This window comes from Hibiscus syriacus, unplaced genomic scaffold (assembly GCF_006381635.1).
Source record: "Hibiscus syriacus cultivar Baekdansim isolate YM2019G1 unplaced genomic scaffold, ASM638163v2 tig00112050_pilon, whole genome shotgun sequence".
Lineage (NCBI taxonomy): Eukaryota > Viridiplantae > Streptophyta > Magnoliopsida > Malvales > Malvaceae > Hibiscus > Hibiscus syriacus.
The window spans coordinates 1-72,089 of record NW_024063244.1 but is presented as its reverse complement, the minus strand read 5'-3'; the positions used below and the strand labels follow the sequence as shown (position 1 = coordinate 72,089).

The 72,089-nt window shown below is 32.3% G+C and overlaps 1 protein-coding gene and 3 pseudogenes across 1 annotated transcript; 3 read left to right on the top strand and 1 right to left on the bottom strand.

Moving 5' to 3' along the window:
• Nucleotides 1-33,295: 33,295 nt before the first annotated feature.
• Nucleotides 33,296-38,854, top strand: LOC120174344 (annotated as a pseudogene).
• Nucleotides 38,855-39,015: 161 nt separating this feature from the next.
• Nucleotides 39,016-41,874, bottom strand: LOC120174348 (disease resistance protein RPM1-like). Its single transcript, XM_039181235.1, has one exon. It carries the CDS (start codon nt 41,855-41,857, stop codon nt 39,047-39,049), a length of 2,811 nt encoding a protein of 936 aa, XP_039037166.1. The 5' UTR covers nt 41,858-41,874; the 3' UTR covers nt 39,016-39,046.
• Nucleotides 41,875-52,205: 10,331 nt separating this feature from the next.
• Nucleotides 52,206-53,985, top strand: LOC120174342 (annotated as a pseudogene).
• Nucleotides 53,986-70,445: 16,460 nt separating this feature from the next.
• Nucleotides 70,446-72,083, top strand: LOC120174340 (annotated as a pseudogene).
• Nucleotides 72,084-72,089: the final 6 nt, after the last annotated feature.

Sequence of the window (72,089 nt, the reverse complement as noted above, 5' to 3'; positions counted from 1 at the left end):
AGCGCTACATAAAACATTATTTTTTTACCGAGTTTTTCTACCGTATTTACCAATATCAGTAATTAATAATAATAACAAAACCGATAAAAATAATAATGTTTCCTGTCATTTTTTACTGATTTTTTTAAAAACATAATAACAAAATCGATAACACTTTTTTTTAACCGTATATTAAGACGGTAGCACCCTAGTACTTCCCAACTTAACGGGGCATTATTCTATTCCCTCTTTATTTCCTTTTTTATTTACTTAATCTTCACATATTCTTTGTTTTCTTCGGAAGTTTGGTATTTCACTCATTTCCTTTCTTTTAACTTTCACGTTCACACTCTTTTAGTTTTATTTTGAAAAAAATAAATTTAAATTCGATAATTGTTAACTGTATAAAATTAACAGACATAACTCGAATTGCAACTAAACTTTGAATAATAATTTTCAATAGATATAGATAACAATGCATATGTTCAAAAGTATGATCATAAGGTAATATATATTCAAAAGACTTTTAGTTCATTTAACAATAAATGCTCAAACATCTCTGACATACAATGTGCTCACACAGTGAACCTCTAGGGATAACAATCATTTCTTTAACCACTAAGATAATTTAATTCATACATAATGAAATTTATAATTTTATCTTTCTCACGTAACACCCATTTTGTTGGTTTCAATCCTTATATTAAGAATAACAATAATTTTTTTAACCGCTAAAATAATTTAATTCATACATGATGAAATTTATAATTTTATCTTTCTTACGTAACACCTTTTTTTTTTGTTTTCAACCCTTACGTTCATAATAGCTCACAGTATTTATTTCCGATTATGGTAAATACCTTCTAAATGTATATGATAGCACATATTTATCAAATTAATTAGTAAATTAAAGTAAATAACATGACATATTAGTTGGTCAACAAGATGTTAATTCTTTAAGTTGTTTAAAATTTAAATTTTAATGTCGTGGATAAAAGATTTAAATAATAACTCAATAATGATTGCATGAAAAATTAATTGATAAACAAAATCTAGAAAATAGTATAACAAATCCGAACATAATCATATATATAGTCTCATAATACAATACAAATAAAAACAATAAACACAAACATGTACTATACGATTACTTGATACAAGTATTAGTATGATAAAACAAGCTGAACTGAATCGATTCGAATCAAATCAAACAGGAGAGAAAGAGGATAATTCAGTTGAAAACCAAAGACAATTTAAACGGTTATGGTTTGAGGGTGCTATTAGTTTCATTAATTATTTCTGGTTTTCTCTGCATCTCCTGAAGTTTTCTCTCCATCTCCTGAAGTTTTCTCTGCATTACTGGGAAATTTTTTCTGGAGATTCGGGTTTGTTATCTGTCGACGCTTCAATTCACCCATAATTCGCGCGGCTAAAGGAAGACCACCGCATTTCTTCATCAGTTCCTTTCGTACTTCATCTGAACCATCTGAAGTTTGAGGTCGCATATGAATTCCATCTTCCCCCAAAGCCAAGCTCTGGTATGTCCACCAGCAATGGTCCTGGTGCGAAAGGAGCTGGACTCGATGCACGTTTCGTTCTCCCACTATCTTCTTTATTGGCTCCTCGTGTCGACCGTTCAAAATCACTGCTCCTCCGTACGCTTTCGGGAATCCATGGCCGTCCCTCAGGCAAGATGCTAGCTTTTCGTAGTACACGTCTTCCTGTTTTATATCATCAAGAACAATCAGGAACTTCTTACCTTTGAGTCGTAGATGAAGAGCATAGAGCAAGCGTGGAAGTTTGTTTTCCTCGGGAATGGAGTTGATGGTTTCGTCTTCAACTCCCAGATGTTCCAGCATTCGTTCAACAATCTTTTCCATCGATCTGGGCTCATCGGACTCGGACAGGGTTATCAGGAACCTCGGGAAATAGCGCTGCTTCACTTTCTCTTCGTCCAGAATTAAGCGACAAAGCGCGGTTTTCCCAACGCCGAGCATCCCGATAACGCCCAGCAGCTTGAACGAATCGTGGCTGTGCTCATTGAGAAGCCACATTTTTAATGTCTCCTCGTCGTGATCAAAACCGTAAACATTCGCCCGTTTCAGTACCGGCTTGTAAATCCTTTTTAAGAAGGGTAGTTTTTCTTCTCCTGAGAGGTCACTAGGCGCGTCCTCATCTTCTTCCTCTGTGCCTTTGTTAGAAAGGTTCTCAGATTCTGTACGCTTCAAACACGTAGAGGACTGACACTTTTCCAGGTGATCGAGTCGGGAAGACCCCAACCACGTCGACGGAAAGTTTCTCAGTTGATCAAGTGTGGAAGGCTCTACATTTTTATCAACAACAGTCTTCAGAAACTCGTCGTACAAAGGCTGAGTATCTTTGCCGGAACTGTCGCTTTCATTTTGGTTAGTACTCGAAGCCATGAGCTTTTCAGTTCTTTTGCTATTGCTGCCCAGAAATCAGATTAATTGAAGTGAAAATTATGAACAAAAAACAAATTAAGTTGGCAGATAGATAATTTCTTACCTGGAAAGAGCTCAAGAATGCCTCTTGGAAAACAGAGATTGCAATAAGTACTCCTATGAAATCAACGTATAAAATATTTAACTTCTCAAGTTAGTAAAGAATAACTTTGGAATGACTTACAATGGGTTGCCAAGAAGCTTTGGAGTTATTATTATTATATATATACATGATGAAAAAATTTGATAATTTTGGTGCATGAGAAATTGATCCAAACATTGTTAAGGAAAATGTGGAGCTAATTGTTGGTTCGTAAATGTGCAGACGTGTATTATGTGGGTAACGTGAATTTCCGAATCATTCTAACTCTTTGTGGGCTTGTGGATATTTTTAACCCGAATATGAGATATTTTCCTCAAATAGAGAATATATTTTCAAAATCTATTTTGTAATTAAAAGGATAAATATTAAAAAGTTCCTTTAATCAAAACAGTAATTTTAGAAATTACTTAATTGCTTGATTTTTATTAATGCATCATTAGGTCAAAAATTTCTAATTGTTTACAATGTGAACTCCCTATAAATATTGTGTTAACCTACTAGGTTAAACACAATTCAAATGAATTCTTTTCTCTAGTTTTTGGTGATAGGCGAAGACAATGAATAGTTCGTGATCTCGACAGTTGTGCTACTGTGTTCTGATCATCTCGTTGTTGTATCTTGGGAGACAGATGATCAAAGATCTCAAGCACTAAGGAGTAGTCAAAAATATGTCTTAAGGAAACTGCATAATTGCAGGCCTCAACTTAATTCTATTAATATATTTATGGTTTTCTATTCAAATTATTTAATCAAATATTTTTCATGTTACTAATTGTGTTTATTTTATTCTTGATTCTTGTACAAGAATTTTACGATGAGATCCTGCCGAAATTGAATATTGTTTGATGCTACTTGTATGAATAGACATGGAAGCAAATTGAGGATCTATAAAATATTTGTTTTTTTTATTTTCTTTTCGTCTCGGATTGTTATACCTCTAACAATCTTAAGACATACTTATATCTTTTACCTTTCTGGGAAAAATAAATCCGAGACGATTCAGAAATATTGAAAAAAATTGAGATAAGCAAATAAATTCGTTTTCATGATTTATCCTGTCATTTTAACGGGTTTGATTAATTTCAAAGTGGACAAATCTATTTAATAGAAATTATCGTTAAAGTAATGTTGGTTATTAAGTTTGAAACGTTGTTTCTGCTCGATAATAAAAAATCGAAAAGAAGCGAGATTGATTTGAATCTGCGCAATAGTACATGATTTTTTTTGTAATTTGCTTTGCAAGCTTGTGTAGGAATAAACTTGTGTAAATACACAAATGCATGATGATTAGCGCATGATGATTTGCCTTTTTTGCAAATAAAAGAATAAATGTGATTCTTTGGTTATGGAAAATAAAAATTTTATATGTGGTTTTTGCCCATAAATGTAGAGCAATTAAAGAATTAATGTGGTTCTTTCTATATTATGGTAAGATTTCGTGCATAAAAGTACACATAAGCATGAATCATTATATTGTTGTTATGATATTATTATCATATAACATTTGGCCTATTAATATGGAATATTAAATATGACATGAATAAAGAATACATTTGGTATTTACAATAATTATTAAATGTTATAATAATTATTGTTTGTGTTTTTGGAAACACTATAAATTTTATTATTGTACTCAAAATTTCTTAAGAAATTTTGTAGATACAAACAAATTTAAAGTTTAATCAAAGACTTTTGATTATTGAGTTGTCAAAAGTAAAATAAAAGGATTAGTTTCTTTTGATTATTGTGTTACCAAAAGTAAAATCAAGAATTAGTTACTTTCGATTATTGGATTGTGAATATTGAAATCAAATGATTAGTTCCTTTTGATTATTGGTTGGTAAAATTAAATGATTAATTCCTTTTGATTTTTGTTTGTTAAATAGAATCGAGTTGTTCTGATATATTTGTTTCGGGTTTTAGAGTTACTAATCTCGTCGATTAACAGAACATAAAGGAAATAAATCATTGGATTTATTTCATTGTTAGAATCTTGTGTTTATTCTATCTTCGTAAGGAAAATAAATAGTTAGATTTATTTCGTTGAGAATCTTTAATGATTCTGACTTTGTAAGGAAAATAAATTGTTGAATTTATTTTCTTGAGAATCTTAAATGATTCTAACTTTATAAGGAAAATAAATTGTTGAATTTATTTCCTTGAAAATCTTGAATTATTTTAATTTTGTAAGGAAAATAAATTGTCGAATTTATTTTCTTGAGAATTGTGGATGATTTTATCCTCTAAAAAAGAAATAAATTGTTAAATTTATTTTCTTGAGAATCTTAAATGATTCTAATTTGTTAAAAGAAATAAATTGTTAAATTTATTTTCTAGGGAATCTTGAATAAAGAAATAACTTGTTGAATTTATTTTCTTATATGAATTTATCTTTTAAAAAGAACTAAATCATTTGATTTATTTTACTGTTTGTAAAAAGAAATAAATTGTTGAATTTATTTTCCTATCTTGTAAAATAAAATAAACCGTTGAATTTATTTTCCTGAGAATTTCACATGATTTTGATTTGTAAAAGGAAATAAATCGTTGGATTTATTTTCCTATTTTGTAAAAGAAAATAAATCGTTAGATTTATTTTCCTGTTTTATTAAAGGAAATATCTCGTTGAGTTTATTTTCCCGTTTTATGAAAGGAAATAAATAAGTGGATTTATTTTTCCTGTTTTGAAAAAAGGAAACAAATCAATAAATTTATTTTCCTAAGAATCTTGTATGATTCTAATAAGTAAAAAGGAATAAATTGTTGGATTTATTTTCCTATTTTGAAAAGGGAAATAAACCATAGAATTTAATTTCCTGGTTTGTAAAAGGAAATAAATCATTGGATTTATTTTCCTATTTTGTAAAAAAAAAAAATCGTTGGATTTAGTTTCCTATTTTGTAAAAGGAAATAAATCGAAACATATCGTTTGATTTGTTTTCCTGTTTTGTAAAAGAAAATAAATTGTTGGATTTATTTTTCTATTTTGTGAAAGGAAATAAATCGTTGAGTTTATTTTCCTGTTTTATGAAAGGAAATAAATCATTGGATTTTTTTGGGAATCTTGTATGATTCTTGTTTGTAAAATGAAATAAATAGTTGGGTTTATTTTCATGAATTGAAAAAGAAACTAAATCGGTGCATTGAATTTATTTTCTTAGGAATCAAGAATGATTTGATTTTAAAAGAAAGAAATAAATCATTAAATTTATTTCTTTAAATCTCAATATATTTGTAAAGTGGTATCTTGAAAGTAAATTTATTATGGAAATTAAATTCATGTCGTAATAATGGGTTTATCTGATCTACTTTTACAAACAAAAAAAAGAATAAATATTTTATTATCTTCATCAGTGATAGCAAAAAGTATTGTTATATATTTGCTGAAAAGCAAAGGTGAAGCTATAGAAAAATCTATTCTATATAAATTCAAAGTTGAAAACCAACTTAATAAAATCATTAAGATAGTAAGAAGTGATAATGATGATGAATAAATTGAACCATTAATTGGCCAATATTATGCAAAACATGATATTATTCATAAAGTGACACCATCATAGGGTAGCAAAGCGGAAGAATTAATTCTTAAAAAGGAAATGATGAAAGCAATGATACGAAGTTCTGGGTTCAGCTAATTACCTTTTAAATAAGGTTCTCCGAAAAAATTGACAAGACACCATATGAGTTATGGAAATGTAGAAAATCTTTCTACAATTACTTAAAAAATGTGGGGGTGTCTTGTAAAGATAATGATCTCATTATCAAAGGAAAAAAAAATTCTAAATCGGTGGATTATATTGGCTATGTAGATTATAGCACTACATATCGATATCTTGTGTATAAATCAAAGAACCCCGAGATTCACAATAACGCGATAACGAAATCAAAACATATTTTATTCTTTAAAAATATATTCCCTTATATAACTAAAGAAGATGATTGAATACTATCAATAAAGATAAGTCTAGATGTTCAACAAAATGTTGAAACAAAGATATTGTCATTATGACAAACCTCTGAAAAATAATTATAAGAGAACTGAGATATCTCAGATATACTCAAGAGTATGGATTATATTATTCCAATATCATGATTCCTTAGAAGGATACTCTGATATTCAAGATATCAAAGGCACAAGTGAATATGTTTCACATTGGGAAAATGAGTTATGTCATAGAAATCATTAAGAAAATGGATATAATCAAATCCATAATAGAATCTGAGATTGTCCTAGACAAGTCTAGAGAATAAGTTGAATGACTTTTGAATTTCTTGGAGGATATTCTTGAATGACCAAAGTTTGTGCCCACAATATTCATATAATGGTAAGTTGAGATATATAAATTATCAACGCAATACCATTAGGCAACTGATCTCAAATGAGTTATCACTATTGACTTTGTAAGATCAAATGATAACATCGCAAATTCACTAATCGAATGGTTAATATTGAGATCAAGTTGAGTAAACATCGAAAGGAATGAGACTAAATCCCATGAAATGAAAGGATTTATGTGAAGAAAAACCCTACATTGTTGTCTGGAGATCCCTAGATCTAGGTTCAAAGGGACAACCTAATTACATAGACCATGTGCGATCATTGTGGGGGTTTCTTATCACAAGTTTGTTCCTGTGATGTAAACAGTGATCAAATTGGTATAGGCTAAGCAAAGCTTTTAATGACCATTGTGTGCTATGAAGAGTCGACCAACATAAGTCACCTATGTGAGAGTGAAATGGGGTCACTTCAAGAAGACTATTGGGCATAGTTCTTTCAAACTCTTGCAGAACCAGGAGATGTCCATGGCTTTAAGGACATACCCATGAGAACTATAATTCTTGTCAGAGGGGTAGTTGTGTGAATTATATCATCGTTTACACAAACGACATAATAGTTCAAGGACATCACATCTAATGGTCAACTAGTAAGTAAATATGTTTTCACAAGGGAAAGTTCAAAGAAGGATATATACCTATCCTATGCAACTATTGATCATAGAGTCTATCACAACATCGAGTCAAAATGATTTTGATAAAAGATCAATTTCATTCATGTGAGGGATTGTTAGAAAAAATTGATAATTTTGGAGCTTTGAATGAGAAATTGATTTAAACGTTGTTGAGGAAAATGTGGAACCAATTGTTGGTTTGTAAATGTATAGGCATGCACTATGTGTGTAACGTGAATGTCCAAACCAGTCTAGCTCTTTGTGGGTTTGCGAATATTTTAACCCAAATGTGAGATATTTTCCTCAAATAGAGAATATCTTTTAAAAATCTATTTTGGAATTAAAAGGATAAATATTAAAAAGTTCCTTTAATCAAAACAATAATTTTGGAAATTGCATAATTGCTTGATTTTCATTATTACTTCATTAGGCCAAAATTTTCCAATTATTCACAATGTGAACTCCTTATAAATACTGTGTTAACATACTAGGTTAAACACAATTCAAAAAAACAACTCAAAAACCAATTTAAATGAATTTGTTGGGTTCGATGAAGCTCGATTGATCAACAAAAAATGTGCCAAGAGGGGGTGAATTGGTAATTTAAAATTTAGGGAGTAAGAAGTATAAAGATAGGGAATTTTTTACAATGATTTATAGTGGTTTGACTTATCAACCAAGTCTATATCCACTATCTAAGCTCATCACTTACGATTTTTCAATAAATCCACTAATTTATTCTTTTTTTAAGGATCAAGAGTAACCTTTACAACTCCATAGTTTTTCACTTGGCTAAACTAGAACCAAAACCCCTTTACAATAGATAAAAGATGTAAACAAGAAAACCCTTACAAGGTAGGTGTTTACAAAGTTTAAGGTCACTAAAACACTAATATTTACAAGAGAAAGAACAATAAGATTGAAAAACTCTTCTCTTGTGTTTGATTGCTTGGATAGGTGTTGGTCACCTTCTTCAAGTGTCTTGAACTTATTTTTATATATTGGAATGAGTTACTAGTTATTTCTAGCCATTTGGGAAGGTTTTTTTGGAAGACTTTATACATACAAAGTTTTGAAACTCTTTGAAAGAGTTGTTGAAAAATTTGACCGTTGGACACAAAGTATCGAAACTTTAGGTAAAGCTTCGAAACTCTTGGTATAGTTTTGAAACTCTTGAAAAGTATCAAAACATCTTGGTAAACTGTCTTGGAAAGTTTTGAAACTCTTGTAGAAATTTCGAAACTTCTGGTCAAAGCTTGTTTAAAAGATTAATTTTTCACATTTTGAGAAATACAAGACTTTGAAAATGATTATAAAGTATTTGAAATATATTTTTAATATAATTTGAACTTAAAAGACTCATTTTAAAGTTTTTGATTAAGTTTAGAAACATTGAACACATAACTTTCAAATTTAGTTGTACTTTGAATTATTTTTGAAAACTTTAAATAAATTCAATTTGGTCCAACAAACATTTTTCCCTTATTTGTTATATAAAAATATAAGTTCTACAATCTCCCCCTTTTGATATAAAAAACATTTGAAAAATAGTTTATGGCAAAAGCTCCCCCTTAATAAAACATTTAATGAAAAAAAGAATTCTTTGGAAAATATTAAAGCTCCCCATTTTTCTTTCTTGAAATTGAATTTTTCAAACACATACTTCTCACCCTTCTTGTTATATAAAAAATAATTCAAACTTTAAGGTTCAAAAATAACAATGGAGAGTAAGTATTAGTAATTTGAATATTAAAATCATTTGAAAAATCAAAGCTTCCCCTCAACAAAAGCATTAAAAAATTGATTTTAAAAGCTTGATACTTAAAAGACATTGAATTTCAAAAAAGATGAACAAATATGTTAGTATCATATGAAATTCAATATATCCAAGTCTATACTACTTTATGCACAATTAACATGAGACATTAAGGTTCATATGCATAAAACATTTAAAAATGTTATGCACTTTAAAAAAATTGATACAAATTGTTAGAGATATATCATTTGCAATAAAATCAATGCATAAACATTTAAATTTAGGTCAAAAATCAAAATTTGTAAAAACACATTAAAACCAAAAAATTTGACCAAAATTCTTCATGATGAACTAAAACTTGTGAAAAAAACATTGAAACTTAAAAATGTCCATCATAACATATTTTAACATGCATGAGATGAGAGTCAAAATATAACCATTTAAGTTCAATACTCATGCATGCATAAAGCAAATAGGCAACCAATAATGTAAAATTAAAAACAATAAAAGTAGAGGTTACCCATTCTTCATATTGTGTGGCTAGAGCATTTGAATATTCACTTTCGTCACCATTGCTCCCACACACCTACAAGAGACATTTATTTGGATTTTGGTATCCAAATTACTTTGGATCTTTGATTGTTAGTGCTAATGTCCCTTGTTCCTTTGGAACCCATACTTGTTTAATTTTAAAACTTTTTCATTTCTTTAAGGGACAAGTATATTCCAAATGACCATGATAATGATAATGTGAGCATTTTATCATTGTGAAATTAGATGAATCATTTAAAATGATTTCCTTTTCTTTTGTTAAGCATTCAAATTTAACTTTTAAATCAAAGAATTCTTTTTCAAAATTTTCAATTTTTACTTTTGAAAGCTCTAAATCATTTTTCAAAATTTCATTTTGCTATTCAAAATCCAATTTTGCTTTCAAAAGAAAATGGTTTTCAACTTTAAATTTTGAAACCATTTTCTTGTATTTGGAGTACATGGTCTCAAACTCAAAAAATAATTCATCATATACATCTTGTAACTCATTAAAAGAATATAATTAAATTCACTAGAGTTAGAAGATACATTGGGCTATTCAAGTGTAACACCTATAGCCCGTAAACATTTAAAATAAGAGCCATAGATGTCACATCAAACTAACCAATACTCACTATTCACACTTGCTTAAAAAAATGTACATTCATATTTCAACTTTAAACTATTTATATCTACTTGAATTTCCATATCATTTAAAAACATAATATTATATATTCTATGCATACCAAATAATGATAAACTAAACTAGTCAAAAATAAACAATCCTAATTTACTAATACAAACCATTTAATCAAAAACTGATAAAGCAGACTAATAATATAATTATACATGCTACTACTAGTCAAAAAAAATCGATGATGTCTTACTGATACTGATATTATAGATGATCTTCACAAGATGCTCGGGATACTCCTCACAATATGTTTGTATCTTTATTAGACTTTACGAATGAAAACTAAAGGTAAAGCTTTATCTAGCTAGTTTTTCATTGATAATGCTCTTCACAAGATCTTCACAAGATGCTCAGGATACTCCTCAATGATCTTCACAATATGCTCGGGATACTCCTCACAATATTCTATATTCCCTCATTCTTTCCCTTGATAATGCTCTCCTCCATAACCAAAGGTATAGCTTTATCTAGCTAGTTTTTCATTTCTTTTTTGGTTTGTTCTTCAAACATTGAGTGTTATAGAGGCTTAAATAAGGGTTAAATAGGATTAAAACTAAGAGATGGATGATTTTTTGGAGATTGAAGAAAATGAATTTTTGAATAATATATTGATATATGAGTTTTTATTGAGGTTTACTAGTGTATTTGACTTGTAAAAGAAGTAAATAAGAGATTAGAAGCCTTGGATGTAATTAAAAATATGTTAGAAAAAGTATTATGATTTTTTGGTTTGAGATGTTCTTTAGAAATTTTGGATGCTATAAGAAGCTAAATGGAGGAAATTTAGTTGGGTTAAGTGATGTTAAGTTTAAGGGTATTGTTTAAGGTAAAATTAAGAGAATTAAATGAAATTTTGGTGAAAATCGAGCTGAAAAATGGAAAATATGGGTAGAGGTATCGGTACTGGAAGAACAGTATAGATACTATAGGTTTTAATTTGAAGAATTACGATGAACAATATCGATACTGATGCAATTAGTATCGATACTAATATAGGTTTTGATACTAAGAGAAAGGTATCGATACCATGGATTCCAGAATGCAGAAATGATATCGATACTGAAAGGGAGTATCGATACCATATTATAGAAGTATTGATACCATGGTAGGAGTAACGATACTATTGACCTGGAATTGTAAGATAGGCTGAAATTGTAATAAAATTTGAAAATAAAATTACTTTTGAGTATTATTAAAGTATAAATGTTAGGGAATATACTAACATTGGTATGGTATGTTTCATTAATGGATGCTTGTGTAGATCATAACCAAACTCCTGAGTCTAGCAAGAAAAATGGAAAAGATAAAGTTACCGAATAGCCAGACATCACTACAGCTTATTAGCGACGCTTATCAGATGAATGCATTTATTGTATTTATATGAGATGAGGAAGACTCACAATGAGTCAACTTAGAATGTTTTGATTTAATGTATGTTTTACAGTATTTAATATACTTTCATTATGTGTATGGAAATGATATTATGAATAAGTTTTAGAGTTGGCACTGCTCTAAAATGAATGAATAAATAAAATGCATAACAATGCATTATTTGCAAAAAGGTGCCATAAATGAAAATGCATAATGGTGCATTATTGGAAGAAATGTGCCATAAATGAAAATGCATAGTAGTGCATTATTGACAGAAATGTGCCATAAATGAAAATGCATAACGGTGCATTTTGACAGAAAGGTGCCACAAATGAAACTTAAATGCATATCGGTGTATTTTGACAGAAAGGTGTCACTCCTGATTTAACTGAAAAGGTTTTAAATGATTCTCACGAAATATACAAATTATTTCAAATTTTGACAGTCATGATATGTTTACATATGAATTGTAGTTCAATTACAATATTAGGCCTCACTAAGTAAATACTTAACGTGTATTGATTTCACGCGTATGTAAAAGCAAAGATTAGCCGAGTAAGGAGTGCAACAGTAGCAGTAGCTATCATCAATCTAAGGTTGACTCGTTAGTAACAGTAAGACAATCATTTTTATTTTGAAAATTAGCTGGCATGTAATTGAAGTAAGAAAAATGCTCTAAAACGTATTTATGTTATAACTTTGTAATAGTTTTCAACGAATGTTTTGCCTTATATTAAAAATGTTTTGTTTTAAAATTTTAAACAAAATTTTATGAGTTTTATGAATAAGTAAATGTTTCTAAAAGTCATGTGATATCTGTGACTTGTGTACGTAAACGTGTACAGGAAATGGGTTTTACACACTAATACTAAAGGTGAGAATAAATAAATAAATTATTGAAATATATAAAAACATTTTAAAAAATAATTCAAATAAAACTTTCAGAATGTTCAAACCGGATATCCTATGTTGTATCTTTATCAGAAACCTGAAAAGATTCATCTTATGATTTTAATATGTCATATTAGACGGAATAATCAGTCAACATTCCTTTTCAGCCAGACATTTTTTTAAAACTTTTATATTTCATTTTAGCCCAAAGTATATTTAAGATAATTTAAGGTACGTGAGTCAGGTGAGTGTGAACAATAAGCATCTCAGTGCTATTATCAGAATCGAAACATATAAGCACACACAATGCTAATAGAATGTGATTGATGACACTCTTTACTAACTGTAGTGTTATTATTATATATGTCCTAATAGATACCGGAATCTTCGAACTCGCGAAGAGCGGGGGAACAAGAAATTAGAGAAGAAATTGGTAGCAAAAGTTACAAGGCTAATATTGAACAACCGATTCCATCTGAAAATGCTAGTGCGCCTACACATGAGGGGATGTCGATGCATGAGTTTGTAGCTTTTATGTAAGCTCTCGATGCCATATTGACCTGATTTCAACCTCCTCCACCTTCCCCTGCTGCTCTAGCACCGAGGATGTTAATTCCAAAAGTGCTGAAGAGTTTGGGAGCTCCATAGTTATGGGGAGAAGAGGATGAGGGTCATATGGAGCATGACTTATGGCTAAATGATGTTATAGTAATGCTTGAAAGTCTTCATTGCTCAGATTCAGAAAAACTGGCTGGAGTTGTATCTTTAGTTAGAGGATCAGCTCGAGTATGGTGGTCAAATACTACAATGTATGTACCACCGAAACAAGTGACCTGACAGTTCTTCATAGAGGAATTCAAGAACAAGTATGTGGGTGAGCAGTTTAGATGGGCAATGCTGATAAAGTTACTTAATTTGAAACAATGTAATCGAGTCGTACATGAGTTCGAGGCTGAGTACAATAAGTTGAGTCGTTTTGCTACAGAGGTAGTTCCCAATGACAAGGCTTGACGTGATTGGTTCATTGAATGTTTGAGATCAAAATTGAAAGAGATGATGTTGGCTTTGAACTTGCCTAGTTTGTAAGAAGTCATAAACTGAGTCAAGCCTATGGGAAGAGCTCAAGATGAGACCCTAGAAGCGGAGCAGAGTTTGCAAATGGGTAAAAGAGTTGGAACGCCTTCAACTCCTCATCATGTTAACAGAGGTAAAGGCTCAAGTTCCCGATATACTAACAGAGACGGTTCTACTGCAGCTTCGTAGAAAACTAAACAATCCCACACTTTTGTTGCTAGCTCGAGTAGAGTATTTGGGGAAATGACTCCATGTCAAACATGTGGTAAATTGCACCGTGGTGTATATAGACTTCTCAGTGGAGCTTGTTTCCAATGTGGTGAGACTGGTCACTTTTCCCGAAACTGTCCTAAGAAATCTGGGGACAATTTGGCGTAATCTAAAAGATCTATGGCAACCTCTAATAAAAGTAGAAGAAGGGGTAGATCCCGGGGATAATCTGAATCAATGCAGCAACAAGAGACTCGGGAGTCACCAGAATTTACAACATTAAGACCAATGAAGATCGGTATGACCCGAAAATCATAACAAGTACATTCCATATTTTTGGTGAGCATGTATTTGTTTAGTTGACCCTAGTTCTACACACTCATACATTAGTACAAAGTTGGTTAGAGCTAGAGGAATTCTTTTAGAACCAATTGTTAGTGAGATGATAGCGGTAAACCCTATGGGTCATAGTACGAGAGTAACTCGGGTATATAGAAAATGCCCTATAAAGATTCAATGGATTGTGTGTTTTCGGAAAACTTATTGGAGTTACCTTTCGATGAGTTTGAAATCATTTGGGCATAGATTGGTTGTCTTTACATCATGGATGGGTCGATTGTCGCAAGAAATGATTATTTCTAAAAGATGTGGAAGGCTCAGAAATCATGGTGATCGACGAAAAAGCAAAATCACCATCCAATGTGATATCAGCCATGAATGTAAGGAGAATGATATCAAAGAGTGTATAGCTTTCCTTTCTAATGTGATAGACACTCGAGTATCAGAAGTGAAAGTAGATTATATCCCCACGGTTAGGGAATTTTCGGATGTTTTTCCCGAGGAGTTACTGAGATTACCTCTAGTTCGCGAGGTGGAATTCAAGATTGAGGTTTACTCGGGTACTAAACCTATTTCTATGGCTCCATATCGAATGGATCCAATGGAGTTAAGTGAATTAAAATCCTAATTAAAAGAGTTACTTGATAAGGGATTTATAAGACCCAGTGTTTCTCCTTAGAGAGAACTTGTGCTGTATGTGAAAAAGAAGGACGGGTCTATATGATTATGTATTGACTACCATCAGTTAAATAAAGTAACGATAAAGAATAAATATCCTCTTATGAGGATTGATGATCTGTTTGATCAACTGAAGGGCGTAATAATGTTCTCTAAGATAGATATGAGGTCGGGATGCCATCAATTAAAGATAAAAGAGGATGATATTTCAAAGACAACCTTTCGAACTCGGTATGGACAGTACGAGTTTGTGTTGATGCCATTTGGATTGACTAATGCTCCTGTAGCATTTATGGAGTTGATAAACTGAGTATTCCAACCTTACTTGGATTAATTCGTGGTAGTCTTTATAGATGATATTTTAGTGTATTCCAAGTCAAGAGAAGAACATAATGCTCATCTTCGAGTGGTTTTTCAGACACTTTGAGAGAAGAAATTGTACGCTAAATTGTCCAAGTGCGAATTTTGGCTAGTTGAGATTGCTTTCCTTGGTCATATAGTATCCGCAGAAGGTATAAGAGTATTTCCCAAAAAGATTCAAGCTATAGTGGATTGGTAACCCCCAAAAAATATCCCAGAAGTTCGAAGTTTCTTGGGGCTTGTTGGTTATTATAGACGGTTCATGAAGAACTTCTAAATGTTAGTTTCACCACTAACTAAGTTATTACAGAAAGATGTGCCTTTTGTTTGGATGGAAAATGCCAAGAAATTTTTGAAATGTTAAAGAGAACAGTAACAGATAGCCCATTACTCGTAAAACCAGAGTCGGGTAAAGACTATGTAGTCTTTAGTGATGCATCTCATAATAGATTGAGATGTGTACTCATGCAAGATGAAAAGTTATGGCTTATGCCTCAAGACAGTTGAAGAATCACAAGAAAAATTATCTGACACACGATTTGGAATTGGCAGCGATCGTGTTTACCTTGAAAATTTGGCGTCATTATTTGTATGGTAAGCGGTGCCATATTTATACGGATCACAATAGTCTAAAATACTTGATGACTCAGAAAGAGCTGAATTTGAGACAGAGAATAAGGATCGAGCTTTTAAAAGACTATGATTTGATCATTGATTATCATCCCAGAAAGGCTAATGTGGTAGCGGATGCACTTAGCCTAAAAACTTTTACCGTTTTACAGGCTTTGGATGCACGGATGTCTTTAAAGGAAGATGGTGCCTTGATTGCTGAACTTAAGTTAAAGATAATGCTTTTGGAATGGGTAAAAGAGATACAAGGTCGAGATAAGAAATGCTTGGGGCAAATGGTGCAAGTAGAAAAAGAAGAGGTCAAAGACTTCGAAATGAGGGATAATAGATGTTTATACTATTGTGGAAGACTTTGCATTCCGTATAATGAGGAATTAAAGAAATATATTCTTTTCGAGGCACATTATAGTCTTTTGACGATGCACCCAGGCGGGGATAAGATGTATAAGGATTTAAAGAGTCGTTATTGGTGCCCGGCATGAAAAGAGTTGTATCAGAGTTTGTTGCAAGATGTTTGACATGTCAGCAAGTGAAAGTTGAACATCAAGTGTCATCTGAATTGTTACAACCGATATCCATTCCTGAATGGAAGTGGGAACGAGTTACAATGGATTTTGTTTCGGGGCTACCTTTGTCACCAGGTAAAAATGACTCGATGTGGGTAATTGTAGACAAATTGACCAAGACAACTCACTTTATTCCAGTTTGGGTAGATTACTCGATGATAAATATGCGGAATTATATATAAAAGAAATAGTTTGGCTGCATGGAGTACCTATATCGATAGTTTCCGATCGAGACCCATGGTTTACTTCAATATTTTGGAAGTCTTTACATGAGGCATTGGGTACTAGTTTGAATTTCAGCACAACTTTTCATCCTCAAACAGATGGGCAGTCAGAACAAACTATTCAGATATTAGAGGATATGCTAAGGGCATGTGAAATTGAGTTTAAAGGATCTTGGGAAAGGTATTTTCCTTTAGCGGATTTTGCTTATAATAACAGTTACCAATCGAGTATTAAGATGGCCCCATATGAAACTTTGTATGGGAGAAGTGCATAACACCATTAAATTGGTTTGAACTAAAAGATCGAGACCTAGTTGGCCCAGATTTATAAAAGATATGGAGGAGAAAGTGAAAGTTATCCAGGATAATCTAAAGATAGCCTCCGATCAACAAAAGTCTTATGCAGATTTGAAAAGAAATTGAATTTCAAGTGGGAGACAAGGTATTTCAGAAACTGTCGCCTTGGAAGAAAGTATTACAGTTTAGACGCAAAGGAAAGCTGAGTTCGAGATTCATTGGACCTGATGAGATTTTGAAAAGGGTCAGACCAGTAGAGTATCAGCTAGCTTTGCCTCCGGATATGAATAAGATCCACAATGTCTTTCATGTGTTGATGCTCAGAAGGTACCAATCAATCCATCTCATATTATCACACCAGAGGAAATAGATTTCTGACTAGATTTAACTTACGAGGAAGAACCAGTGCAGATCTTGGCTCAAGAAACAAAGAACTGTGTAACAAGAAGATTCTTTTAGTTAAAGTACTTTGGCAAAAACAAAAGGTAGAAGAAACTACTTGGGAAAAAGAGGAGGACATGAGGAAGCAGTTTCCACATCTCTTCGTATCATGTTATTCTTTAAACATGCACTTATTTAAATTCATGGATAAATTTTCTTAAGGGGGAGAATTGTAATATCCCAAATATCAGGTCAGTGACTATATTGAAAGGATAATTTGGAGGATTAAATTGAATAAATGGTAAAGTATAAGAAAATGATTTAGAAATTGTGTTTAAGACCAACTAGTAAGAATGAAATACTGAAAGGGGTATTTTGGTCCTTTAGAGGGAAATGAATTTAAAATTTATTTTAAATTAGGGTATTAAAGAAAAGGGGAAATGGGAAAAAATAGAAAAACACACTAAGCTATATTCCCTCATTATTTCCCTTGATAATGCTCTCCTCCATAACCAAAGGTAAAACTTTATCTAGCTAGTTTTTCATTTCTTTTTTGGTTTGTTCTTGAAACATTGAGTGTTATAGAGGCTTAAATAAGAGTTAAAAAGGATTAAAACTAAGAGATTGATGATTTTTTGGAGATTGAAGAAAAAGAATTTTTGAATGATATATTGATATATGAGTTTTTATTGAGGTTTACTAGCGTATTTGACTTGTAAATAAGTAAATAAGAGATTAGAAGCCTTGGATGTAATTAAAAACATGTTAGAAAAAGTATTATGATTTTTTGGTTTGAGATGTTCTTTAGAAATTTTGGATGCTATAAGAAGCTAAATGGAGGAAATTTAGTTGGGTTAAGTGATGTTAAGTTTAAGGGTATTGTTTAAGGTAAAAATAATAGAATTAAACGAAAATTTGGTGAAAATCGAGCTGAAAAATGGAAAATATGGGTAGGGGTATCGGTACTGGAAGAACAGTACAGATATTATAGGTTTTAATTTGAAGAATTACGATAAACAATATCGATACGGATGCAATTAGTATCGGTACTAATATAGGTATCGATACTAAGAGAAAGGTATCGATACCATGGATTCCAAAATGCAGAAATGATATCGATACTGAAAGGGAGTATCGGTACCATAGTATAAAAGTATCGATACCATGGTAGGAGTACCGATACGATTGAGCCTGGAATTATAAGATAGGCTGAAATTGTAATAAAATTTGAAAATAAAAGTACTTTTGAGTATTATTAAAGTATAAATGTTAGGGAATATACTAACATTGGTATGGTATGTGTCATTAATGGATGCTTGTGTAGATCATAACCAAACTCTTGAGTCTAGCAAGAAAAATGGCAAAGATAAAGTTATCGAATAGCCGAACATCACTACAGCTTATTAGCGATGCTTATCAGATGAGTGCATTTATTGTATTTATATGAGATGAGGAAGACTCGCGATGAGCCAACTTAGAATGTTTTTATTTAATGTATGTTTTACAGTATTTAATATACTTTCATTATGTGTATGAAAATGATATTATGAATAAGTTTTAGAGCAGACACTGCTCTAAAATGAATGAATAAATGAAATGCATAACAATGCATTATTTGCAAAAAGGTGTCATAAATGAAAATACATAACGGTGCATTATTGGAAGAAATGTGCCATAAATGAAAATGCGTAGCGGTGCATTATTGGCAGAAATGTGCCATAAATGAAAATGCATAACGGTGCATTTTGACAGAAAGGTGCCACAAATGAAACTTAAATGCATAACGGTGCATTTTGGCAGAAAGGTGTCACTCCTTATTTAACTGAAAAGGTTTTAAATGATTCTCATGAAATATATAAATTTATTTCAAATTTTTATATTTATGATATGTTTACGTATGAATTGTAGTTCAATTACAGTATTATGCCTCACTAAGTAAATACTTAACATGTATTGATTTCACGCGTATGTAAAAGCAACGACTAGCCGAGTAAGATGTGCAACAGTAGCAGTAGCTATCATCAATCTAAGGTTGACTCATCAGTAACAGTAGGACAATCATTTTTATTTTGAAAATTAGCTGGCATGTAATTGAAGTAAGAAAAATGCTCTAAAATGTATTTAAGTTATAACTTTGTAATAGTTTACAACGAATGTTTTGCCTTATATTAAAAATGTTTTGTTTTAAAATTTTGAAACAAAATTTTATGAGTTTTACGAATAAGTAAATGTTTCTAAAAGTCATGTGATATCTGTGACTTGTGTACGTAAACGTGTACAGGAAATGGGTTTTACACAGTAATACTAAAGGTGAGAATAAATAAATAAATTATCGAAATATATAAAAGCATTTTAAAAAATAATTCAGATAAAACTTTCAGAACGTTTAAACCAGATATCCTATGTTGTATATTTATCAGAAACCTGAAAAGATTCATCTTATGATTTTAATAGGTCTTATTAGATGAAATAATCAGTCAACATTCCTTTTCAACCATATTTTTTAGAACTTTTATATTTCATTTTAGCCCAAAGTATATTTAAGATAATTTAAGGTACATGAGCCAGGTGAGTGTGAACAATAAGAATCTCAGTGTTATTATCAGAATCGGAACATATAAGCACACACAATGCTATCACATCGGAATCACAATATGCATACAAAGTGCAATCACAACGGAATATATATACTAGTGTACCCACTGGTACACCAAAATATATAAAAATCAGTATATAATCACTTCACCTCATGGTATGCCAATTGTACTTTTGACTCTCAATACACCATACAATGATATTTCATTTTAATTAATAATCATTTGATAAAAATCGTATCAAAATCAGAATTATATTCAGATCATACTCGTAAAACATGGCATGGGCAGTTCATGCCCAAAATCATTCATAAAACTTATTAAAATATTACAGATATAATTCCATAGTCAAAACATAATTCATATATTTGAAATAAATATTGTGAGGTTTACTTATCGTGAGTCGTCCTCGATCAAAATAATTAAATAAATAAAATGCACTCACCTTTACCTCACTATCGAACATTTTTATACTAATTATTTATTCATGTACTTTTTTCTTTCCTTTCGAGTTGTTCGGATCGCCAGGTTTATCATAGTCTGACAACAAAACATAATAATATAAAAGATTCAACTATAAGTTAATATCGTACTAACATAATTTAAACTTAAAATATAAAAGTCTATAAAAAAATGAAAATCAATACTAAATTGATACAAACTTAAGTCATGCTTTCATCAAAAATTCAAACTTCTCAAAACACTCTTTAACTTCCATAAATATTTATTTCCAACTTTAATCCCTCGACTTTTGCCAATTACACATTTAAACCACAATTTTGAATTGTTTCTAAAATTCACCTCAATTTTTCCATTAAATTCATAATAGCCCTTCACTAGTATGATCATATCACATTATTCACATGAAATTCTAGCACTTTAATAAAACACTCAAAGCAACACTTAACATTAAAAAAGCTTTTAAATACATCCTAAACTGTCTTAGACTTTTCAACTTTAACCATCCAATTTTCCAATTTAATATACTTGCAATTCAACCCCAATTCAATATTAAATTTCAAAAATCAGTAAACCAATAGAAAATTCCAGCATTATCATAATTTACCCAAATGATACTCTTACATTTAATAACTTGCAAACATGTCCCCTATTTTCTTGGACTTTCGAATTCCACCCCAAATTTTATCAAAATTTTAAATTTGGTCCAAACAACTTTCCAATCTTAATTTTCCAGCATCCTAACATTAAAAATTAACATTGAACACCCCAAAACTTACATTTAGACAATAATGTTCCATAATTCTAAAAACTTGTAAACTAGCCCTTTTTCACTTTCAATGTTCCAAATTGATCCAAATTAATCTCCAATTGACATAGAGTACTTCTAATATCATTTCTAATCCATAGGAAAATTTTCAACATTTCCCTCCAATTTCTTCCCTATGGTCGAATGCTTCATGTCACCTAAGGGGGACTTTTTGTTCTATTTCAAGCATGAATTTAACCTCCTATGATTAAATTCATACATTTTAAATCATCACAACATCAAATTGAATCAAAATCACATCATTCTCACAAACCCTAGCATTTCCAAACCTTATATATGTATGTACAAATAATTTTAACCATTATACACGCTTTAAAAATAATCACCAACATTAAAAACATAAAAATCCTTCATCAATTCTTCAAGATCACCAAACCCTCCTTAAACCCTAATCATCAAATCTCATCACAGAAGCATCTTCACCAAACAATATTGGTACCAAATGATAGAGAATTTCATGTAGGTTAATTATTTATTTAATAGCTTAATTCAAAAATCAAGTGTAAAACTTCAAAAATCAAAAATAAAAATATTATTTATTTTTGCAAGAGAGTTTCAGCCAAGGTGAAGAGCAAGCTGAATATAGGCTTAATTCTCTTGATTATTGTAGTTAAAAAATGCCAAACACTTGTCTTAACCTAATTTAATTGAAATTAAAAAATCAATTAATGAGAAATTACAAAAATACCATTGATGAAACTTAAAAATTACCAAATGCCATTGCATTTTTCCAATAAAATATTACTTAGTCAAATATGAATCAACTTGACTTTGACTTTCTAATTTGGCCAAGCAATTTTTGAAAATTGCATATCAGTCACTAAAATTACACTATTCGACCCAAACTAAGAAATTACACTTTTCTACTCTGATATAAAATATGGAAATAATATTTCCAACCATTTTATAACATTCTTCAAATTTTCGTAAAATTATGTTTTGATTCGATTATCCGATTTCAATACCGAACTTTATCACTTTATAGCTTTTAACACAAATTTCATACCGAAAATTTGATTCCCACGAAAATCCTTTTAATTGTTCATTTACGGGCTAAAATATATTACTTTTCAAAATTTCATTTTTGGTCCCTAAAGTTTTCAAAGTTTACACTTTGTCACCAAACTTTCAAAACTTATATTTTAGTCACTGGACAAATTTTGAGGTATTGCAATTCCTCCCCTTAAATAAAATTCATCCTCGATTTTTCCACACGTATCTTTATTGGCTTCCTCAACTTTATGGTTATGCCAAAGATTTTTCCACACGTATCTTTATTGGCTTCCTCAACTTTATGGTTATGCCAAAGAACTTTTACCAGTGGAATCGTCTTATTTCTTAATTCTTTGACTCCATGTGCTAGAATCTTTATTGGCTCATCTGCGTATGATAAATCAGGCTGAATCTCAATTTCCTCGGTATAATCACATGTGAAAGATCTTATCGATACTTTCAAAGCATCGATACATGAAATACATTATGAATCATATCCATCTCTGGAGATAACACCAATTGATAATTTACCGCTCCAACTCTCTTTATTACCTTGTACGGCTGGATGAATCTTGGATTTAACTTCACTTTGCGCCTGAATCTCATAATATTTTTCCAATGTGACACTTTAAGAAATACCTTATCGCCCTCTTGATACTCAATCACTTTTCTCTTTAAATTAGCATAAGATTTCTGCCTATCGATAGCTATCTTGAGATTATCTTGAATTACTTTCACTTTGTCTTCCACTTCCTTAATCAGATCTGAACCAATTATATCTCGATCTCTTAGTTCATACCAATTCAGTGGCGTCCGACATTTTCTTCCATACAATGCTTCAAAAAGGAGCCATTTTGATACTCGATTGATAATTGTTGTTATAAGCTATGCTGAAATTCAATCGATTTCCCAATGCTTCATGCAATTACTTCCAAAATCTCGAAGTAAATCTCGTATCTCTAGCAGAAACTATCGAAATAGGTACTCCATGAAGTCGTACTATTTCTCTTATATATAATTCAACATAATTTTCCATCGAGTAATCCTCTCGAACTGGAATAAAGTGTGATGTCTTAGTCAAGCTATCCACATTCAACCAGATAGAATCTTTCTTACTGGGTGTCAAAGGTAAACATGTTACGAAATCCATGGTGATTTGTTCCCATTTCCATTGAGGAATGGAAATAGGTTGCTACAACCCAGAAGGAACTTGATGTTATGCTTTTACCTACTGATAAGTTAGACATTTAGAAACAAACTCAATGATAGCTCTTTTCATACCTGCCCTCCAATACTGATTCTTCAAATCTCGATACATTTTATTTCCTCATAGATGCATAGTCATAGGACTATAATGAGCTTAAAAAAGAATATCTTTATTCAATGAATATCTTTATTCAATTATTCATCATCTGGTATGCAAACTCGATTCTGATAATACAAACATTCATCGAACTTAATTTCAAAATCTTTCATTCCACCTTTCTTCGCTTGCTCCATTCTATCTAAATATTTTTTATCTTTATTCTGTATATCTCTGATTCGATCTAATAGGGAAAGTCTCAATCTCAATTCTAAAATCAATGAACCATCATTTTTCATTGATAATTGCGCATCTAAAGCTCTCATAACAGCAAAGGTTTTTTGGCTAAGTGCGTCAGCTACCACACTAGCCTTCTCATAATGGTAATCAATAATCACATCATACTCTTTTAGAAGCTCAACCCATCTCCTTTTCCTTAGATTTAATTCCTTATGAGTGAGAAAATATTTTAAACTCTTATGATCTGTATAAATGTAGCATCGCTCACCATATAAGTAGTGGCGCCATATCTTTAAAGCGAACACCACAACTGCTAGCTCTAAATCATGTGTCAGATAATTTCGTTGGTGTACTTTTAGCTTCCTTGAAGCATAGTCTATCATTTTACCTTTTTACATTAAAACACACCCCAAACCATTATCAAACGCGTCGCTGTAAATCACGTAATCTTTACCTGACTCTGGTTGTACTAAAATTGGAGCTTCTTTCAAAATCTTTTTAAGTATGTCAAAGCTTTCTTGACACTTTTCAGTCTAGACGAATGGTAATCCTTTCCGAGTAGCTTGGTCAGTGGAGAAGCAATTATTGAAAAATTCTTCATAAATCTCCGATAATATCTAGCTAATCCCAAGAAACTTTGGACTTCAGAGACATTTTTCGGAGTTTTCCACTCCACTATCGCTTGTACTTTCTTGGTATCAACTCTAATTCCTTGTGTTGAAATCACGTGGCCCAGAAAGGCGACCTCTAACAGCCAAAATTCCCATTTTGATAATTTAGCATATAACTTTTTATCTCACAACTTTTGAAGTAAGATGTGGAGATGTGTATCGTGCTCTTCATTTGTCTTAGAATACACCAAAATGTCATCAATGAACACAACCACGAACTGATCTAAATACGACTGAAATACCCAATTCATCAAATCCATAAATATTGCTAGAGCATTGGTCAGTCCAAACAGCATCAAAATGAACTCATAGTGACCATATCATGTTCTAAAAGTCGTCTTTGGAATATCTTCTTATTTTAGCTTTAATTGATGATACCTTGATCGAACACTGATCTTCGAAAATACTGAAGCATCATTGAACTGATCAAACATATCATCGATCATTAGAAGAGGGTATTTATTCTTCACCGTCACTTTATTCAGTTGACGGTATTCTATACATAATTGTATCGATCCATCTTTCTTATTAACAAAAAGTATTGGTGCACCCCATAGAGATACACTCGATCTAATAAAACTCGATCAAGTAGCTCTTGTAATTGCGCCTTTAACTCTCTGATTTCTATTGGATCCATCTTGTACGGAGCCATTGAGATAGGTACAACACCAGGGAAAATATCAATTTTAAACTTCACTTCTCGATCAGGAGGTAATCCGGGTAACTCATCAAGAAATACATATGGAAATTCCTAAACTATCGAAATATCCTCCAATCAAATTTCAAATGTCCACGTATCGATAACATTTTCCCATAAAGTCGTACAACATATTTCCATCATTTTCGTTGTCGTTACTACTGATATCAGATTAGGTAAAGATCTCGCTTTTTCTCTGATTACTATTATCTCTCTACCTTTTTCATCTTTTATAAATAATCGCTTCATGCGACAATCAACCCAACCATGATGTGTCGAGATAACCAATTCATGCCTAATATGACCTCAAACTCATCAAACGACAACTCCATAAGATTTGATGGGAAAACAATCCCTTGAATCTTTATCGGACAATTTCTACTAATCTGTGTAACTCTAGCACTATGACCTAATGGATTTATAGCTATCATATCAATATCGATGGGTTCTAATGAAATACCTTTATCTCTAACTAATTGTGAATTAACATAGGAATACGTAGAACCAAAATCAATTAAAACAAACACATGCTCATCATAAAGATACAAAGTACCTGTTATAATCTCTGGGTCATCACGATTCTCATTAGTCTTGATATTATAGATTTTGGATGGAGCACGAACATCAGAATGAGAGGTTATCTCTGAATATCCCCTCCATTTGCCTTTACCTCGGCCACCTCTCTGAGATACCGCCACATGCCTCTTAATCTGTACTAATCTCTCCCCAACTAATGAGAAATCTCTGATAAAGTTCTCGGTATCTCTATAATGAAAATAGGCTCCATAAATCATTCTACAAACTCTAGGATGAGTTTTACCGTAATGCTGACATGGTAACATCTGACCCTGTGACTAAGTTGGTCTGCTAGCTCCTGAAGCTGTCATCTGAGTCTATCAGTCATTTTCTTTTGCTTCAGATCCTTTATGACTAGAAACACCATTTTCATATTTATTATGGCACTGATAACCTGAGCCTCAACCTCTTTTAGACTGAGACGAGGATGATACTCCTGATCTTTTAGATTGTCATCTCCGCTTTATCATATAATTATTATTTTGTGCCATTTCCAAGTCTTTTTCTTTATTCATTATTTTTTGAAAAGTGGTCAAGTTCGCAGTCAACAGAAGTTCCTTGAGTGTGGGGCGAAGGCCTCGAATAAATTTCTGACATATATCTCTATTAGTACGAACCATCTCTGAGGCATATCGAGTGAGCTTATTAAACTCGCACATATACTCATATACAAATTTATTACCCTGGATCAGATTAAAAAAATCTTTCTTCATTTGGGTAATAAACTGCTTCCTAATATATTTCTTCTAAAATGCCTCTAGGAAAAACTGCCAAGTGATATGATCTGGAGGAACACGTATCGTCACGTTCATCCACCATATATGAGCCTGATCTCGTAACAGAGAAACTACTCCCTCCAATCTTTTCTCATCATAATAGTGAAGGCTATCCAACATAATCTTCACATCATTTAACCATAAATCTGCCACTGCTGAGCCTTCATTTGCTTCGTCTTTAAATTTTGCAGCTCCTAAACTTTTTAATTCATTCGAAACTAATATTCTCAAAGTTAAAGGATGAGGTAAAGGCGGAGGAGGGGAGGTGTTGTTGCCAGCAGATATCATGCCAATATAGTCTCCAAAGCCTATAAAAATGTTCCCTAATTTGGAGCCAACACTCTCTGGTGTACCTGCTCTTCCTGTCTTTAAGGTATATGCTCTATCTCATTACTACTCCCACTACTGGTTCCCTCAGAAACCTCTTGTTCGGTGGCCCGTCTCGTTCCTTATGAACTTGACATCTAAACAAAATCACAAAATTAAGTTAGTAAGGAGCAACATCATAAATAAAATTATTAGACCATACCATATCAGTAATTTCGACATCCTAGTGCATGTATATATATTTTTATATAACATATGCTTGATTTAGGCTGAGAATTGGCTAAACCTGTAGTTCTAATACCAATAAATGTAACACCATAGCCCATAAACATCTAAAAAATATGATCCATAAATGTCACATCAAACTGACCAATATTCACTATTCACAATTGCTTAATTTTTTTACATTCATATTTCAACTTTAAAACTATTTATATCTACTTGAATTTCCGTATCATTTAAAAACATAATATTATATATTCTATGCATACCAAATATTGATAAACTAAACTAGTCAAAATAAACAGTCCTAATTTACTAATACAAACCATTTAATTAAAAACTGATAAATCATACTAATAACATAATTATACATGCCACTACTAGTCAAAAAACAATGATGATGTCTTACTGATATTGATTTTATAGATGATCTTCATAAGATGCTCGGGAGGCTCCTCACAGTACGTCTGTATCTTTATCAGCCCTACGCATGAAAAACATCACGCGCTAAGTACAACTTAGTGAGTTAGTAATACTAAAGGTGAGAATAAATAAATAAATTATCAAAATATATAAAAATTATAAAAAAATGCAGACAAAACTTTTAGAACGTTCAAACCGGATATCTCATGTTGTATCTTTATAAGAAACCGGAAAAGATTCATCTTATTATTTTTACAAAATCATAATAGGTCATATCATACATAATAATCAATCAACATTCTTTTTCATCCAGAAACTTTTCAGAACTTTTATATTTCATTTTTATAGCACAAAGTATATTTAAGATAATTTAAGGTACGTGATTCAGACGAGTGTGCACAATAATCATCTCAGTGATATTATTAGAATCGAAATATATAAGCATACACAGTGCCATCATATCAAAATCACAATATGCGACCAAAGTGCAATCACAACAGAATATATATATACTAGTGCACTCATCGGTACACCACATTATATCAAAATTAGTATAAAATCACTCCACCTCATGGCATGCCAATTGTACCTTTGACTCTCAATACAACATTGTTGCGTGTTGTGAGTATTATAAAATTATACGCAAATGATGTGCAAGTATACACAACCGAACAAGTAATAAAGTGATGAGTGACTATCGTCTACATAGGGATTGATGGAAATTATGAGTTTGACCAAAAAACTACAATAATTTATCTAAGAATATAAATAATATATACATTGATGATGATTCGACAATAGAGATGTGAGGGTGAATGGAATGATAGTAAAGGAACGTGATTGTGTCATGGCAAGAGAACAATTTATAATAATGAAAATGATGAAAATGTTGAGGCAATGTAAAATGGTAAAAAATCAAATAAATGAATAATTTCATAATCCTCACAAGGGAAACTACTTCGGAAATGAATGGTGGGGAGTCATTTAAGGAGCTAAAAACTTATCTTTCTAGCTGATTTAGTCTTCTAATGCTTTACTTGTTCGACAGAGTTTTCTAAAAGTGTTATTGCTATCTCTATTCATAAGAACCTAACATAATAGAATGCCACATTATCTCCTCTCAGTCTCAACTATGGTAGCCTACATTATTGATGACGCACTACCCTCTTAGCAGTTGAAATACTAGATTAGTCTCTCTCAAGTACTAAGGGATTACACTATAGAGGTTAAATATATCCCATTGTTTATATTAATCCTTCCTAAGCTTCTCTCGAACACTTAAGAATTAGTGACTAGATTTCTCTCGAACATCTAGTCTTCATCTAAGAAATGGACACTATCATGCCTCCTACAATCTTAGAATATGATGTACATATAAACAAAACAAGTAAAAAACAAAAGATAAACATTCATCAACCATTAAAATAAAGTTTCAAGCATCCATCAAATGAACACTACCAAATATAGTTTAGTTTATGGTGGGGTTCGAATAAATCATAGAGTATATTCAATCGTTCATTCGACCTTACAACCCAAATAAGATTTCAAGCTTTAACAATGGAGCAAAGGTTGGATAAGAAAACATGCACAAATAATTTTAACCATTATACATGCTTTAAAAATAATCACCAACATTAAAAACATAAAAAACTTTCATCAATTCTTCAAGATCACCAAACCCTCCTTAAACTCTAATCATAAAATCTCAACACACAAGCATCTTCACCAAACAATATTTGTACCAAATGATAAAGAATTTAATGTAGGTTAATTCTCTATTTAATAGCTTAATTCAAACATCGAGTGTAAAACTTTAAAAAATAAAATAAAAATCTTACCTATTTTTGCAAGAGTTTTGGCCGAGGTGAAGAGCAAGCTGAATATAGGCTTAATTCTCTTGATTAGTCTAGTTAAAAAATGCCTAACACTTGTCCTAACACTTGTCTTAACCTAATTTAAATGAAATTAAAAATTTAATTAATGAGAAATTACAAAAATATCATTAATGAAACTTAAAAATTACCAAATTCCATTGCATTTTCTTCCAATAAAATATTTCTTAGTCATAGATGAATCAACTTGTCTTTGACTTTCTAATTTGGTCATGGAATTTTCAAAAATTACATTTTAATCACCAAAATTCCATTGTTTGATTCAAACTGAAAATTTACATTGTTCTGTGCTAAATTTTTCTGATCTAAAATATGGAAATAATATTTCAAACCATTTTTTAACATCTTTCAATTTGTCGTAAAAGTTCATTTCAATCCTATTATGCGATTTCGATACCAAACTTTATGACTTATATTTGCAAAATTCTTTTCATAAGTTTTACAAAATTATTTTCTCTAGTTTTTGGTGATAGACGAAGACAAGGAATAGTTCGTGATCTCGGTAGTTATGCTACTGTGCGCTGATCATCTCGTTGTTGTATCCTGGGAGACAGACGACCAAAGATCTCGAGCACCAAGGAGTGACAGAAAATTCATCTTAAGGAAGCTACATAATTGCATGTCCCAACTTATTTCTATTAATATATTTATGGTTTTCTATTTAAATTACTTAATCGAATATTTTTCATATTATTAATTGTGTTTGTTTTATTCTTGATTTATGTACCCGAATTTTACGACGATATCCTGCTGAGGAATTGAATGTTGTTTGACGCGACTTGTATGAATCACCATGGAAGCAAATTGTGGATCTATAAAATATTTGTTTTTTATTTTCTTTTCATCTCGGATTGTTATACCTCTAGCAATACACACACACAAGAAAACATTGAAAGCGAAAACAAATGTTGGGTGAACACATGTCCACTCTATGTATTATTCTATTCGAATTAATTAATTAAGCAATCATATACTAATAATTATATTATAAAATAGATATAATTTAATAATTTTTAAAGTTAATAACAATTACAAAATATTATTTGTTTGTAATCTTTATTAATTATTAACGATACACATATACATCACAAACACATCAGTTTAAACCTTTAGAAACAACAGTACTTCTTTGAATCAATAAATTTAACAAATTACATATATTAGACTTTAAAACTTTTAAAAATTAATGTCTGTAATAAAAAAGTAGAGTAAAAACGAATGCCAAACATAAAAACGTGAAATGAAATACATGATAGATTAAAGATGAATCCTGAATATATAAATTTAGATTTGTTATATGTGCTATAGTTTTATCGTTAAATTTATTAAAATTTAATATTGAATTTTATAAAAATTAAAAGATTAGTCTCTTTATTTGAACTTATCAGAAAATATTCTTATACATTATAAAATTACATTGTATTTTTGTCAATGTATTACATATAATTCTTTAAAATTATCATATATAAATTATTGAATTATCGATGTTCATATCAGTGATTTAGTAAGGAAGTTTAATTCTCTAAATTTTGATCAATTAAAATAAAAAATAATTCTTAAATCTCATAATATAAAAGTGAAATTTATAAGTAAAATTTAAATGTAATATGTTATAATAAATTACTATTATTTTATATTTAGTGGTTAGTGACAAAATTTGGTTTTTTCCCCAATAGGCCATTCGGTTTTTTATTTAGGGTGAAGCGACGACTACTTTGGAAGATGTCGCATACCAACTTGGCGTTCATGTGAATGGTGCCACCGTCGTGAGGCGAAACGATTACAACCTCATGATGTTGGTCTACGAAGTTTTGGGAAAGTTGTCACCATCTGAGGTCATGGAAGGCTATTAGATACGGATGACGTGGTTAGAGTCCGAATTTAAAGTGACAGACAACTCTATCGAGAATGAGGTTATTCCGGAGCATATCTTCTCCAACTGATCAGAGGGGTATTATTACTAGATAAATCTGGTAATTTGACGCATACTCAGTATCTGCCTATATCAAATAACTTCGCAGAGTGTCGTAATACCAGTTGGGGCTCGACAATTTTAGTCTTTTTGTACCGGGAGCTTTGCAAGGCTGCAATTGTCGAGTGAGGTTGAAAAGTCAATGTAGCAGGCTGTCTAATATTGCTACAATCGTGAGCTTGGTACCGGTTTCCCTTTTTAACGCCAATGACAACAACCACAGTTGAGTTTCCTCTGGTTGGAAGATAATTTTTTAACTTCATTTTTTAAATATATTTATTTAATTTTTTATCTGTTTTAATTTTTTTAATTTTCAAATTTTTTAGATGACACCATAAAATAACTGGGACGAAGTTGTTGGGTGCTTATGCAAAAGATATACGAATGAGGATCGACATCGTCGGTAGATATGCGATAAATATTAGTTATTTTATTATTTTTTTGAAATCGTGTAACTTTATATATACTAACTTTTATAATTAATATTTACAGTTTTCTTGGCTTCCATATGCTAATGAAGAGATCTACCGGTTATTGCCGCCGAAATTTTTTGATGGGTCCGATTTATAGTGTACTATGACGCCTGTATTACATTTTGGGAATATTGATTTGTACACCGTTGATAAAGTGTTGCGACATTTTGCATCTCATCAGCCGATTCCTAAGCAAATATGAGAAATGGATGTGCTCCATAAAATTGATAAGTGCAGAAAACATAACGAAAATTGGCCGACGAAGCACACTTACTACATTGAGCAATGAAATCAACGTCACCTATTAGTCTCCCTCAGCGTTACGAGGTTACACCAATAGACCTAGATTTTGACTATTCTCCCTATCTCTGAAATTACGAAGCAAATGGGAAATCATATCTCACAACGCCATAACAGAGGGGAGAATGTGAACAACATAAGGCCAGATTCGCCAAGTCCAAGAAGAAATCATCGTCGTCTTCTTTTTCTGCTTCAACATTTGCATCTGAAAATTACTATTATACATCCCATGCTAGTTTAGGTTTCTATCATGCATATCATACTTTAACCGAGACTCAGCTGACTTAGATTGGAGATTCATGGGATGCAATGCAACACACTCAAGCATCTTCGACAGAGCATGCGGGTGAGGGTGAATGAGATCATATCATAGATGATCAACAACGTATCATCCAAGTCAATTCAATAACGGCAATGATGTCGTCAAATACCATAAGCCCATCACCATATTTCGAAGGTGGATCTCAAATTGTGTAAAGTACATCTTCTTTTGAACAACGAAACCAAGATGAAAGCGACGACGATGAAGATGACGATCAAGGCCGAAGTCCTTGGCGTACTAGATGATCCCCGTACCATTATCATTTGATAACTCCTCGACATCGTCAATAACTTAGAAAATATAAATAAATTTTCTTTGTAAACAATTTTTAATACATTATTAATTTTCTTTGTAATTAATTTTTAATACAATTATTAATTTACTTTGTAATTAATTTTGAACAACGAAACCAATATAAAGGCGATGACGACTACGACGACGATTAAGGACGATGACCCCGACGTACTCAACGATCTCCGTGCCATTATCATTGGACCACTCCTCGGCATCGTCAAGAACTTAGAAAATATAAATAAATTTTCTTTGTAATTTTTTTAATAGAATTACTAATTTACTTTGTATTTAATTTTTTTAATAAAATTATTAATTTTTTTAAATTTAATCTGTAAAACTAATCACCTCAATATTACGATTTCGAATGACACCATAAAAAATGATGTATTCTCCAAAATAAAAAATCGAGTGGCCTATTGAGCAATTAATTTACCCGCATGGGTATTCGGGCAAGAAAACCACAAAAAAACCTGCTAAAACAAGCCCAAGTGTGGAGCAGCAGGTTCAACTCCGGCCCAACTCCGACAACTGAAAGAAAAGTGAAAAGACAGAATCCTGAAACTAATGAGCACGGTGGAGACATTCGCTCATTCAAAATTCAAACAGAACAAGAGCCAAGATACAAAGAGGAGCAAAATAAAATTATGAGCAAAGAAAATTTGGAAGAATGGGATGCCAGTTTCTTGGAGGAACTTATTCAAGTTGAGGAGTTCGCTCTTTCTTGTTCTAATGTTAACCAAGACGAGCGCACTCCTTCTACCTCTCCCTTTCTACCGCCAGAGCCACCGCCGCCTCCGTCTTCTTCATCGTCACGTAATCAATCGAAACATTTTCCGCCGCCTCCATATTTAACTGATCCCATCAGTTACTCGCCTCCGAGAGAGCTCTCTCAGAGACCCACCGATTTGAGCGGCGCCTCGAATTCGAGTGGCTTTATTGCTAAATGCACTACTCCTGCGACTACGGTGCGGCGCGATGGACGTTCTGCTAACGCTAAGGATCTCGAAATCGAGCTCCTAAAGGTTAGTGTTTAAGGATTGCTTAGTTTGACTTATTGGTACTGTGTTTACACTTATGTGCTAAAAAAGAAGTCAGTTGTTAAAGATTCTTAAATTGTTCAGTGACATTGATGCTTTCACTGATTTTGAGTCTTTGACTTGTGCATTTGGAAGATAAATAAGGTAATATAGGAATATTACGTACATGAGAGAATTTTGATTGAAATGTGTTTAATTATTGTAGAATGAGTTGGGGCGTGTTTCAAAGCAGCTTGTGGACCTGGTATGTGTATTGGTTGAATTTTTTGAACTTGTTTGGGATTGGACCTTAGGGAAATCATTTAGGCGAACAACTTTTGCATGCTATAAGTTTTTTTCTATCCATTTAGGAACATGAGTCTTCAGAACTTAAGAAGGAAAGAAACAAGGAGGATCAGCTTACAGTCTCCAATTCAAACAATGAGGCAAAAATTGCTAATTTTAAAGCCATCAGCATCTCTGACAGAGAACATGGAATCCCTGTAGACGCTCATGGAGTTGTACAAAAATTTCCAAATAGAAAATCTTTTAACAATCCGATTAGCCTGCATATAGGTGAGTGGTTAATTTGAGACATATTTGGATTTGTTTAATCTACCTCTCTAATTTAGTTCTTAAAATATTCTTTTCATTCCTCTGTTCCTTGTTTTTGGTAGCAAAGTCAAGCTGTCAGGCAATTGGAGTTCAGACAGATTTAAATGCTTCTCTTGATTTTTCCGAGAAGTTGCAGGACATCTGGGGTTTGCCAAGTCAGCAAAAGTTTGGAAGAAATCTGATATCCAAGTTATTTGCAGTTTGTTCGGAAGATATTGATGTCCTGTTTGGGTTAATTAATATGAGCTCACCTTCCAAAACTCTGGAACTACATGCAGTTAAGAGCTCTGTCGATATGACTTTGAAGAGCTCCACTCATCCTTTCCTTAGCGCAGAAGCTGCAAAAGTATCTCGTTTCTACTCTGCTTTGACAAAGGTCTTGCTTATTCCTATAGTTTCTTATAGTTGTTCAAACATGATATTGTTAGTGCATGTACATCTACCATCTTTAGGCCAAAAAAAGTATGAGACATCAGCAATTAAAAACAGGATTTCTTATGAGAGATTTATCATGATAAGTTAACTGCTAAGTGCTAACTATTCTAGCCTCTTTCCCCTATCTCAATAACCAAAAAATAAAGTTCCAGTGTGATAAAGGTGCACCCTAGTTCATTAGGCTTTTGCATTGTGAGGCCTGGGGACTGAGGAGAGTCAAATAGAACAGCCAGCCTTACTCTAGGTTAGAAGATGGGCTATTTCTGCTACTTGAAACAATCTGGCCTCCGGTTCCAAATGAGAACAATCAACAATCTTACTTTTCTGCCAATGGTCATCCTGAAGTTCCAATCTTAAGAATGAATCATTTTAACTTCTTGAAGATCAGATCTATTGAAAATTAGGCATGGGAATATGTGATCATGACCTTATTTGCGATATTGATCTCTATTTGGAGCTAATGTTGGTTTAAGTGTTAATAGTTTCTGTACCGATTGATTTATTTCCATGTTGCAGATCAGTAGTGGAATGTTGCAGCTTCAGGCTCTATTGGAATCTTTGTTTGATCTCTGTACTGCTGAAAACGTGAGTTGCAAATTTCTTATTTGAACGTGGTACGAGAATGGCTAAGGAATCTGTAATTTTAGTTGTTGAAGCAATGTGTTGTTAACCTTTTTCACCTAAGATATAATGGATTTGAATAGTTTAATATATACTAAATTAGCGTGCAATATTCATGTTAAAAAGTTGGAAGATGAAAATATGTTCTAGTAATTTCAATGCCCATTTATTAGATGGCAGTTATGGTGGTTTCCTGGGCCTTAGACCTTGTAATAGATCAGAGCCTCTATATCAATCAGGAGCTAATTGTGGAGCTTATGAGGAATAAATTCCCTTTCCAATTTTTAGTATTAAATAATTTTTTAGATGAGGACTCTTTATGTACTTAGCTGCTTAGGTAACATGAAAACCTAATATCCCCCTTAGTTTCATTAGCTATTTGGCGAGTTCTGTAGGACTGGTTGGATGGCCCTGTATCACAAAATTCCACATTTTTGGAACTGCTGAAAGAAATTCTTTAACATCATATGGCAATAACAAACTACTTAAACAGTGCTATGTCTTCCCTCAACCCCCTCATTGCCCCCTTTCTCCGGCCCCAAAAAGCCAAAGGTTGGTTGATCATGCCTTGTAAAAGTCTACAATTTGTGTGTGGATGTGTTCTTTTTGTTCAAAGTAGGAAGTTTTACTTTTTTTATTGAAAACTCCTGAGGATCATCGTTTTTGATGCAGGTAGTTATTGTCTATAGATCACTGCATATACTACGTGTCTTGTTGAAGCATCTTGTTACTTTCGAAAGGGAATCCAGAGGAAGGTATGGCTAGTACTTGTGTGTTGTTTCTTCTCGTTTTCTTTGTAACATGAGGTTTTTATGTGCTTTCGTTAAACCTTGATTTGTTTTGGACCAGTACAATTAATCTCTTTCTATATGCCAGAAAATCGGGTTGGGTTTATGCATTTCTTCCCTTATTATTATCTTTATATATATACTGGAAAGAGGAAATATTAGTGTTTAAAATTGTTTTTCCTATGCCTTCCCGCAAACAGTTTCTGTTGGTATTGTCTATGAAGCAGTGTTTTTTACTTTTCTCTTCCATTTTTCTATCGCATGCTTTTTATTTTGCTGTAAATGCTGTATGTTTTAATAAAGGAGACCTTGTAAATGTTGATTTACATTGCGTGCTTATGAACTTTGATTTGATCTTTCCAGTGCACTCTACTCAGGGAAAACTTTTTGGTTGAGCATCTTCACTCTTGGAGCGGAACTGATGATATATTTGGATATGAAACTAGAGATCGGGCTTGCATTGGCATGGATGAGGCATTTTCAAGTTCCGTGACAACTGGAGTAAGATCTTCTGAAGCAAAATATCTGTGCAAGAAAGGCCGCTATGATACTAGCTCTGCATCGTTGTTTTCCCATATAAACTGGATTTATCTCTTTGAATTTATGCGTCTCATTTTGATGAAGAGTGGTGAAGAATGCGTAAGATTGGAAGCAGTTTCGATTATGAATGTGATTCTGATGAGAAGTGATGCTTACACAGATAGAGAAAAGTAAGTTTGTATGCTTTGCTCTTTTTTTTCCAAATTTCCAGGATGATGTGCAACTTTTATGTTCTAAAAGCTATTTTACTTGTTCTAGGTTTGGCCTCAGTCAAGTCTTTGAAAGTATTTCACTACTACTGAAAAAGGAAGCTGGGCTGCTTGTACAAAAGGAGGCTGTGCATGCTCTCTACCTGCTTTTAAATTGTAAGTGAATGGTTGTTCCTTCTACCTCTTGTTTCATCTTCCTTTTAATTCACGTGAGAAAAATGTGTTTGAAATATATTCTTCTACCATGTAGTTAGTTGATCTATCAGCCTTACTAGTTTTATTCTGCTTTAAATCACATGTTGCTTTAGGGATGGCAACACTTTAAATATTAAAGTATTTAGTTACTAATATGAAGACAGACTATTGGGCCCTTTCAATAAGAATATTCTATCAACAATTTTTTGGTACAAGAGGGGTGCACCTCAGCTTGAACCTAAGATCTCCATCTCAATCTCCTTCCTGCAGTCGCCTGAACCTCTTTCTCCCTGGACTTCATGTGTTCTTTGGTGGTCTTCAGGTTTATATGGCCAGGATAGAATGATGTCTTTTGACCCCTCTCCAATACAGTGTTATTTTTCAATAAAAATGAACCGAAATAGATTTTATCACTGCCCGTTCCCAATGCCTAATGGTTCTTTGTTGATTGAAGGTCCTAAATTGGTGGTCACATTCTGCTCTGGTTGTACAATGGAGACAAGTGATGCTGCTGCTAATGACAATGAAAACACAGCTGCTATCCAAGGATTCACAATGATTCTTGAGGGGTTGACTGTATCTTGTTCGGGGGTTTACAAGCTTGTTCGGGGTAGTTACATTAAAGAACTTCTTGATTTATCTTATTGATAATGCATTATTGGTACTGCAAGAACTTTTGAAGTTTAGTAGATTATCCAAGATTTTCCTAGAAGGCCATTGTTTGTTTTTATCTGATAATAGTTATGGAATATGATTTCTGAATCAATTAACTTTTCAGGCCTTGGAGCTACGGAAAAATGCCATCACCTTACTCGCTTTTGTGGCCTCATCTGGAAAATCTGGTTTTGAAATACTAGTGAATAACAAGCTATCTAGAGAAGTAAATTTTCTAACTCTAATTATGCAACTGTTGGCATCTGAGATAGACTTGGAAGCCACTGTAAGTACCGAGTCTGATGAAACCTTAAGAGCAAGGTAAGCAATCTTTTTTCTGTTATATACGGAAAACAATGCTGCCAATCTTTGATGCTTTATTTATCTGAAACAATGTCTGCTCATGTTCTAAATCCCTTCTCTGCAGGACATTATTGATACGGGAAGTGCTGATATTACTCAATAGACTCGTGTCAAACCCTGTACAGTCTGCCACGGTTTTACGATTGTTGACTAACAGCAGGGATATGGCCAGTTTAACCATTGATGTTGCAAACAGATTGTCCAGAAAAGAAACAAAACTAAGGCTGTCCGACAGCATAACCAAGCAGATGAGAGAATCTGAAATTGTTGATTTGGGACGAATGTTCAAGAGAAGGGTTTCTACTTATCTCGGAGAGTGACTTGTTGTGGAATAAAAGATATATAATCATCAAATTTTTTGAGGGATAGCTCCTTCCCAATTACGGCTCTTTCTTGGAGAAAGAAACCGAGTGTTCAGTGCGGCGTGGCAGTGATATTGGGTGAGATGCCGGATGTAAAACGATACTATCAGGAAATTTTGGCTATATATTTTGATGTAGTTCAAGCCAAATCAATTTTGTAACTCATTTAGCTGATTCCTATCTCTACCCAAGCAGCTTATATTTGACCGCATTGTGCTCGTCATCGTTTCGTCATCTTGAAAATGGTTTCAGTACATCATACATACTTTAGCCAGAACATTAACTAAATCAATGAACAAATATACTTCACTTGATAAGAACAATATGTGAAACAATTGGCAAAAGGCTGAAAAATGCATATAATCTTAAACCAAAATGTAAAAAAATGCATCATTTGAAACGACTTTGAAGCGTATCAGTATTGATGGAACTGCCCATCTCTTTCTCGCCTGAACTCTCAATGGAGTAGACCTCCCATTCTCCATTTCTCCAGTAAGTATGGTAAACTTCCGGGATGTTTGCATCAGGACCAAGGGTCATAATCGAATCCTCCGGCATATCGAAAAATTCAAGAACTTTTAAGTTGGTCAGATATTCAATCCCTAATGGCACCCTTTCCAGCAGTTTACAGCGTTGGATGCTCAGCTTTTCAAGACAAGGCATTGCTCCATCTTCCACTTGTATGCATTTCAGTCCTTCAAATTTGTCTATACCCAGTTGTTTAAGCCCCTTAAATCCGCCAGCCTCAAAATGTAAAGTGTCTCCTTCCACGGCTTGCAGCAGTTCAAGATGTACAAGATTTGGCAAGTTTTGAAGGGATTGAATTGCATCATTTGGCAGCCTACTCCATTTCAGATATATAACTGCTAGGCTTTGAAGTCTAGGTATCCAATCTGGTAACTTCTCTAATCGCCCATATAAGTATAGCCTTTGAAGTACTTGAGGAGGAGAATAAAGTGATTGCAGATCAATGAACTCTTCCTTCCCCGATGAAACGATCGACAATGCTCGAAGATTGGTCAGCTTTTCAATGGATGAACACAACAGGTTTCCATCTTCTTTTCTTAAGTTTGTAATGCCTAGTCTTCGAAGCTGCACCAGTTTTCCTAGCTCCATAATAAGGGCATTATCATGGTTTACATCCATAAAACAGAGCTTTTGAAGGGATTGTAGAGCTCCAATACCAGACAGTGCCTGAAAGCCATATTTCGAGTGAAAACGTGAATACGAGGTAAACTCGTAACGATATACCAGAAGATGACGAAGTCTTTGGAGCTTTAGGACCTCAATCGGCAATTCGGAAACTTGGGAGTGCTTAAGGTCCAATGTCTCCAAGTCCTGAAGCTTCTTAATAGAGCTTGGAATCGTCTTGATGTTGGTATCTCTCAAACTAAGATACCTTAAAAGTCTCAAGTTGCTAATTTCCTCAGGAAATGTCTGTATAGGCGCAGCTCGCAAATCCAACACCTTAAGCAGCCTGCAAATGCTAGGAATCAATGTGTCTGTAGGTGAACAAGGAACGGGATCGCCATAATCAAACACGAACAAGGACCGCAGATGAGAAGCCTTCATATTTTGTTGTGCATTTACCAGTGCGTTATGTATTGCCAGGCGGCGGACCTTATCAGACCATGTCGAATTTTGCTCTTTAGCAACTGCAACAAAGTTCTGATCCCTGGCACTTGAAATGATGATTTCTCGCATAAGGTCGTGAATGCGGCATGTTTTGATTCTTCCGTCGTTTGCTATACCGGCTATTTGTATCAAGCTTCTATTCAGGAGTTCACCAAGGTAGTCCTCTGCAACTTCTTCTTGTGTCTTACCTTCTTTGGCTTCAACGAACCCTTCGGCTATCCACAATCGAATTAACCTCATGTTCTCAATCAGATGGTTCCCAGGGAAGAGGCTCAAATACAAGAAACAAGATTTCAAGTGGTATGGCAAATCATTGAAACTCAGCAAAAGAACTTCTTTGAAATTGATAAGTCTGCTATTGTCCTCCATTTCAGCACCGAGGCCACGGTAAACCATCTCCCATTCCGCAACTGTACGCCTTTTCGTCGCCAAAACACCACTAATGGCCACAATTGCGAGTGGCAACCCCTCACACTTCTCCAAAATAAGTCTAGAATGTCTCTCCAATTCAACTGGACATGAGTCCTTCCGGAAACACTTCTTACAGAAAAGTGTCCACGACTCGTCCACAGATAAAGGCTCTACAGTGAAGACCTTATCTTCAGATTCCGCACACGACGTCGAAGCTACTTCGGAGTTACGCGTCGTGATCAACACACGACTCCCACAACCATCGTTAGCCAACGCATGATCGAGCATTTCCCATTCATTCAAATGCCAGACGTCATCTAAAACAATCAAGTATCTCCTTAGCTGAAGGAAGCCCTTAATGATCATCTTAAGCAGACTCGGATCCATGTCATCGATACCTCGAGGAACCGGCTTCCTGGATGCGTCAAAGAGCTGGCGTACCATGTTTCTTAGCAGCTCTTCCATCTTGAAAGGATGTGAAATAGTGATCCAAACATGTACAGCGAAATGTTTCTTCACTCTGGCATTGTCATAAACTTGCTTCGCCAAGGTGGTTTTCCCAGACCCGCCCATTCCGACCACCGAAACCACCTTCCGGCCGGAGTTTCGAGCCACCAACCAATCAATGAGTTGCTCTTTGGACTTGTCGATACCTACTAGATCAACACCATCTAGAAGGAGGGCATCCCCTCTTCTATCCATACATGGATTAACAGTAGAAATGGAGCTCGGACCTTGCTCGTTCATCCCATAGTAATCAAAATTCGGACGCCGGGAAGATGCGTTGCTGATTCTGGATTTGATGACATTAATCTTGGAAGCAATCCGATGCTGGGTTTTCAAGTTCTTGGTGAAACAACAAATATTATGCAGAAAAGCATCGATCTTGTCAACGTGATCGTTGGCAAGGTCGAGCTTGTATTCATCCAGGATATCTTCAGTATCGTAAGCAATCTCTCTTACTTGCTGAACCCATACCTTGAGTTCTTGGTTACTCTCACCCGCAGAGTCTGCAACTCGTAGGATTGCCTTCAAGCTCTGTAACTCGTCCTTGATGTACTCTAAATCTTCGGGAATCCCTTGCAAAAGCTCCACCTCGTTTTGAAGAAAAGATGTGAGCTTTTCAAGGAGAAATGATACTGCAATTTCTGCCATAATAGATTAGCTTTGGAACTTTGGGAAACAAATAATAAAAAATTGGTATTGTTTGCTTAAGATGATTTATGACTTGAAAACCCCTTCATTTATACTACCTTGGCATAGAATTTTCAAAACATATACTTGTGTACACCATTTCTAGACGCTATAGCCACTTTCATGGCAAATACTTGGAAATAGCTGCAACCCGAATCTGTAAACTTGGACGGCTTCAACCATGGGCGGAGCCACATGTTACTTAGCGGGGTGGAATAACACAATTTTTCTATAAATACTTTTTAAATAAATTTTATATAAAAAATAATCAAAATAAAAATAACATATCTTTAGAAAAATATTAATATATCTTAAACGTTAAATTCTAAACCTTAAATCATAAACCCTAAACCTTAAATACTAACTTTAGAAAAATATATCGTTTTACTATGAGTTGAAGAAATATTTATTTATGAGTTATAAATTTTAATTAATTCTAAGCTATTTATTTATTTAAATATAAAAACCATAAATTAATGAAAAACTTATTAATTATATATATATATATATATATATATATATATATATATACATTTTAATTTTACTTTATTATTTTTAACAATCGACCATAGTGGGTTAATGGGACAATCAAATATTTTAGGTTAACTCAAAAAAAATTATATAAATTTTGCTTTGATTCTGTTTAAAAAACTCATAGTTGGAGTGCAGGAAGAATTTTAATGATAGAGAATTTTTGTGCATTTAACCTATACATGAATGTTCTTACTATTCCGTTGACTTTTAATTACAAGTGGTAAATCTTATAGAATAAATTTATTATTATTTAATTTTTGTTAAATCAAATAATTAATCCTATAAATAAAGACAAAACTAATCATTTACTGTGTAAAATTAAAAACGATAAAACAAGTTGAAGTATTGTCTACTAATTCTTCGCAAAAAGATTTGGCCGGCGGGAATTACTTAAGAAGTAAGCGCGTGGACCTGATTTTTGCGTTTATTCTAGAGGAAAATATAATGGGAAATTTCGCATGCATGTATAGGGATGGGCATAGGTCGGGTTGGGTCTGGTTTTTGATCCACCCGACTTGATCCGAGAAGAAGGGGACCTCTATCCGTGACTCGACCCGACCCGACCCGATAGATAATTTAAAAAATCTGACTCGATCCGACCCGAAATAATAATAAAAATTATTTTTTATTCAATAAAAACAGTGACTAAATTGAAAAAAATAATATATGGAGAGGTATTATTATAATTATTCCTAAATATATAGGGTAAAATTATATATTTTTTCCCGGGTCGGGTCGGGTCGGATTTTTTTCACCCTAAATCCGAACTCGACCCGACCCGAACACCACATAAAAAAACGACTCGAACCCGAATTTTTTAAAGAAAAATCCGACCCGATCGGGTCGGATCGGAACCCGTCGGGTTCGGATTAGATGCCCATCCCTATGCATGTATGAGAGAGATGCCATCTTGATTCCCTCGATTTAGGGTTTTATAATTTTGATTTTGGTTTTAACATTTTTGTTCATCTTTCAGTGCTCATCAATCACTTTCAATGGAAGACCCTTACCATCGGTTTTGGATTCTAAACAAAAGCAAAATTGTTTTTAAAAAAGCCCAAATGTTTCAAAATATCAAAATGACCCCTAAGATTTAAAAAAACCCAAAAACCTAAAAATCTTTAATTCAAACCCTTATATCCAACCCTCATATCAGCTGTCGTCGGTCATCACCGACCGTTTTTACCATCGTCAAACGCCAAACTACTCTTTGCCAGATCTCCACTGCTGATCATCCTTTTCACTATAGTCTCATTCCTCCTAAATCCATAAATTCCTTAAAGATTTAACCTAATACCCAAATTTCTATCCCTAATCTCATTATTATTAATTCAACCCAAATTTATTTTTAAATACAATTATTGAAGGATGGGGACGATGGGAGAGCACGAAGGGATGATATGAAGAGCAAATGCGAGGGGGGTTTATAATTATGCTGGGGGAGTTTTTTTTAATTAAAATATATTTTTAAAATAATATTTCTAAAAAATGAGAGCGGCAAGTGATAGTTAACGGTTAAATTTAATGTCGCTACAAACCAAATACTTAAAAGTGTAACGTTAAAATATTAGACACATATTTTTACGAAACATTCTGTAGACACCTAAACTTAGGGATGTCAATGGGTCGGGTCGGGTCGGGTTTTTGGGCCACCCGACCCGACCCGAGAAGAAAGGGTTTTTCACCCGTGACCCGACCCGACACGACGAAATTAAGGTTTCACCCGACCCGACCCGACCCGAATATATGACTTAGAAACCCGACCCGAAATAATAATAAAAAAAATTTTATTCAATGAAAACAGTGACTTAATTGAAAAAAATTATATATGGAGGGACATTATTGTAATTATCCCTAAATATATAGGATAAAATTATATATATTTTTCGGGTCGGGTCGGGTCGGATTTTTTTCACCCTAAACCCGACCCGACCCGACCCGAACCCGAATTTTTTTAAAAAAATCCGACCCGATCGGGTCAGGTCGGGTCGGAACCCGTCGGATTCGGATTGAGTTGCCATCCCTACCTAAACTCATTTTAAATATAATTTGGATACTTATTTTTATATTAAGCCTTTTAAAATTATGCCCATTCATGAAGGTCCATTAATTTTGCTCAATGGTCTAATCATACAACTAATCCTTTCATTTCCCATTTATTTACACATAAGAACATCTAAATTTCCAAAGTTAACACTTTAGTCCTTGCACTTTGAATCTTTACAATTTAGTCCATGATTGGAAATCAAATCAAAAACATAATTTAACCAAACCAAACCCGTTTAACTAGACATACATTCAAACAGGCTTCCAGAAATTAATTTCTAATCATCGTATGTTAGAAAAAAAATTGAACTAAATTTTAATATATTAGAGCCACTTTCATAAATAATCTTTGTAGGTTACTACTTTCATAAACAATTAAAACTCGATATATACCTAATAAAACCACAACTCTTCCCATCTTATTTTGAAAACTATTTGGGTAAACAAAATTCTTTTTTGTGCAACGTTGTGTAAGTTTATTCTTTTTTGGTACACTTATGCCTAACTTTTCTATTAATGGTATAATTAGGCATTTAACATTTTTGTATAGTTAGGTTGTTTAAATTGTATTTTTCTTTATTATAATTTGATACCTATCATTTTTTAATCATATATATTTAATTTTAATTTGTTTATATTTATAATTTTAATATTATTTAATTAAAGAGATAATATATATTACCTATTCAAAACTAAAATGTTAAAATTTTAAATATAAAGCTTCTAATTTATATATATATATATATATATATATATATATATAATTGCATCCAAAATTGAAAGTTGAATATCTAATGGTATAAAAGCAAAATACTTAATTAAATTGAAAATCGCTACACACAAATATAAAAATTGATATGAACCAAGCGACCCCGACGATAGGAATTGTTGTTAACGCTTCAACTTTGCATGATTTTATTATTTTTTATTCTTCGTTTTAGAGTCGTTTTTATAAAATTTGAACCACATAGTCCTCTATCACTTTAATATCTATGCAATTTCAATTTTTACAATAAATTTTATTTTTTAATTTAATCCCTTAAATTTACATAATATTCAATTTAATCCTTTGACTACACCTTTTTGTAAATCATTTCTTCTCGTCAATTCCTTGAATATTTTATACTTTAATCAATACTTTATCTTCAAAATGTTTTCTTTAAAAAATATTATGAATCTATTAAATTATTTTGAATGATATTTGGTTTATTAAATGATATTATAAATCCTACTTACACATATAAAAATAATATGAATATATATATGAAATTTATTTAAATTAGTATTGATTAATATGATGTTATTATTGTAACACTCCAAGTTCCGGACTAGTAGTTTCGAGTTTACCTGAGATGTATGTGGATCATGTGGAGTTCATAATTAAAGTTGTTGGGCCAAGTTTGGGATTAATTGGGTTGAAACTAAGTCCAATAAGTTATAAAATGAGATTTTTAAATATAAGGCAAAGTGAGAATGACCAAAGGGTAATTATCCCATTTGTGAAAACATGAGAGCTTTATATCTTCCTTCATCTTTTTCTTTTCATTTCCTTATTTCTTATTTCATACTCCTCATTTCCTCTTCAAGTGTTATAGCTAAAGTTAAGTTCTTGAGGATCTTTTATACTTCTTTATGCTTCAAATTCATCTTCAATCCCTCCATCAATCTTGGTTTGATGTTTTAAAGCCTTGGGTTTTTTATAACTAAAGAGAAAGTGATGGTTCAGCAGCTAAGTCTTGGAGGAAAGTGATAGCTAACTAAAAGGAGCTTCATTTCGAGATTCTAACATCAAAGTAGTGTATTTCTAATCCTTTGAAGTCTTAAAGTTTTCATAAGCATGAAGATTTGTTATGATTTTGGTATTTAAACACTTTAGGGTTTATGCTTAATTTCATGATTATATGACATTGTTGGTGTAAAACATGTGTTTTATGATACTTTATGACTCTAAATAGCTTCCCTAAGCTTAGAACATGATTTGGAACCAAACTAAGACCTTTTGGATGATTTTTGGTGTTTTCTAAACTTAAATAAAGTTGTTATGGGTTCACATACCTATACTATGTGAACAATATCGATACTGGATGATCAGTATCGATATTGGATGATAAGTATCGATTTCTACGCATGTTATAAGAGGAGTATCTGTAATATCCCAAAATCAGGGTTAGTGACTAAAATAGAACTTTTGAAACTTTGAAGTATGATTTCAAAAGATTGTAAAATATAGGGACTTATTTGTAAATATTTTTGAGGGATTGTTGGTAATTATTAAATGAAGTAAAGGGTAAAATGGTCATTTGACAAGGAAGATTTTTATTTTCCCTTATAAGATAAGGAAACCACGTGGGAAGAGGAAAAAAGAAGTTCCGGAGTTCTCTTCATCTTTCTTCTTTCTCTCCATCGTGAACCAAGGTTGCAAAGGTAAGTCCTCTTGTTAGATAATTTCTTGTTGAATTCAAGGTTTATTTATGATCATTAGATGATAACTAAGCTTAAAGAAAGCTTAAATCATCTTAAAAGCAAAGGATGGTGGAGTTAGGAGAGATTAAAGATTAAGAGTTTTCAAATGAAATCTTGGAATAGAGTTTATTACTCAAATTGGAGTATAAATTTGACTTGTCATCAACTTAATTAAGAGATATGAAGTGATAGAATTGAATTAAGAACATATTGAAAAATTGGTATGATTATTGATTTCCATATGGAGAAAGGAATTTTGATATTTAAAGGGTGATAAAGGAGTAGAAATGAGTTTAAGTATGTATATGAGAGTTAAGAATATGATAGAGGATGTAATATGAAGTGTTTAAGTAGAATTGGAGTGATTTTCCGGCTTAAAAATGAATTCTGGGCTATGTGCATCGATGCACATTCAATGTGTACCGATGTATCAAAGGTATTTCCAGAAATTGTTCAGTATGCATCGATGCACATGTAATGCATCGATGCACCCATTAAAAATGGAAACATCAAATGCAATTAGTGCATCGATGCATAATGAGTGCATCGATGCACCCCCTTAAAATAAAAACATCGAAGGTGATTGGTGTATCGATGCATGGGTAGTGCATCGATGCACATGTTAAAGAATGCATCGATACACTGTAGAATGTATCGATGCACTTCAAGGATAAATAGAAATAGACATTTATTTTGGTCTACGAAATGATATATTAGAGTCTATTAATGGGATACTGATATGTATCAATGTATGATTATGTAGATATCAAACATGAATAAGTTCCAGAACGATTATCAAGTTAAGATTCGATCGAAGAAATGAAATCATAAAAGCGGTATTGACTAGTGAGGCCAGGTGAGTGCATTTTATTTTATAAGATTATATGGAAATTGGACTTGTGATAAGTCTATTTCCTATAGTAATAGCTCATTAAGTCTTGATCATAAGTATGTTAACAACATGAAGTGTATGTATGTTTGATTATATGAATTGATATTTTTGTATGTGCTATGTTGTTTACGTAAAAACACTATTAAGTGTTAATGAGATAATATAAAATAAGTTATGAAATTATAAAAATATAGAAGATAAGTCAAGTGATATATGGAAATGGAAGTAGATGTCTATGAAGAGTTATAGCAGAAAAATATAAGTCATATGATAATGAAATATAAGACTATGTGAATACATGGTTATGAGATAAAATATGTAATAATAGGAAAATATGATGAAAGTGAGTTCATGAGAAGTGATAGGAACTAGGTAAACATGTGTAACAATATATGCTTAATAGAAACATGAGTTGGACAAGTACATAGTGGTATGATCCATTATGAGAATTAGTATAATAGAGCTTTTTGATTTAATGAGAGTTAAGGGAACTAAATAAGATTGAATTATAGAATGAAATGGGAATAATATATCAATTAGGAAACTTGAATATAAAAAGGATGATACGAATATATAAGATAAGTTATATGTTAAAGATTTATGGAGCTATACGAAAAGGTTATAAGGAATATATGAAATTGAATTAAGTAAATAGATTAAACTAATATATAAATAAAATATTATTAAACGATATATGTTTAGAAATACGACATAGTTTATGTAATCTAAGGGAATACAAAGAAATGAAGCATAAGGTAGAGGATATGACATAAGTTATTATATACATATATGATATATGTTATCAAGTAATATGAAAGGACTCTGAAAATTTATATAAGCTATGTGGAAGAGTTCTAGGGGTTTCTATGTACTATATAAAGTATATAGGATTATATGTGAACAAGATATGATATGTAGGTTTACATGAACATCTAGAAATGATCTAAGCTATATGATATGATCTACATGATTATATGCAATTTGGATATATGTTATATGCCATTGATCTATGTGACTACGTGAGAAAGAATATAAGTTATGTGACATGTAAATGTGAATTATATGAAAATGTTCTACGCGTAAGTGAACTATATGTATATATGAATATGTGAAATGACATAAATGATAATGCCCATGTTATGTGTCATGAGAGCTAGGGGTATAGTTGGCATGCCATGATTCGAGGGTCTACGCGGTCCTTCGGGACATATATGTATTCTTTGGAACATGTGTGAGGTCTTTTAAGACACATACTTGATCCTTGGCATATGTATATGATTCTTAAGGAATTTTTTACGTGGTCCTTAGGGACAACCTTATATGGCACTTCGGTGCATTTCTACACGGCACTACGGTGCAATTCTATGTGGCACTTCGGTGCAATTATACGAGCTGTGGTGACAGCATTAGTGCACAACCTCTATAGACTCACATATCTATAGTTCTCATATGTATACATGGGCTAATAAAGAAATAACAATAAACATATTAAATGTGACTTGTATGCTTTTGTGCTATGAATGGTATTATATGATTTATATGATGATATGTGGATTGTATGATTAAATGAGTCAAATGTTGGTTAAAATGATAGGTATAAGAGGATATGTATCAAGTGATATAAACGATAATAATATTGATAATGAAATAAGGCTAATGATGGAAATGATGAGTGATGAGTATATGTGTGTGTATATGTTCTTATATGTAATGATATATTGCATAGGTGTTATAGGGATTTGTTACACGAATAAGGGTATGAGTGATAGTAGTAATTGTTCATGCATGATTACAAGCTTTAGTTTATAGTTTATGTTTATTTGCCTCACTAAGTCATAGACTTAGCGTGTGATTGTTTCACACGTAGGTTAAAGAAGAGAGAAGAGAAGCGAAGAAGAGCAAGACATGTCAGTATCTCCTTTACAAAATTTCAGATCAGAAAATAGATGATTTAAAAGTGTTTGGTTAATTTGAATATTGTTGGCATGTACTAATTGATTGAGTTGAATATGCTCTGATCGATTTTGATTATTTTGGTCAATTTATGTAAATAAGCCGCTTTTATTTTAATGAAAGTTTTAAATTTTCTTTGAATTTTGTCAAGAGTCAAAGTTTGAAGAGTCAATGTGACACCTCATACTTGTATTCGTGTCGGGTACGGGTTGGGGGTGTTACAGTATCGATCATGCATCCCTAGTATCGATATTAAGGGTGACAATATCGATAATGGAATGATTTTTGGAAAAATAAAAGTTCTTTTTGGTACCGATACTCAAATGGATATTGATACTTGACTAGCGACACTGAATATAGGGTATCATTACTACCCATTTTAGATGGTTAAATTCGACTTCGTTAATGTAACGCCCCATAGACTAGGTTAAAAGTTTTGGGTTAACTCGAGATGGACTTTGGACAAGTTTCTTGGCTTATAGGAAGCCTTGACCTAAGAACAAGTGAAATTAGGCTTGGATTGAGCCCAATAGTGGATAAAAAGAGTATTTTTAGTTTACAACTGAAATAAGGAGGATCAAGAGTGTAATTAGACCATTGTTCAAAATTAAAGCTGAAAACCATTAAAAATATATGATCTCACGTCTAACACACTCTTTTTTACAACTCTTCCTTGTCTATACTTTTTCTCCTTCATCTTCATTTTTTTCTCGACCTTGAGCCATCAAAGATAGAAGCTTTATTGTATTCAAATCCTAGTTCAGTAACTTAAAGGTAAAAATTAAAGTCATCATTTCTAGAACTTCCTTTTGAGACCACAAAATCAAGGTTTGGCCATGGTTTTAGAAAAATGGGTTTTGTAGGGGGTTTAAGAGATTTAAGGAATTCAGTCCATTTTTAGTCATTTCTAGGCTTATGAAATATTTTTAAAGTCTTCTAAACCTCTACATTCAGCTAGTAACCCCTTGTGCTTAATTCTTTTAGTGAGGGAATTTGGAGAAAGCTCTAAGGCTAAGGGGAAGGAGAAAATCATCTTGAGTTGAGTCTTGGACGTTTCCAGCAGCATAAATTAACAAGGTAACTCACTCCTAACTCAATTATACCATATGTAGCTCATTTAGATGAGATTTTGTAAGTTGCATAAGTTTGAAGCATATTCATGGTAGATTCATTATTTAGGTGTTTCAACACGTTTTAAGACCTCTTTATGACCCTAATATCAAATAAAACACTTAAACATCTATTGGGAACCTCAATAGGGCATTTGAGGATATAAAGATAGGATTTTCGTGCCAAAACAAAGCACTTCGTAGTGATGGTATCGATAATATATATATTCTTCATTCAGGCAAAAAATAGACAATTTTAAAGGGCTAGTATCGATCCTCATTCATAGAGTATCGATACCAGAACAAGAGTATCGATAATCCCCATAGGTGTATCGATACTGAGGTATTTTTTCAAAACATCGAACTGAAATTTGGTATCGATACTCAGTCAAGTATGGATACCCCAGAACCAGTGTATCGATAATCAACCTAGGGTATCAATACTACCTTAAGTCAATAGCCCACATCATTCATGAACTTTTGGTAATTCGTTCGTTTATATTCAACCCAATCTTGAAATTCATTTAAAATATTAAGAACTAATCAATTTTAACCTTAAACCTATTAATATTTTAAAACTCAATTAATTTTAAACCCAAATAAAAATAGCCAAATCAATTAAAGAAAATATAAACCCGAAGTTATTTGTACATAAAAAATTCTTCTCAAATATAAACTCAATTTATTTTCATTCGTTTATGTTAGTTCGTTTGTGTTCGTTTATCATTTTAACGAATAAACATGAACGAACACGAATAAACTACATTTCTTAATGAACGAACATGAACAAGAAATTTGGTTCATATAGTTGTTTGTATTCTTTGTTTATTCAATTGAAATTAAACGAACATGAACATACCATCGTTCTTGTTTCTTCAGTTCGTTTACATACCTATTTATGAACTTCAAACATTCAAAAAGAATTTTACTTTTTTAAAAAACAAAATAATTTAAGCATATTATTAATTGTCACTTTTAAAATATTTAAAAAAATGTTACAATTTTATCACATAATCTCCAAAAAGCTATTTTTTAAAGTAAATTTTAAAAATAAAAATCCAAAATTAAAATGGAAAAAGAAACTGAAGTTAATCAAAATCAAATTATTATTTATTTAAAACTTTAAAAAATCAAATTTGATTGAATTAAATTTAAATTAAGAATAAAACTTAAAATAAAAAAAATAAACGAAAAAATTCACTGGAAAAAATAAAATAGTATTAAAATTGATTTTTTTTTTAAATATCAAATAGAGGTTAACTAATTTTTACGCACAAAAACTGTTGAAATATAAAAAATAAAGAAAATAAGAATGACAAGCTACCGTTAGTTTGATGGTTTACTTATTATTACACGTGTCATTTTAAATGTGATGGGGGCAGAAGATTTTTATTCTATTTAAAGGCCTTGACGCTTCTTCTTGCTTTGCATTTTTCCTTCTCTTTCTCCGTCACTCCTCTGCCGCCCACCGCCACCCTCCGGGCCCTTTCAACCTCCCTATATTAGGCTCCCTCCACTACCTAGGCTCTCACCCTAACCAATCCTCTTCGAGCTAGCCAAAACCTATGGCCCACTTATGACTCTCCGCCTAGGTTATGTCACCACCGTCGTAGTCTCCTCCGCTGAAATCGCCAAACAAGTCCTCCTAACACACGATGAAACCTTCTCCGACCACAAAGTTCCGGATTCCGTCGCCTCCCAGCCTAACCACGAGTCAACCCTTGCATGGGCAGTCGGCGATGGAACGTGGCGCAACCGCCGGAGAATATGCAACACACAGCTGTTCACCGTGAAGAGACTGAACTCGATTCAACACCTCCGCCACCAGAAAGTGCAGCAACTCATCGAACACATCAACAAGAAACGTGTTTCCGGATCCCAAGTGAATATAGGTCAACTCACTTTCGCTACGGCATTGAACTTGATTTCCAGTACAATATTTTCAACGGATATCGTGGACCCTGTTTCAGCACGGCGCAAGAGTTCAAAGGATTGGTTTGGAGTATCATGGAGTATTCAGCGAAACCCAACTTGTCGGATTATTTCCGATGCTGAAAAGGTTTGATTTGCAAGGAATAAGCGTATAAGGTAGTCTTATATGAGATTGCATGAGATATTTGACGTCATGGTTGATCAAAGAATGGAGGTTAGAGCTTTGGATTCCATGACCAGAAATGGCGATTTCTTGGATGGTCTTCTTGATCAATGTGAAGAGAATGCCTCCTACTTCACTCGCCAAAATATCAAGCCCTTGATCCTGGTAAGAATTTTGCTTACTTCTCCAACAATTTTAAAAATATACTCCATAATTTTATTACTTATAAAATTACTATTGAACAGAACTTATTCATTGCTGGAAGTGATACATCTGCACTAACAACAGAATGGGCGATGGCAGAGCTCCTTAGAAAACCTAAAGTGCTACAAAAGACAAAAAGAGAACTCATGGAAGTCATTGGAATGGAACCGAAAGAGCTGTGCATGAATCAGACATTGATAGACTCCCATATCTTCAAGCTGTCGTCAAAGAAACTATGCGGCTCCATCCTGTGGCTCCTCTTCTCCTACCTTACAAAGTCAAAAAGGATATCGAAATATGCGGCTACAATATACCGAAGAACGCTCAGCTTCTGGTGAATGCTTGGGGTATTGGCCGAGACCCCAAATACTGAACTGACCCTTTCTCGTTTTGTCCTGAAAGGTTCATTGATTCCAGCTTAGATTTCAGAGGTCGTGATTTCGAGTATATACCATTCGGGGGTGGTCGAAGGATATGCTCAGGCATGCCTCTTGCGGTTCGGATGGTGCATTTGATGTTGGCATCTATGATCCATTCATTTGATTGGAAACTTCCCCATGGAATGAATCCACAAGACTTGGACATGCAAGAACAGTTCGGTACCACTCTCAGGAAAGCTGTACCACTTTGTGTTGTTCCTATTTATCTTGTAGAACACAAAACAGGTTAAACTTTTGGTTGTTTTTCTTTACCGAACGTATTAAAAGTTTATGCCAGGCACTGGTAGTGTTCTCCGATCTACCTGTAGCATTTTAAATTTGGTCAAATTGTATTAATGACCATTAATGTAGGTTTGAGTAAATTTCTTTTTTCATTATCAATTTTAAAGGTAGTGGTTGCTGGCTAATATCAAAATGATCATGTCCTTATTTAACAACTTGTTGGTAGTAGCAGTAGGTTCTCATTGCCATTATTCATACTCGCAAACATTCAATTGAGTCTCGCCGCTCATCAATCACACCACCTATTCGATCATTACACGCCAAAGTCACCCCACCACTCTTGAATTAGTTCTATACATTTAATCGTCTCATCCATCACCTATTACCAACGATTATAGTCATTTTCAACGATCAATCATCAAAATTTCATCAATCTCATCGTCACATTAAGACAAAAAGCGCATTATTTAACTTCCATTGACATTTCATCTGAAATTCATGTCCACATTTATCACCAATTTCTGTAAATGATCATCACGCTCAAACTCTATTTATAGCGTTCAAATCTCCGATACTAAAATCTCAAGCACATCATGCACTAGTAGAAGAAAATCAAATGCAACAATCAATCTAAACAAATATCACTTGTAAATAAATCCAAATCAAAGGGAGAAAAGATGAAAGAGCAGAGGAAGAAAGAAACTCATCTTTCACTGATTGATAATATTGAGTTGCAATAATTTATCATAAGATTCAGATAGTCAACTGATTATGGAGACTACAAGGAGCGATATATTCAAACTCAAATCAATTCAATAATTGTTGATGGAAATCCGATAAAGTTTGATATAAGATTTTAGTTTTATTTTATGGAATTTGGATTTATTTTTGAAAAATCTAAACTAATAAAAAAAGAGAAAAGAAGAAAAGTTTGGTATAATTATTGATTGAAGGATAATGGTGACCAGATTACCAACTATGATAGTTTTGTTAATATGTTATTTGGGTTTTTCATTCATAAGCCAAAAAGGAATGGCTTAGGGCATGAATCAAATTATTTTAGTGGATAAAAGAATGGTTGTTATTTTTAGAAGTTTTAAGTTCGAGCACTAGAAAGAGACTGTAAGATATTTGAGCATTCATTGTTAAACAGTTGAGAGTCTTTCGAACGAATACTACTACTTGTAAGAATCCTAGATGAATAACAAAAGAAAAGAAATGACTTATGTTTGTCGTCCACAAATGCCGCTACCTTTTTTGCAGTTGGTTTTAAAGGAGCGGCGCTTAGAAACGCCGCTATATGACTGAAAAACGCCGCTAAAAACATGTTTTTTTTACTGTAGTGAAACTTTCATTGCGACTTTAAATATTTTCTCTTTTGTATATTAATTTTTTGTAATTTAGGTAACAAATATTAACATATGGAAGCTCATTTTTTTATAATTAATAATTATAATTTAACTTTTAAAACTTAAAATGAAATTTATCAAAACATTAATGATGATGGGTGTATTTTAACTTTCGAATACGTGATAAACAAAATGCCTTCCATTCCACTGGTGTATATTTGCATGAATAAAATCTTCAACTATTTGTCTTTTGTTTTACTATTACTAATAGGAAGCTTGCCAACCCTGGTTACCAGTTATGGTTTAACTATTACCAGGCTCGAGAATGATTGGTATATCTTATTTATGAGTTAACTATAGGATTGACCGCTTTCTTTTATGTTTTGTTCACTTTTCCTTATTTATTTCAAAAAATATAATATATAAACACTTTCATTTTTATTTAATTAAGATGTGGTCAGCGAGAGTTAACTGTCGTTAGACCTTTAACGGATAGCTGATGTGGCACAATGGATAAAACTAAAAAGGGTAAACTATATAAATGGTCACTAATGTTTGAATAAGATTTTGTTTTAAAGTTTCAAAAGTAACAAATTGATCACTAAAACGTCAAATAGATCATTGAACAATACTTTTATATCTAATTTACCCTAATAACTTTCTAATTTTTTTGGGCATGTTAAAGCAAAGAACTGTGTATATACACATACATATAATACATACAAGTGGAAGAAAGAAGCGTGATATAGAACAAATCGGGCACATACCATTCCGAGCTGGAAGAAGGATATTCTCGGGCATGCCTCTTGCGGTTCGGATGGTGCATTTGATGTTAGCATCTATGGTCCATTCATTTGGTTGGAAACTTCCTCATGGAATCAATCCACAAGACTTGGACATTCAAGAACAGTTTGGCACGACTCTTAGGAAAGCGATACCACTCTGTGCTGTTCTTATTTAGCTTGTAGTCTACACAAAACGGGTTAAGCTTTTGGTTTGTATAATGCGGATTGAAAACTAATGTGACAGAAACAATTAAAAGCAAACTAGAATTTAATGATAAAATGATATATGGTTAAAGTAAATCGTAAAATTTAATTCGTAATTTGATCACTTATTTCAATATAGGGTTATTTAAAATTTCTTCGAATAGATTGCTTATTGTTAATCAAGATGCCCTAATAACTTTTTCTCTTCTTAGCTACTCGATGATCAAAGAGACATTCGAATGATTACTTTTCTTATCTATTAGACAATCCTACAGAGAAGCTCCTAGGATTTAATCTTGTCAGCAACATTATGAATTAAAAAGACTCATCCCTAGTTAACCAACTAACATTAACGCAGATGATTCAAATTATATATATCATTATAAGTCGTTCATAGATTGTTTAATACTTGTATTAAAACTGCCCACAATTAAAGATGAGAAGATTTAAATTAGCAATATAAAGATTTAATAAATTGTAGATTGACTAGTCAATGCAATTCATAAATCAATAATTTATATATAAAGAATAGTTAAAATTAAAAATAAAGAATATAAAGATAAACTAATGTAAATCAGAAGATGTACTCTGAAAGGAGGTATCGAAAAATCTATTGACGATGACACTCATCTAAAATGATCACAATATACTAACTTACAAATAGAAACAACTCAACGTTAAGCTTTACAAATTCAATAGTACATTTTCGCTCCACTATTCTTTATCTGGTTTATAAATAATAGCATGCTAAACAGTATAAGACTTAAAATTACAATATATTTGAATCTTCCTAGCGACTTCAGTTGTTAAAAAAGGTGTTGTTTGTTTTCTAGAAATATTGGGTTCGAGTAGCTACATGCATAGTAAAAATTAACAATATACTACTAATTAGAGATAATACAAAGTAATCATATCATTTTACACTTAACGGTATTTTCGACATTCAACACTTAATGCATTGTTTTTTTTTTTTGACAAAACACTTAATGTATTCTTATTATTCTCAACGCATAGAGTTTTCGTAATACATTAATAAGTCCACAGAATATCATACACATATCATCGAATTAAATCCTCTAATTTAATCATCAAGTTTGTAGAAGTGGGCTTCAAAAAAAAGTTTGTAGAAGTGTTTTCATAATTTATACATGCAGAGGCATTTTGGTAAATTTACCCCTCTCTTGAACATTTATTGCATTTTAAAGATGCTAGACCGACTTAATTGCATCATGTCCCCCAAACTATAATCTTTATTTTAAATTGGTCCTTAAAGTTTTGAATATCTCAATTTCATCCCTAAATTGTGACTTGTGTTTAAAATTAGTCTTTAAACTTTTAAACATTCTAATTCCGCCCCTAAACTATGACTCTCTTTCTAAATTGGTACCCAAACTTTTGAATATTTCAGTTTAATCCTCAAATTCATCCAAATATGTGATTAGTTTCAACCATGATTTAACCTAAAATTTTTTGTCAAACATATAATAATATAATTTGGCCAAACGATTTTAATAACAATAGATGCGATTAGTATATACATTTGGGATGAAATTGAAATGCTCAAAAGTATAAGGACTAATTTAGAATGATAATCATAATTTATGGATGAAATTAGATTATTTGAAAGTTTAGGGATCAAATTAAAATAAGGGTCTTACTTTGAGAACATGTGATGCAATTAACTCTTTAGATTATTTAACTTTTATTCTCTAACGTAACTAGGTATCTAAGTTTTTGGTATTATTAGATATTTAATATTTATTTAATTATACTGATTCATCTTACAATTTTGAAGCGGTTTAATTAAAAAATAGTATATATTACATATCTAAAAATTAGACTACTAAACATTTAATAACATAAAAATTACTTAATTGTAAAATTATCGATATCACGATATACGCAAATATAAAAAAATATATTTACCCAACCACTTTTTGTTAATGAGAACCAAATTTCAACCTGAGTTCCGGTCCTGCTACGCACTGTCGCCATTTAGATCTGTTTTTCTCCATTTGTTTTGCAGATGGCTTTGACCCGCTACAGGTTAGTTGAGACGGTGCTTTTGTTAGCAACATCAAAATTCGATTTAATTTGAAAATTTATTTTTTTCGATTTAATTTGACATATGAAAATTAGATTCGAATTAATTTCAAGTTGTAATTTTATAAGTTAGATTAAAAAAATTTCAAGTTCAAACCGAGTTTTAAAATACAACTTAAATAATTCGAAATTTTTAGTAATTAGTGAATTGATTTTCAAGTTTGAGCTGAGTTCCTCGATATTGTGGGAAGTTCTACCATGCGGCAGCCTTAATATACGGCTAAAGAAATACTCTACCGATTTTATTATTATTTTTAACAAATCCGATAAAAAATTATCTAAAACATTATTATTTCTACCTAAAATATTAATATTTTTTAACATTTCCGGTAAAATGTCAATAATAACAAAACCGGTAGAAAAAATAACAAAACCAGTAGCGCTTTACCGGATATGTTAATAAAACCTATAAAACACCCAATAATAAAAAATTCGGTAGAAATAATAATATTTCCGGTATTTTTTTACCGGTTTTGTTAAAAATATAATAACAAAACCAGAAGCGTCTTTCCTTAGCCGTATATTAAGGCTGCCGCACGTGAGACTTTCCCCGACGTTGTATCATAAATGTATATCACATATGAAAAAAATATAAAGAAATACACACGTATTGTATATGGTTACAAAAACATTTAAATTGAAATCAAATAATATTATAATATTATAAATTTAACTAAATTCGATAACTAAATTTAAACTCAAATAACTCAAAAATTCGACTTAACTCGCTCTCGTTGCGTTGTCTTTTGTTCACTTTTTTCTAACAAAAATAAAATCGAAAATCAAAGTTAACCTAAAACGATGTTTTAGTTTTTTTACCCCACCTATTTAAATTAATTAATGATTTATACACACTTTATTCTATTTTAATTTAAAAGATTAATTGTTTTACAAAGGGCTTGACCCGTTCCTGTTCTTGGGTTGCGTTGACTTTTTTTTATTTTTTAATAATGATAACTAAATTTTATTAATAAAAATGAAAGAACTAAAATTACAACGTATTTAAAGAAAAAATTAGAGAAAATAATCATAAAATACTCATACATAAAATTAAAATATTAAACTCAAAGGTACGAAGATAATAAAACTTTCTAAACATCAAAACAATTTAATATTCTTCATAAAACTTATTGTCTCTGTCAAACGAGAATTTAACCTAAAACGATGTTTGAGTTCCTTTTTCATTTTCAGATATTTTAATTATTATTGATTTCTACACTGTTTACTAATGTTAAATCGAATTAAATGAGCATTTCAGGACAATGACTGAATCAAATGTGTATATAATAATTTCGTATTTTTTTCTATAGACATCTATTGTTTTTTATTGATGTATGCGGGTCGTAATATGTGTATTGTATGCTTTCTTGGAATATTCCATTCAAATTATTTGAATTAATTCAATTTTTTTATTTGATCTTTTAGTCAAGCTTAAATTTATAAAATTTGAATAATTAAAACATTAAAAAAATTAAAACGAAAACATTTTGGTCTTAATTACAATTTTGATTATTTTATGATTTGATTTATGATTTTTTTTATTTAATTAATTCTTTATTTTAAGTTATTTTTTTATCATATTTAAATTGCATGCTCTTCAATTACGGTAGAATACATATGTGACTTCAATTCTAATTTTTGATAAATTTTTTTTTATTTAATCCTTTAATTTTATATTTTTTTAGATTCCTCCTTTATTTTAAGTTTATTTTTCATAAAATTTGGACCACATACTCAGATACTCTTTTACCACTTTAAAATATCCATGTAACTTTAATATCTTTTTAAAAATATTTTTTTTAATTTAATCTCTTAACTTTATAGTTTATTCAATTTAATCCACTGGCTAAAACTCTTATAAATTACTTATTCTCGTCAATTTATTGATTTCTATAAACTCTAGCCAATATTTTATCCTCAAAAATATATTTTTTAAAAATACATTAAAAATATATTAAATTATTTTAGATGGTATTCGAATTATTAAATAATATTATAAATCTCACTTACATATAAAAATAATATGATATATATATATATATATATTACATGTTTAAATATTTATTTAAATTAGAATTAATTAATATTATAATACTATAAATAATATTAAATTTGAACAAAATTTTAAATAAATATATTTAATTTAATCCGAATTTTATAAATAATTCCACTTAAAAATTAACTAAAATTTAAATAATAAAATAATATTAACTAATTTAATTAATTCTAGATATTTTAATACAAAATATTTTTATGCAAATAAAAGCCTTTAGTTTAAAAAAAAATCAAAATTACAATAATAATTTATAACTATAAGTTTAAACTAAACATATAATTAGGATATTTCCTATAAACATTAACACGAAACTAGCCATTTAAGATCATATAGGGACCAAGCAAGGAAAAATTTAAAAACTCATCCAAAAAACTCGAACAAAAATAAAGATTCGAATAGATTTAACTGCATTGATAAACAGGCCATAACAGAGAATCAAACAACTGAAATGCCACCAACGATAGCAAATCAGAGCTGAGTGTTGTGAGAAAACTATCTCTGAATTCAAACCGCATATCCAAATTCATCCAAGGATCCAAAGCAGAGCAGATCAACAATATAATAAATAAACGCCATCTTACCCAGTCAAGGCGATGCTAAATTTAACCATAAAAAATAAAAAAAAGAACGATCAAATAATCAATAGAGAATATTGAAAATGTATCAAAAGACAATAAAAAACATGCCATACAAACTGATACATGTACCAAAGTCCATAACAATGACAATGCATGCTTCTTTGGACTAATGTTTTTACTCGAACACATTAGAAGAACAAAGTCTCAAAATTCAAAGCATATTTATTGGTAAGCATAATGTGAATCAATCTTTTAAAGATCCTAATGTTTCTTCCTTTGATGTTTCAGATTCGAGGTCGAATCATTTTAAAGAGAGGGATAATGATACATGCATCACAAAGCTCACATCAAAGAAAGATGGGCTAACGCTTCCAATTGAACCACACGACCAAGCCTTGGAAAAGAAGAACAACAAATCACCAGACTTGTGACTATTTTTGAATGAGATTCTAATGTTATTTGCTGAACATTTCTTTTGAGTTACAACCGGTTGTCTCTCAGCTTACCAAAAATTCTTGAATCACATCAATCCGATATCAGGAACTCAAGATACACTCATTTTAGTGAAGACAATGCATGCAAAAATTTCTATATGGGATTGATGAGATTTTGTAATTATTACAATTTTTAATATTTTTATTGATTATTTGTAATATAATTTAATATAGGATGATGCATTATCTTATAGGATTATTTTATTATTTTATTAGGAATTAAGATCGAGTTAAAATTTTATTCGTTGTTTTATTATTTTTATTAGGAATTAGAATTAGAACATGTTTAATTTATTATTATTTTATTCATTAGCTATTTAGGAATTTTAAAACTCCTCCCTTATATAAAGACACTTCATTCAACTTTGTAAACACATTTTTTCTTGAATATAATACATTGAGAGTTTATCTTTGCAAGTGTTGATTACTTGTGCCTTTGAAGTTTTTTCATTAAGTTCTTTTCTAGTTCTTTGTGAGAGAGATCTTTACACTTCGGTTCGCCTCTTCATTACGATTAGGAGGGCTGATTAGAGCCATTTATCGAGTTTACCTTTTTATTACGACTAGAAGGGTTCGATAGGACAATTATCCATCTATTTTCATCTTCCACAACTCCATCATCATCATCATCATCAAATTACCATTCTCGCCCATCATCACCAAAACCCTAGTTTTGGCTAAATTATCTATATCCTATTAGATTATTTATCTTTGTTTTTATTTCGTTCTATTTATTCTATCTTATTTATCATCATCTTATCTCTTTTGTTCAATTTTCTAGCAACCTAAACTCCACAAAACCTTAGTTGCACATCATCATCTTCTATCTTCCTATCGTTCATTGATCGAGTCTAGAGCTTTCTAGGTTTGATTCTTCAACGACAAGTAACGTTCATCATCTCCACTTATCTATCAATTAGTATCAAATTTGGTACGATTCTTGGGAAGAATCAAAGTAATTTGACTTGTTCTTTATGCATCACCCGTCGAAGTACCCCAACAGAGCTTGTTCGCACAAGTTCATCATTTTTCATGTTCTTTATAAATTTTTTTCAGTTTAGTTTCAATTCTTTCTTATTAGTTAGTTTTTTTTCATTGAAAAGAAAAGAACAAAATAAAAAAGGAAAAAAAAGGAAAAAAAAACTTTTAAGTAACTCTTTCCTCTTTATTATCTATCGAACTCTGACACGAACATTGAAAAGCTTTTTGATAAGAGAGTTTTAAAGAGTAAAAGATCGACTTCCTTACCTCTCAGAGTATTACTTTATTCAAGTGACTTGTGATGTTCCTTGTTTTCTTTGATTTTTCTTTTTCACATTACATATTTTGTTGGGTGTTGTGAATTTTTAGGATGTTTGAACCATTACAATTTTTCAGACCTAGTTGTATGGTTATACGTCAGCCTTTAAACACTAAAGATTATGATATTCAAATAACAAACTTATTTCATTCCCTATGTTTGATCCAAGGTAAACTTTACTCCATAATCATTGATAAAAAAAGTTGTGCAAACATGATGAGTAGCTACTTGGTAGAGGCACTCAACCTACCTTGTCAACAACATCCATAAACATATTGTCCACACTGGGTTAATGAAGGTTTTGAGATGAAAGTCACCAAACAATGCCTAGTCAACCTACATATGGGCAAGTATTGTGGCGATATTTGGTGTGATATGTTTCCACTAGAAGCTTCTCACATCATTTTTGGGAAGACCATGGATTCATGAAAATGATGCTACCTATTATGGTAAGGTAAACAAATACACTTTGTGTAACACATTCCATATGTTAAGCTCACAAGCTCAGTGACAAATAAATAACCCTACTATACTACATGCATTCAACATATACGCATGATACAATATGGTCATGAATAATTGCAAACACTAGAGCAAAACAAGTAAGTATCATGGTGTTCGGGGTCACTTAGCCTCGCAGAACTCACACTCCTCTTTACTTACTAAGACATTTAAGGAAAACATGAGTCACATATCACTAATGTCTATTTAAACTTTGGGTTAAGCCCGAATCACGAAGTTTCGGTACTTACCCAACTAGTTTATTCCTCTAGAGTACTCGGGACGTGTCTGGGTCACATAGCATTGACACAACATCCAACTAGCATTAGAGTACCTAAGAACTAATTTGGATTTATCTGGATAATCCTTATACAATTTTACTAATGTCATTACTAACTCGGGTGTCCTCATCGTTTTCCGAGCAATCAAACAAGGGCATAAGTTTTATGGAATCTTACCTCATTAAGACCTTATATTATCATACAATTATTAAGGTTACCATTTGTATACTTATGGAATAGTATACCCCCTTGAAGGAACCCAACCCACATTTCTCAAATCAGCTAGCAAAATTGTCCAAAATTTCACGTGGGTATTGATTCTCGTTTGGGAGTATCGATATCAAAATTGTATTTGTTGTTTCAGAAATACCCTAGTATTGTTACCCCTATATAGATTATCGATACTACCCCTTGGTATCGATACTCCCTTGAGTATCAGTACTAAAATTATATTCTAGAATCCGATTGGGACCCCGAGTATCAATACTAACCCCTTAAGTATGGATGCCATACGAACATTATCGATACTCCCTAATGAATATCGATACCCTTCTCACAAACATTTGATTTTTTGCCCTTCCAAGAAGGGAAGTATCGATATTGTTTATCCAGTACCAATACCCCTTGCTCAAAAAACCCTGTTTCACTTACTTAAAGTCCCCCAAATTGATCCTAAAGAGTCTCTTAGGCCTCCAAGTGATGTTTAAAGCTTATTTAGTCCATAAGAAACATAAAAGGCCACAACTTTACACAAGAACAATAACAAATCTTGTTTTCATGCTTTAAACTCTCACCCAAGTGCACACGAAGGTTCATATGCCTAAACATACATCAAAGCCATACATATTGATCTACAAGAAGTAAGGTAAAATTAAATGTATTACTTTTCCTTAGGAGTTAAAAATAACCCCAAGTTTACCCAAGTATCTCATTTCCTTTGTCTTGAACCCTTGAGCTTTTCTCCACTTCTCTCACTAGAACAAACAATAGAAGTGAGTCATTAACTCACCATAGAAGATTAAATAAGGTAGGAACAATTTTTTTAAAGCTTAGGAAGAGTCTAAAGCCACCCATGAGCCCTAACCAACAAAACCCTCCTTAAACCCAACTATGACCACCATGGCCAAACTCTATTGTAACACCCCTAAACCTGAATGGGCCTAAATTGCCAAAATAGGCTACCGGAGAAACCCTTGATTTCCAAAACTTGCTCATTTTCTTTTAAAACATACACATAATATCATAAAACATATAAAATAGTTTATATTTTACAAACCGAAACTTGTGACACATAATTTAAACAAAAATATACATCTCGATGTTTAATAAAACAATTACATAAGTAAGGTTCTTTGAATACACATACCCACTAAAGCTATAGTAGAGTACTCTGAATGAGATTCTGGAAATCTTGCTACGAAAGTGCTCTACGAACTGCTTTAGCTATTAACCTGCCAATGGAAAATATCCGAAGGTTGAGCTTACAAAGCCCATAATATAATCGCTATCTAGAGTATCATTAAGAGTTTCATAAACATAAGCGTGCTAAAGATAGGGTACAAAGCAGTAAGTATATACATGATCTTGATCAAATGCTATTTACTTAGGCTCAACTGTTTTGTTGCTAAAATAAGGGTCTCACGCTTCTCATCTAGAACGTTATGTGAATGCTTATTTATTATCTGAAGAATTGACTAGCCTAATATTTGGCTCGGGTTCATTTCTAAGTAGTGGAACTGTATTCAATCTTATTGTATTTCCCTTCAGAACCTCTTAAACTAAAAAGGGCGACTTACTTTTACTAGTTTCACTGACATACTCGAAGTTCATACTTTTTACAACCACCGAATTAACATAATCATCGTACCACTTATCAGATGTCTCTTGTAATGATCCTTGATCCTGACTATTCGTATTCGTCCTTGTTCAAATATATTTTAGCGTATTACGCTTAATATGATCACTCCTGATGTAACATGCTCTAACGAGTGTTCTAGGTATACTTGGTCATTTGTGTCCCTTACGGACTAAGTCTTACTAATTCGGATCATCTTTAGCTCTTACGGGCCTTAATCGGGTCAAAACTAAACCTCCAAAGTGAGTAGTATTGATACTCTACTTGCAGTATCGACACCCCTGAGTATTGATACAAAAAATGTATTATGTCATGAAATTGGGCCTCAATATCGATACTGACACCCTGAGTATCGATATTGACACCATGAGTATCATTACTGTAGGGGCAATATCGATACTCCCCTTGACAATATCAATACTCCCAGTCTTAAATCCATAATTTTAGCTCAGTTTATCCAGTATTGATATTGTTTCTTCTAGTATCGATAATCAAACCCTAAAACGGTTATTTATGCTAAAAAATACCCAAAAACCATCCTAAAAACCATATTTTGGTTTCTAGTCAAGTGCTAAAGCATTAGGGAGTTAACTAGGGCCTTAAGGTAGCATAAAAACATTTTAATCTCTAAAACTTCATTTAACATAAATAAAATATAAACCCTAAAATGATTAAATACACAAATCATAGCAAAACTTTATATTTATGATATTTTAACACTCCAAATGATTAGAAATACACTACCTTGGTGTTAGAAACCCAAATGAAGCTCATTGCTTAGTCAAACTACTTTCCCTGGGATTTTAGTGAAAACTACCACTTTTCTCTTTAACTAGAAAGAGAACAAGACTTTGATTCAATAAAACAATGTCGTTAGAAGAATTTAGAACAAAAATGAAACATGAAATTTACCCAAGATCTTACCTTTCTAAAGAACTTGGAGAATGAAAGGAGAAAGAAGAGAAAATGAAGAAGATGAATGAGAAATGAGAAGTCCACGTAAAACTTGATATAAAACCCCCAGCTTTAGCTTCAAAATCCAACAATTGTCTAATTTCTCTTTTGGTCATTTGCATTTTGTCCCTTAATTAAAAATACCATTTTTAATGCTAAATGGGGCCCCAAACCAACCCAATTAAGCCCAAAAACTTAATTTATAATTTTACGAGGTCCACTTACCTTTCGGGTATTCTCGAAACTACTATCCTGGAATTTAGGGTGTTGCATCCATGGTTGTAAGCTTAATTTGAAGTTCTAGAGGAGGTGATTTCAAAATTTACCTTCTTAATTTCAGACCTAGAGTATACACCAACAAAGCTTTCACCTTTGATGAAAGGACGAGAAGAAGAAAGAATAGATATTTGATTCGGAATAGGACAATGGTGAAGAAAAAGATATGGAAGAGTTACTTCTCTTTTGTGTATTCCCTGCCATGACTTCATCATACCATTAAGGGGGATCAACCTTTGAAACATTTCAAGGGTAAATTACACCCCTAGTTATCTACCTTTCATGCCCAAATTAAAACACCCTTTTAAAACTTTATTGGGCTCAAGTCCAAACCAAAACAGCTATACATTAACCCAACACTATTAAATGGGTTCCTTTGGCCTATCTAAAGCCCATTCGGGTTACCTAAAACTAAAAACCCAAAATTGGGGTATTACACATTAAACTTAGATGGTAAGCCTTACTATCTTTGGCCAATGTCACTAAAAGAAATCTTGAAAGATTAAAAGAGAATTTGTAAGGAGGTAGGTAAAACAAGAAAAGAAAAGAAAAAAATATAATGAAACAAAAAGGCCACAACCCATAAAAGCCAAGAACATAATCCACAGGAGGTGTGTGAACCTAATTGTGAGAAGAAAATAGTGATTGAAAATACATATGGAGCACAAAAGAATTTAAAGAAAACATTCTTCATAAAGATCCTTGTATTCTTGTCCACTTTAGACAACCATTGATTTCGATTTCTAACAATTACACTAGCTTGTCTAGTATGTTTGTTCTTCCTTTATAGAGTTGAAATAGTGTTAGATGACCCTGACGAGTTACCACCAGAAAGCCTTAATCACGGTCCCATATCAGTGGTGAATCATGAGTTAAAAAAGTCCAAAGGTAATTTGTTATTACCCACTTTCATGATATTCTAACCTATTTCTGCTCCTTTTACAGGGTAAGGCTCTTGACAAACCCTTTAAGTTGTTAAAAGACCTAGGTAAACAACACATAGTAAAGATGCAATATCCCAGAGGTTATGCAGTCCAAAACGCTCCTCACGAGAATTCTCAACTCATGAACCATACTTAGGAGACTTCATGGATTACCTTATCAAGCCACTTGACATGGTTTTTAAACACTCCTCTCGCCTCATAAGAGTAAAACCATGGAGAAAACTTACAGTAGTTGGTGCCATGTTGAACTTCAACCTGAATACCAGACTACAAGACTTGTGGGCAAAAGAGGATTTAAAAATAATAAGAATTTAGTTCCAACAAGGAAGAAACCTCTTTTAAAGAACATAAAGACATCATCGATCCAAGTAAGTGTTTTTCAATTTTCCTTTCCACACACCTAATTCTCTTTCTCTTGGAATTTAAATTTGTGGACGAATCCTTTTGAGGAGTGGGGGAATGATACATATACCAGAGTCCTTAATAATGACAATGCAGCTTCTTTAGACTAATGTTTCTACTTGAACCCATTAAAAGAACAAAGTCTCTACGATTTAAAGCATATATATTTGGTAAGTATAATGCAAATAAATTTTTAAAGATCCTAATATTTCTCCCTTTATGTTTTAGATTCGAGGTTGAATCCTTTTAAAGAGATAGAGGATGATACATGCATAAAAAATCTCACATCAAAGAAAGATGGGTTAACGGTTTCAATTGATCCACATGACCAAGCCTTGGAAAAGAAGAACAACATAGCAGTAGACTTGCGACTACCTTTTGACTGAGATCATGATGTTATTTGGTCATCATTTCTTCTAGAGTTATGAACAGTTGTCTCTTATATTTCTAACGATTCTTGAATCACATCAATTCGATATCAGGAACTCAAGATACACTTATTTTAGCGAAGACAATACATGCATAAATTTCTATACGGTGTTAATACGAGATTTTGTAATTATTACAAATTTTCAATATTTTTATTGATTATTTGTAATATAATTTAATATAGGATGATGTGTTATCTTATAGGATTAGATTTATTATTTTATTAGGAATTAAGACGAGAGTTAAAATATTATTCGTAGTTTATTATTTTTATTAGGAATTAGAATTAGAACATGTTTATTTTATTATTATTTTTATTCATTAGCTATTTAGGAATTTTAGAACTCCTCCCTTATATAAAGGAGACTTCATTCAACTTTGAGAGTTTATCTTTGCAAGTGTTGATTACTTATGCCTTCGAAGCTTTTTTTCATTAAGTTCTTTTCAAGTTCTTTGCGAGAGAGATTTTCACACTCCGGTTTGCCTCTTCATTGCGATTAGGAGGGATGGTTAGAGTCATTTATCGAGTTTGCCTTTTCATTGCGACTAGAAGGGTTTGATAGGACAATTATCCATCTATTTCCATCTTCCATAACTCCATCATCATCATCATCATCAAATTACCATTCTCGCCCATAATCACCAAAACCCTAGTTTTGGCTAAGTTATCTATATCCTATTATATTCTTTATCTTTGCTTTTATTTCGTTCTATTTATTTTATCTTATTTATCATCATCTTATTCTTCTGTTCAATTTTCTAGCAACCTAAACTCCACAAAACCCTAGTTGTTGCACATCATCATCTTCTATCTTCCTCTCGTTCCATGATCAAGTCTAGAGCTTTCTAGGTTTGATTTTCGACAAGAGCAACAATCTTCCATCTGTTGTCACTTCTCTATCACAAACAGAGAAAATGTATCAAAAGGCAAAAAAACGTGCTATAAAAATAAAGAAGATTGAAAATGTACCAATACACAATGAAAAATGTTTCATGAAGGTAAAATTATTAGAAATTAAAAAAAAGGCTTCTACAAAAATAAGGGTCTAAATTATACCTCGAAAAACGTTTTAGTGCCTAAAGATTTTTCGCTAAAAATAGGTGCCCAACATTTTCTTAGTTACTTTAGGTGCCTAATGTTTTTTCCGTTGCCATTTTAGGTGCCCGAACGTTAATTACCGTTAAAAACCCGTTAAGTGACATGTGTCACGTTCTAGTATTTTTAAGAATTTTTATTTAATATAAAAAATTTTTTAAAAAAAAAAACTAATTTTTTCAAATCTTAAAAAAACTCGAAACTTTTAAAACCTTAATCTTAGTTCCTTTGTCGTTGTTGGCCGTACTAACATTGTCAATCAATTGAATACCCAACGACGTGTGACTTACCAACCACCTACGACCAAAACCCCCATACTTTTGCAACTGATCGAACACCTAAAAACGGTGTAAATGAAAATTTCGTTTTGAAGGCTTAGAATCCTAAAAATACCTAGTCACAAACCCTAATTCTCAAATTATAAAATATTTAATTTATAAATCAAGGGTGGGATACATTTGATGCAAAGGTGTTGTAATTCCTAGTGAAATTTCATCGTAAGTTTCTGTTGCAATTGCATCCCAATTGGAGCATTCAGCGAGGATGAAGGGTTAGGAGGAGGAGAGGGATTCTGCGATAGGATGGGGGAAAGAAGGCGACGCAGGGGTGGGAGTGGGACTCGGGGAATTTTTTTTCTCTAAAACAATTTTTTTTTGTTTTAAAAATACCAGATTAACCGAATACCTAAAAGTATAACCGAAAAAATGTTAGATATTTATTTTTAATGAAAATTTTAGACATTATTTCAAGGCATGCTTTTGAGCACTTATTTTTATATTAACCCTAAAAAAATAAAAATAAAAATATTACGAAAAAGTAAATGAAAAAATATAATAACAGTCTTTGGCAACCAACTTGGTGCAGCTTCCAGCCAACAGAACTAAAGAAAGTAAAACCAGGCGGCACAGCTTAGAATATAATATGTTTGTCGTTTTTTTCCTTAAGAACGCGGCTACTTAAATGCCTTGATTATACGCAGTTCCAATGCTAAAGGAAAACAAACATGGAGCTCTATATCTTCTTATTGTTTTGCATGTCATTCTTCCTCCTCTTCTCCGTCGCTCCTCCGTCGCCCACCGCCTCCCTCCGGGACCTTTCAACTTCCCTATATTAGGCTCCCTCCACCGCCTAGGCTCTCACCCTAACCAGTCCCTCTTCAAGCTAGCCAAACCTATGGCCCTCTTATGACTCTCCGCCTAGGTTATGTCACCACCGTCATCGTCTCCTCCGCTGAAATCGCCAAAGAAGTGCTCATTACTCACGATGAGACCTTCTCTGACCATACTGTTCCTGATGCCGTCGCCTCGCAGCCTAACCACGAATCAACCCTCGCATGGACAGTCGGCAATGGAAGGTGGCGGAACCGCCGGAGACTATGCACACAGCTGTTCACCGTGCAGAGACTCAACTCGCTTCAACACCTCCGCACCAGAAAGTGCAGCAGCTCGTCGAACACATCAACAAGCAACGTGTTTCCGGGTCCGAAGTGAATATAGGGCAAGTCACATTCGCAACGGCATTGAACTTGATTTCAAGTACAATCTTTTCCACGGATATGGTGGAACCTGATTTCAGCACGGCGCAAGAGTTTAAAGAATTGGTTTGGCGTATCATGGAGTATCAGGGAAACCCAACGTGTCGGATTATTTTCCGATGTTGAAAAGGTTTGATTTGCAAGGAATAAAAAAACATATAAGGCAGTCTTATATGAGATTGCATGAGATATTTGACGTTCTGATCGATCAAAGAATGGAGGTTAGAGCTTCAGATCCCATGACCAGAAATGACGATTTCTTGGATGTTCTTCTTGATCAATGTGGAGAGAATGAGTCCTACTTCACTCGCCAAAATATCAAGCCTTTGATCCTGGTAAAAATTTGCTTACTTTTATAATAAATTTTAAAAATTATAAGGATAATTATTATCAATGTATAAATGATTATTTTATATATTTTTTTAATATTTTAATATTCAATGTTTTAATTTTTTATCAAACATCTCAGGTTAGATGGATTAAATGATTAATAGTTAAAGTGATGATGTGGTATGTGCTATCCAAAGTGACACATGACATGTGTCATATACCTAAAATGATGATATGTCTAAAATGATGATGTGTTATGTGTCATATCTAATTAAATATAGAACAAATATCATGTTAATAACATGTGTTGACAATTTTTCATCTAATAAATTATTTTACTAAAAATTAAAATGTTTGAACTAAAAGATTCCAAGAAAAGAACAAGATAAATGCATCGTTTACGTAACATTGAGTACTAATATGAAAATAACTATTTAATATATAATTGAGTTGTGTTTAGCTTTTTCTTGTTGTTCGGTTCACAAAAGTAAATATTACTTATATAAAAAAATATTAAACAGGACATATTTCATTGCTGGAAGTGATACATCTGCGGTAACTACAGAATGGGCAATGGCAGAGCTCCTAAGAAACCCTGAAGTGCTACAAAAAGCAAAAGAGAACTCATGGAAGTCATTGGAACCGAAAGAGCTGTGCATGAATCAGACATGGATAAACTCCCATATCTTCAAGTTGTCGTCAAAGAAACACTGCGGCTTCATCCTGGCGCTCCACTTCTCCTACCTTACAAAGCCAAAAAGGAC

What these genes read in the sequence shown, in the direction of transcription:
- LOC120174348 (XM_039181235.1), bottom strand. Translation starts at nt 41,857, where the DNA reads ATGGCAGAAATTGCAGTATCATTTCTCCTTGAAAAGCTCACATCTTTT.